The sequence below is a fragment of the Musa acuminata genome, chromosome BXJ2-9 (genome assembly GCF_036884655.1).
Source record: "Musa acuminata AAA Group cultivar baxijiao chromosome BXJ2-9, Cavendish_Baxijiao_AAA, whole genome shotgun sequence".
In the NCBI taxonomy this organism is placed as follows: Eukaryota; Viridiplantae; Streptophyta; class Magnoliopsida; order Zingiberales; family Musaceae; genus Musa; species Musa acuminata.
In genome coordinates, this window is record NC_088346.1 from 13,742,854 (window position 1) to 13,813,848 (window position 70,995).

Here is a 70,995-nt window from a genome sequence, read left to right on the forward strand (position 1 = left end):
GATATATCATTGTAAGATTCAAACAGATTAAGTGAGATTTAGGCATAGGTTAGATTGTTCAATCCCCATCTAGGGTTTAATTTTTAGCTCGTCATGAGAAACTCTTGGAATTTTTTTCCCTTATTTGGAAGTTGATGTTGATTTATGAATATTTTTTTCAGGTTCGATCATGGTTCTCTCTAGGCTTTCGCTGCTCGGTGCCAGGATATTAAGGGAGTCAAGATTAGGTAACGTTTTAAGTTTTCTTGTTTTGTTTCTGAAAGTTTTACTGTGCAGACAAGGTTGCTGCTTTTATGCCTAAATCAGTTCGCTACTTTCAAGTGTTTGAGGCTTGGTTGGAATCGAAAATTTGTACGTGTTTATAGTGATGGTGTTGTTATTTGTGTATCGCCCAGAGCAGGTGTTGGAACTGTAGATTTGTAACTTGTCAATTTTGGCAGTGATCTAGCTTTGATATGTTTGTGGAGCTTGTTTGATGACTTACTTGAGGGTATATTTAGTACTTATTTTATGTAAATTTGGGAATACACACGCTGAACATATGACTGATCTGAGTCTTGACATGAAGCTTAAACTATCATATATTTGAGCCAGACATTTATAAACGTCTTAATTTGGAATATGAAAATAATGCAAAAGTGCAAGAGTGCAAGCTGATACTGACACAAAGAGGCTTCTCATCAACTGGCTTTTAAGTAATCGTGTATAATTATTTTTTAGTTTGTTGTAGTCTAACTGTATCTAGTTAGAATATATTGCAAAATGCAAAAAGCAAATAATTTGGAATATGAAAATAATGCAAAATGCAAGAGTGCAAGCGGATACTGACATAAATAGGCTTCTCATCAACTGGCTTTTAAGTAATCATGTATAATTATTTTTTAGTTTGAAGTAGTCTAACTCTATCTAGTTAGAATATAATGATAATATTGGTAGTTTTTATGTTTGAATTGGAGTAAAGGCATGAGATTGTATGATGAAGCATGCCATTTCATATCTTGTTCTTTAGATCAAACTAGATGGTGCTTATGTTACTGATGATTATTTTCCTACCTTCTCGTCACAAAACAATGAGGCAGATGTAATCAGTTTACACCTGCTGTTTGCATTAACCTTGAAAATTCATATGAGCTTTATTGTTAGGTGAACTGCAATTACGTCCTTACACATTGTTCAATTGGCATATTTCCTTTTTTTTTGTTTTTTACTAATCTTGTTGAGTTTCCTTCTTTTTTGATTGACATTGTCATAGACTAATTCAAACATTGTAACTTTGAGTAGCTTGTCTGTTTTCTGAGGTCAGCCTCTTCTTTTGATTTATCAAATTGTATAGCATTGTTCAGTTGTTCCACTTCTCATTTCATCATTTGCCAATTGTAAGAGGATGTCGATTGAGTTATATTGAATGATCTGAGTCGTAGCAGTTGGAAGATGTGTTTCTATCTTGTGTTTACTCTAAGCTTAGCTTATGATACTATCTAGAAGTGGCCAAAATTTTTATTAGTACAACCTCGTGTTATATATAGTTATGTATATATATATGTATGTATATGTATATGTGTGTGTGTGTATATATATACATATGTATATATGTATATACACACATATATATACATGTATATATATATATTTGTATGTATGCAATAATTCCTGGAACTATTCATCTTAGAAATCAATTCAGCTTTTCTCAAAACTAAATATATTTGTTTCTAGTTTATCTCTTTTCTCATGACTAAGTTATCTTCTCTTTGCAGGTCAAATTTCTACAATTCAAAGAGACTTGAAAACAGGGCCGTTTAGCCCTTTCCTATATCCCATGGTACGCTCTATTTTCCAAGAAAGTCAACTTACTATATGGTACAAATTTATCTTGAAGTGGTCAATTTTTTTCAGGCAATGAGTAATCTAGATGTGGAACCCTCACAGTGTTCTTATTGGTGGCTGCTTAGGTGACTAGGCTGCTGCTGAGGTGATAGATGAGTCTTGAGCCACATAGGCTTTACTAGCAAGGACAACCATGTATACACACATTAGATAGTAACATATAATAGCATTATAGATATTGTGCAAACAAAGTTTAGAGAGTTGTAGTTTGCTTTAGGTAGGATAATTTTATTATTCTCATATTCATACATAGTATGATACTTATCATCTTGTAGTTCACAAACTACAAGATATCTTTTGAGTATTCCTCAGTATTAAATGGAAGTTGAGGTGCATCAAAATGCTTCTGATCTAAAGATAGCAAGATTTTTACAGCATTATATACATACATATATATATATATATATATATATATATATATATATATATATATACATTTGTGCAGATAAGTGATATCTTCATCATCCAAAAATTGGAAGCGACTTTGTATTAAATTAGCACCTAGTGGTCCAGGATACTGTTGGTGCATAGGATTAGGTCTATGGTGTGGATCCATCAAACTGTTGAACATCTGTGATTCTAATCTTGCTTTTTTTAGAGTATTTCATTTTAAAAATATACAGATTGGTGTGTAATATTTTGAAGCAAAGATTGGTATGTAGTATGTACTATTAGGATTTTTTTTTTTTTGAGATGCCAGACTTTTGCTGCATACTGGTGTTTGTTATTCGTAAATAACATTTGCAATATCTTGAATGCTTCGCGGATATGGCTATTCTTTAGAAGCTACCTTTTTGCACTGTATATTCTTGTCCATGACTCTTGTCAACCTTTGTATCATAGTAGTCTGCCTGATATTGTTGCAAGCAAATGAAATATTTTCTTATTCATTTTTTTATGTTGATTTTGTTATCTAGTCATTGTGGGTCCATGTTACTTAATATGCACAATCTTTTTTTATCTTTTCTACAACAAAGTGCAAAAGCTTGAGTCTCAATTGCACCCTCACTGATACATTAATTATCTGCATGATTCTCTTTTTTTTTTTTTTTGCTTGTAAACATCTTCTGTTTTCTTTTACGGTCTCAAAGAATTTGAGAGAAAAAACAAAACTACGTATTCTAGATCTTTGATCAATCTTACATGAAGAATACTCGAGGCACATTCCATAGACAATTTCATTAATCACAAAATACGCTTTGTTCAGACCAAAGTTTCTTATCTAATTGATCAACAATAGCTGTGTCTCAAACAATCCATACATCAGTCGCACAATATTGCATACAACTCTATTATACATCTGGTTATCCATAGTTTTTAATCCAAGGGCCCTTTCATGTGTATCAAACCATATTTGGATTGAGTTTCTATATTTAGAAAGCTGACTTGACTGTTCTTCAAGCTCCTTCTTTAAGATAATAGTTGAAAATTGATGACCTTTATGATGTTGATTTTCAGGGAAAATTTTGCTTTTCTAATGCAGCCAATGGTCAAACTACTGAGGGGGATGGAAAAGATAAAGAAACGTATGCTCTTAATGCTTTAGTTGCATTCTGAATCTTTTGATTCTTGTGAAATGCGCATGGTTTGGTCACTAGTAATGAACATGTTTTGTGCACTTCAAACTGCTCAAATGCACTTTACCGTTGAGAGTTGTTATGATTGCTTTTGGAGGATCAGTTGTTTAATTATGTTTTTATAATCATTTACATTTCCCGGTAGGTTTTTTTTAAATATTGTTGATACTGAATTTTTACGTCAAACTGTTATTGACATTACCGATGTCTTTTAGGCTCATATGTCATGCATCCTATCTTAAGACATGTCACAGATTTGATATATGTTATCTGACTGCATAACATTGAAGCGAAGAGCTGATTTTTCAAATAAGTAGTTGTTTTCTTTTTTTTTTTCCATAAAGTTTCTAAAATGGCAACATTTTGTTTTGCATTGATGGAAACTTTGAGTTAATATGATTATTATCTGTCTAATTGTACATTCACATTCTTTACTTAACCAAACACCTCTCACTTTACTATTTTTAGGTGGAAAATTTTCTTGTATCCATGAATTAGGTTACCATCATCTTATGCTTTTTTGTTTGTTAGTCATATTATGATGAATCGCTCTTTTTGAGCATTCTGCACTATTGATGGATGGTCATAAACATTCTTTAGCAATACAATCCATTTGAGCTCCCGAATATTGAGAAATAGTTGTTGATTTTTTTTATCTCATTATCTTGGATAGCTCTTGCTGTATCCTGTTTTTACCCCTTAATCTTCATTCCGAAAGTAGAAAAAAGAACTGTGATATTTTTTCCTTTATGCTTTTATAATATTTGTGTGATTGGTTACAATGCCATTGAAGTGGTGCTTTCTTCATTATGCTTTCGGTAACTGCCCAGGATATCTGTGACTTTCCTTGATAAGGATGGTGAGGAAAAGGTTATCAAGGTTCCTGTTGGAATGTCAATGCTTGAAGCCGCTCACGAGAATGACATCGAACTTGAAGGTTAGCATTCTCAGACGATAGTATTATCTCCACATAGTTTCCTCATTGAGCACCGTCTTAAAATGTGGTTCATGTGGCTGACATGCAAGGTCAATCTTGTCACCATCTTGCATGAGGCCCATCCATAAATTCTTTATATCCCTCTTTTAATGGATACTGAGAAGCTCTTCTGCTTCACCTGTTGATGTCAGATGCAAACGCTTTCATGTTTGGTTAAGCTGTCTTTCTATTTAGTGTTGTATTATACAGAGTTCATGCAGAGCTAACTTTGGCTGTTGATTTATGCTATGATGCTAGGGGCATGTGAGGGTTCTCTTGCGTGTTCCACATGTCATGTGATTGTGATGGTATGCCATGAGGTCCTCTGTCTAATACATTTCAATTAGAAGCTCTTAAGTCCTTGTGGCACTTCCTGACTATGACTTATTGGCAGGATGTCAACTACTACAACAAATTAGAAGATCCGACGGATGAAGAAAATGATATGCTGGACCTTGCTTTTGGCCTAACTGAGACGTGTGTACATGTCTTTAAATATTTAAGAGCCTTTACCGTTGGATCACGACTAATTTGCTGAGCATCATATGCAGGTCTCGCCTTGGTTGCCAAATAGTTGCAAAGCCTGAACTTGATGGAATTCGATTGGCACTACCAGCAGCCACCCGAAACTTTGCCGTTGATGGATTTGTACCAAAACCACACTAAACTGTTACACGTTCAATTGAAAGACTGGATCCTGACCTCAATTTTGTAGCTTTATGCCATGTAAAGTGTTATTCACGTTTATCACCATAATCATTCAAACTATGTGAGTAACTGGCGCAATAATTTTGATTTGATCTTGTTATCATTAACTCTTTATCTAAAAGGAGAGATTGCCAGTTTAAAGATCTACAATGATGTAACTTGTTATCTTTCTAGTACCCTGGAGGTTAAGCATTTAAATCAACTTGAACTTGTATTTTTGTTATGTTAAGGTGGTTTTTGATTGTTCCAATCGGAAGTTGATTTGGAGTCACTCTGGTTCTCTTTTTGAGTTGATCTCAAGATATGTTCAATGAGTTGAGATCTCAAGTTGATTTGAAGTTGATTGTTCCAATCTTTTTTATTGTTCGAATTTTTTTAATGGTGGGCGTTAGGAGCCGTTACATTCATTTATTATATAATTTGTGTAATAATAAGAAAGTAAGTAGGATTCATTTGTGACTATCATTAGCCTAAGTCAAAACTCAAGAATGCATATTTTTTCTTCCACGTGGCATCTATCGGGCACAACTAGCTTCACTTGGGGTACCCGTGCAATGTTAAGGTGGTAACGAGTGATCGGATGGATATATGGCTCCATCGTGTCGATCACATAGCTTCATTGTTTTAGCCACATGGAATCATTAGATCGGTCGTGTGAAGCTAACGTGCCAACCATAGAGCTCCACCGTGTCGGTCATGTGGAGCAAACGTGTTGGCCATCGAAACCGACACGTCACCCAGGTCAAATTCACACCGATTCCGATACGACACGGAACGACGGGTGGCAGTAAGTCGGAGACCGAGAAATGGATGTGAAGCTGAGGTGGAACAAGAATCCAGACTTAGCTGGCAAAAGCTGCAATGAAGTGACCCACCCACCATCACAAAGGCAGAAATGAAGTGACCAACCGAGCGAAAGCCACAATGCCAATGCCAAACTTAAAAAGAGTTTTGCTGCAAATAAGCATAGAGAATATAGTGGCAGATTGAGCAGACAGCAAGTAACACAGTGTTTCTTTTGCAACCGGACACGACTTGTAGGACAGCCCAATGATTAATTGCTCGTTATTAAGAGAATTTTCTGTTGCGGATATCCCAATGCTTGCGACACACGTTAAGGTGATTCAATTTTTGTCATATCAACATAAATGTAAATGTTTTTGACACATGACGCAGTTAACTTTAGATGGTTAAACGGGCCACCTCCTTCCCGGAAAGAGAAGGGCAAAAGCAAAAGTTTCAGGCCCCATTTGCTCCTCCTTCACGTCATTCTAAAATGCCAGAGTAAATTTATTCATTCCTTTGACTAGTTTCTTTTTATTTCCATGTCTTCTAATAAATAGCTTGGTAGATCCAGAATTTGTAATTCCATCCTATGTTGTTCGGTATGGGTCATCGATGATCCATAGATCAAAGTCGATCGAATGGTGTACATCGATTAATTAATTAGTTCATGGAGAAACTTGGATAGAGCTGAATAACTCCATATTTAAGATGTTAATATTAGTGAATTAGTATTATCGATATGCATAATTCATTTTGTAAGACCTCTCGGAGCAGTTCCCAAGTCCCTATCGATTGTTAAGTGGAAAACACGATTCGGTGACGAGAGACGGATGCAATCAGTGGCAACACAGTAGACATGGTTGCGGATACATTAATTATAATTATTCAAATAGCTGCCCTTCTTCGTTTTCAACTCTGTTAGAACGCTCGAATCGGATCGAAATCAATCCGGGAAAAAGAAGAAATACAAAGAGATTGTTTTTTTGTGGTTCGAAGCATATCTATCTATCTGCGCGGCTTGGTGGGGTCCGTTCTGGTTCCCCCGTCCTTTCTGTACCACATGTGGGAGCGGGTCCCGCAAGAGGGACGTGGGCCTGGCAAGGTGGGACCCTCGGCCCCCACACCCGGGCCCCAATGATCTGTGCCCGCCCCTCGTGACATCCCATTCCCACAGTCGCATGAAGATTACGCTACAATAATTGCCGACAAGGCGATGATGATGCCATGATGAACACCGCGGCTTAGATCTATCTTATCACGAACGTTGCGGCTTGGATCCCCGATTCCACCGGTCCTTTTCTCATCAATAATAATAATAATAATAATAATAATAATAATAATAATAATAATAATAATAATAATAATAATAATAACAACAACGGTAAGAACCATTCCCATTCGTCTTTCTTTTGATGGAATTTTATCTCTATACTTTATTCTTCTTATTTAAAATAACTGACATCTTTAAAATTAATTTTAAATCTTTAATCCTTAATGAATGAATATAATGTACTAACGAAATTAATTAAAGAGATGATGGAAGTGATGCATCTTGTAGTTGTAACGTAAGACAAAGCTGTAGAACTCACTCAATACAACCCTACACATGCATAGTTGGAGTAGGCAACAAGTGATAGCATATCGATCTATGGGGAACACTAATGAACCTCCCCCATCCCTAATCTCTGATGTTCTTAATTGATTACTCTTCGAGCATCTCCGTGCAAAGCATATGCATAAACAATCAAAGTGATCAATCTCAATCTCCCACACAACGTTGCCTGCCCACCTACGTCTTCTTCATAGGCACTATTAGGAGCAAGAGCATGGATTAAACAACCAATCGGTGCATCCAATCGATACAAGCCGTCCTCTGCGTCGCTGTTTCCCTGCCGATCACTCCATCCGCGCCCTTCGTGTTGACCTCTACCGACGTCGCATCCGTTCCCAGGTGAGGACGGACGGAGGAGGAAGAGAGATGACAAGTGCGCGCGGGTTCCGAGGGCGACGGCCGCGCGCCGCAACGCCCCACCCCTCCCCCGCGCGTGGCCGCACGGGGAACCGAGCTCTTAAACCTACGGCCGTAGGGACGAAACTACCCCCCCTCTGTCTCGCAGGGGTAGTGGGACGTGGGCCCGGGCTCCCATTAAAAGCCGGGGGTGGAGGAGTACGCCTCCGCGTCGGCGTCCGACAAAAGCTGCGCCCTCCTCCCACGCCACTCCCACGTCGGTCGGACCACCCGACGCCCGCTTCGCCCGGCCTTCGTTTCCCTCGTTTCCCCGCCCACCAATAATGTATAATAGAAACCCGATGTCCTTGTAAATTAAAATACTTACACTTAAACTAACTGAGACGAGTATTTCTTTTTTTAACAAGAGTTAGTTAGTAATGATTTTTTAAAAACGTAATATTAATATATTAAATATATATGACATATTTTTAATATAAGTGAAGGGTTATATCAAAATTTGGTCGGGCAGTGGTGGCATACTTGTAAAAGCAGTATTCTTGTACGGACATCCAAGTCATTTTGCTCCTCCGGTTTCCACGCACCGTTTTACGGGAAGCCAAATAAAATAAACGAATAATTCACATTTATATACTCACATATCTATTTTAAAATAAATATAGTAAGTCTAAAATAATTTATAAATATTTTTTTAAAAAAAATTAGTGTTTAATGTTAATTATTAATTATTATTTTTATTCCATTAAAAAGATGGAGAAGACGGCGATGCTTCCATCGTACCTTCTCTCGCTCTCTCTCTCTTTCTCTCTCCCCATCCCTTTCGTGTCGCCCCCAACCCGAACCAGCAGCGCACGGAACCCCAGCGAAACCCACCGCTTCCTCGTTTACCGGCGCCTCTCCGGTCTCCCCTTCCCTCGTCGCCGCGACCCAAGCAGCAGCAGACGCGACCCCTCTTCCCTCCCCTGTTCTCCGAAGCCTACTCGCTGCCTGAGCTAGCTGGACCGGGACCGGCAGGTGGGGTTTGGTACCAAAGGAAGAGGGGAGGGGAGGACTGTGTAGTTTCGGGGTGCTCGTGCAGGTGGAGCTTCTCGGTACGGCGAGGAGAAAAAGGTTGCTTTTTTGATGGATCTTATGCGGCGCAATCGCACTGCGGGGAGTTTTCTATGGAGCGGAGGTCGCCTTTAAGCTATAAAGGGAGGGTGGCGGAAAGGTGGAAGCTTTCTTGCCCATAAAGGGAGAGAGCGGCTGGGGACGGAGCGAGAAAGGAGCTTTCCTGCTCGAGCATCTCAGATCGGAAGAGTGGCTCTTGGAACAGACCGCCCCAGATGAAGGTTCCCACGGCCTGCGGATTCGCGGGGACTCCAGTGGAAGGTGCACTTGTCGTTTGCTAATGATTCTGCCTCTACCAGTTTTGGCTTGTAGCACCGCAGGCTTTAGATGTCTCTGTTCGGTGATTTGGAGCTGTCGTCTCAGTTTGAATTCCATTTACTATTTTCGCTGCCACTTGTTTTCGTTTCTCTCAAAATCTGGTGCGGCTAAGTTTTCTGCCTTCCTCTTCTTCGTCTTATTCTTCGTTATCTGCGTCGTCTCATGTCGATCTTTTGATGCCTCGCTGTTCATCTTCTTCACTCTCTGGCTCAAATTGGTTGTTGGATTTGATGATAGCATTGTGAAGCACTCATTGGTCACCCAGAGCGGTTGAGATCCAGGCATTTAAGAAGCTCAAGCGAGGCCGGAAGGCTGCAGAACTGCCTTTTTAAATATATTATTGCAGAATATATGCACATCTATGCTTATTAGAGTATCCACTCACCAGTGTAGAAGTTGCGACTTGTTGTGCTCACGTCTTTTACCTTTCGGTATCTGATGATTGTTTGCGCTACCGTGTGTGAAGCAGGAGAAAAGAAAAGAATTGATTCTGAGCTATGGCATGCTTGTGCTGGACCACTGGTATCTTTGCCACCAGTCGGCAGCCTAGTGGTCTACTTTCCTCAGGGCCACAGTGAACAGGTCCGTCCTCTCGTGGTCTGGATCTGAATCTATCTAATTGTGTCTGTGAATGACATCATGGTATCATGGCAATATCAGGTCGCAGCCACGATGCAGAAGGAGATTGATGGCATTCCAAATTATCCCTCGCTGCCATCCAAGCTGATTTGTGTGCTTCTTGATGTCACCATGCATGTATGTTTTGCAGAGAGATTCCCTTGCCTTCCTTATTGTGCTTTATGTTTTGTCAAAGTTTTATGCTAGTGCATCTTTTTTCAGGCAGATGCTGAAACAGATGAGGTTTATGCTCAAATGACTCTTCAACCTGTCAACAAAGTAGGTTTGGAGGCAGCACAATTTCTTGATGATAGTAGCTTGCAGTATCAGCCTTTTTTTATCTTTGCTATTATGGTTTTATCTTGTTTTGCATGTTGATATGTATAAAATGACACAACTTTGAAATAGTATGATAGAGAAGCAATGCTGGCATCTGAAATAGGCCTCAAACAGAACAAGCAACCAGCTGAGTTCTTTTGCAAAACACTTACAGCGAGTGATACAAGTACCCATGGTGGATTTTCAGTACCCCGCCGTGCTGCTGAAAAGATATTTCCAGCTCTAGTATGTTGACTTTATCTGTGGTTGTCAAGCTTCCTTCTTAGTGTTTAAAATTCAGATGTAGACTTTGCTTGTCTTACAAGGATAACATTTGGGTAGGATTTCACAATGCAACCGCCAGCTCAAGAATTGGTGGCCAAGGATTTGCATGACGTCTCATGGACATTTCGACACATATATCGTGGTATGAACCTCCACCTTCCTTGTCTCTTTGTTGGTTCATTTTTGCAATCAGTGTTCACTATGTAAGTACAGTGAAATATATATTAGATACGGAAGATGATTATCTAAGTTATGTAGTCATTATTGAACTTATCTACCCTAAAATACCCACTAGCAGATTCTGCCTACAGTTATTCTGACTCCACATATTGGTTTGTCATTGTCCATGATTTTCAATCTTTATCATTACAAGTGATTTATTGTTGCTTTGGATCACCCCAAGAGGGAGAGTCTCATCTTATCCAGAATTTCCTAGTAAAGGTAAAGGGCTTCTCTTAAGATTTTTATTCACATGATAGACCGGGTACGAGGTTATGCTATGATGTAAGTTTTGTTCACTCTCCTTCATCATTCAAAGATCTGCATTTGCTCCAGAGTCGAAGACCTGCTTTGTTGGGATTTCTTAAGTTATTGATCTATATAATGGTCGGTGATCTTCATCTTGGTGCCTGCCTCCACTGCAATTCTGTGTTACTATAGACCAAAGATCAGAGGTTGTGTGACATCATCAATTACCAACATTTATGAATGCTTCCATAAACCTTTTACCAAATTATAACACATGGTCAAACATCTCCCCTTCCCCCAGGGATACTCAGTTTTTAAGTTGAGCATGTTCTTTGTGAATGTGAAGCTTAAAATTTGACAACACATTTTAGTTGGTGAGCAATAGCATGTTTAACCTTTCAGGATTTTTTTTAAAAAAAATTCTTTTCAAATGATTCTTGTGTTCTGTATCATACCTGGAGTTTCATTTAATATTGAGCTTAATAATTCCATGCTTATGAGGCTAAATTCCAATGGTTTACAACCACCATTCTCTGCAAAGTTTCATCACTTCTTGTTTTTGTTGTCATGAGATGTCTGTTGCTTGAGCTCCTTTGTTGTGTATCACCAGTCAATTTCTTTGCAATTATGAGATGCAAATGTGAAGTTCATTAAACCAACTGCATGTTTATTTGGTCATTTTTGTTTGCTCCCCTGATCGTTTCCCTCCCTCCTTGCTGCCCCCATCTTTCTTTCTCACATACAGATCTATCTGTTATTAAACATGTACCAAGGTTTGTTATTTGTTACAAGTTTAATAACAGATGTCTATGTCATCTTAACTGCCTTTAGTTTGTTAATTGCTGAAAAATTGGACACTTGCAAGTTTTAGACATCAAAAGAAGTTTGTAGGCTGTAGCATTGTGTGTTGCTAATCTTTGCTAGATTATAATTGCAGATATATGCTTATTGTAATGTATTTGATAGAATTTGATATTTCTTGCATCACTGGTAGAACGCAGCATGATGTGTTATGTTAATCCCATCATTTTGAGTCAATAAAAAAAAGAAGAAGAAGAAGAAGTCGGTTCTTGCAAGAGTATAGGTTGGGCACTCACTGAGATTGCTTTTAAAGAGTGTCTATATTCAATAAGTTGTCTGCCCAGGCAGGTGCATCTCAGTGCATATGAAAGCTTTATGGTGATGTTTTTTACTCTGATAGTTGTTTACTCCTTTTTAGTTGTCTGCTCAGTTTGATTTCCAGCACTGACAAAATTGCAGGTCAACCGAAAAGGCATTTACTGACAACAGGATGGAGTGTGTTTGTTAGCACAAAAAGACTTTCTGCTGGTGACTCCGTTCTCTTTATACGGTAGAAAGATAAATTTGATAGGAAATGTTTATGTTCAATGTATATATTGAATCATGAACAAGATGGGAAAAATTGTCTTGCTTTTCAGAGATGAGAAGTCACAGCTTTTATTGGGTATAAGGCGTGCAAATAGACAACAGCATGCTCTATCATCTTCTGTCTTATCTAGTGACAGCATGCACATTGGAATCCTAGCTGCTGCTGCTCATGCTGCTACCAATAATAGCCCATTTACTATTTTTTACAACCCAAGGTATTTCAGGTTTCCTGGTGTCTATGAAACACATTTTATCATCTCCTTGCAGTTTGGCATATTAATGGAATTCCCATTGTAAAATAGGGCGAGCCGCTCAGAATTTGTTATCCCGTTGGCTAAGTACAACAAGGCAATATATACCCAGGTGTCTCTTGGCATGCGATTCAGGATGATGTTTGAGACTGAGGACTCTGGAGTCCGGAGATATATGGGCACTATTACAGGCATCAGTGATTTAGATCCTGTGCGGTGGAAAAACTCACAGTGGCGCAATCTCCAGGTCAATACATATCTCATGATCAATTCTTTTGATCTGCGACAGGACACACTTAAAAGAAAAGAAACTTTATCGACAATATCCATGTGTTCATACAAGTCCTTCTGGAGAATATATATATTTTTGCTCTAGCAATGTTATAAATGATATCTCAGTAAGCTTTTAATTGACAGGTTGGATGGGATGAATCAACAGCGACTGAGAGACGGACCCGAGTGTCAATATGGGAAATTGAACCTGTGGTGACTCCTTTCTATATGTGTCCACCCCCATACTTGAGGCCCAATTTTGCAACATCGCCAGGAGTCCCAGGTAGGCAAGTTACATAGAAATGTAATCATGAATTTTAGCTACCATCTTGTCCAATATCATTTATGAAGTCATGGCCATGATGTCTTTTAGGCATTTTAGGCACTTGACAGTATGCTTGGCTAATCTGACTCTTCTGTTGGTTTGTTGTATTATAATATTGTCATGATTATGACATAACCCACTAATTCACTATGATTTATGTCTCTGCTGATATCTTGAGATATTGATCAAACGATGCTGAATTGAATAGTAAAAGTACTATATTATTTTCATATATTGTTTAGCAAGAGTATATCTTAGAACAATTTTTTTGGTCAGTAATGCTAATTAGTGTTGAATCTAAGGATTGAAGAATATCTTGATGCCCATTTGTTTTTTGAAATTATTTCTAAGGGAGAATGTTGGGTAGTTGCCACAGTTAAATGTCTTAGATTGATACTTTTGAAGAAACTTAAATGTTCAATTTTGAACCTTGGTCATGCAGCTAACATTTTGTTTGGTTCTTTCGCTGGTAGGCAGGGCCCATAATTGTCATAATTCACCTCCCCCTTCCCCCTCAATTTAGCCAAACTATGCTTGAAACTTCCCCAATTTTGCTCATGTTTAGTGCAATTAAGATTGAAATATATTTCCTTACCTGGTGAAGAAAAAGTAGCTATATTTGCATCATTGAAAAAGAATTCTTCAATTGGCTATAGAAGTCCTTTAATCTCCTAGAAAGAACAATTGTCATTGTAAAATGAAGATTAGTGACCAGTATAATCCAGGTTATTAATCAAGGCCGTGTTATCATAAGCCCTATACCTCATGTATCTTATCGAGGCCAGGAGCTCTTCTCACTCTTTTATTTATTGAACCACATTTTCTGCAAAAGAAAAAGTTTTCTGAATGACACATTTTACATAGAACATTTTGTAAATTTTAACGTTTTAGAAAGATCAATAGATAACACATCAATTTATTGGAAGAGTAAAGAAGAAGAACAAAGGACTAGCATAGGATTTTTTGAGTTCCAGTTTTAGTGAGAACTTTACAATTTTGAACATGCATGTCTGCTTGACCAGGTCACTTAGGTATAGATGTTACTTCTGACAAAACATGACAACAAAACCATTCTAGTTAGATGCATTAGGGCTAAGCATTGCTGGTGTAACATGGAAAATCTTAGGATTATGTCGTGCCATTCTATAAGACACATCAAATATCATCCTTTTGTTCCTTGGCTTATATGCTAAACGTTGTTTACTTTGCAGATGAGTATGAAGTTGGAAATGGTTTGCATAGGGTGATGCCATGGCTGAATGATGACTTTAGCTTAAAAGACAGTCAGAGTGCAATCTTTCCAGGATTAAGCCTGGTTCAGTGGATGGCTGTGCAACAAAATCGTCATCTAATGGCATCGGCTACCCAACCAGCGTGCTTTTCTCCAATGGTTGCATCAGCTACACAGGATGGTGTAGTCACAGAAGATCCAACTAAAATGCTAAGTTTTCAAACACCTGCTGCATCTGGGCCAAGTTTTAATTCCAAGTCAAGTCCTCAAGCACAACAACTGAATCAAACTTTGCAACTGCCTCATCAACTGCAGCAGCAACCGCACTTGCTGACACAATCTTCCGTTTCTATGCAACATCAGCTGCAATCATCACCACTGCAACAAAAATCTATCAATCTGCAGCAGCAACAATTTCAACAACCAGGGCAGCTACAACAGTCTCAACCTCAGCAACTTAGACCTGTTGCTAATCAAGAAGCCACAGACCAGCAGCTTATGCAACAACAGACATGCAATGGACAGATTGGACTTCAAACTCATTCATCAAGTCAATATTTGCAGCCATCTCATCTACAACAGCAAGGATTGCAGGGCTCTTGTCTCTCAAGTATGGGCTCTCTCAGTCAGTCTCCGTTGTCTCAGATATTGCCAGTTCAACAACCATTAGAATGCCAACGTTCTCTCTTGCAGAAGCAGCAAGACCAATTGCAGCATATAATGCAGCCACAGATTCAGATGCAGATGTTGCAAAAGCTTCAGCAGCAACAGCTACTCTCTCAGCTCAGTCCACCATTGCAATCTCAATTATCACAGCAACTGACCCAGCAAAATCAACACTTCCAAGATTTCCAACTGCAGCTCGATGGCTCCAATCTTTTACCGCTTCAATCAGATCAACTTCATCAAGCACACAAAAGCAGTGCCCTGGATAGCCAAAAGTCTCCTCTGCTTCTCAGAACTCAGTCTTCGCTCAGTGGGACCAATGTTCCATGTTCATCAAACTTTCCTTCAACTAACAGTAACATTGATTCATTGAGCTTACACAGTAAGGTCCAGCAAGGACAAAAGGTTTTGGTTGAAGAAACAGTTGCACCAGTTTTGGATATTATGCTTCCGGAACTTCAAGGAAAGACACAACTGATGGCCAAGCATGAGCAGTTCAACATAAAAGAATCCATGCAGATGCCCAATCAGCTGGCTGTAACTGATCAGTTAGATGCTTCTTCTACAACTTCTTTTTGTTTAGAAGGTAGTGGGCATGATGGTGTATCATTGCCCTCTCATTGTCTGGATGGTAATGGTCAAGATCACAGGGACAATTTTCTTCTTGGAACAATGCCAGATACCCTGCTCTCAAGAGGCTTGGGCACAAGAAAAGATATACAGAACCTGGTTTCTGGATATGGCCAGCAGAAAGACATTGATACGGAGTTATCCACTGCAGATATAAGTTCCCAATCATTTGGTGTGCCAGACATGTCCTTCAAACCTGGGTGTTCAACTGATGTTGTGGTCACCGAGGGTGTCCTTAATAGGGGAGTGTGGGCTAACCAACCACCACCACCACCACGAATGCGAACATACACTAAGGTTTGCTGGCTCTTCTCAATACTTAATCAATCAACTACATGGGTTATATATGTATATATATATATATATATATATGTATATATATATATATATGTATATATATATATATATGTATATATATATATGTATATATATATATGTATATATATATGTATATATATATATATGTATGTATATATATATGTATGTATATGTATATGTGTATGTATATGTATATGTATGTATATATATATATATGTATATGTATATGTATGTATGTATATATATATATATATGTATATATGTAAGTATATATTAATGCATAAATCTTAGTATATGAAGAAATTACCTTTTTTTCTAGATATTCCTAGAAATCATCTGAAAACTGATTTATTTTACCACAAATGATTGCTTAAAAGACTGGATCAGTCTAGATAATTAAACTGCCTTCTAACTTGGTTTACTTGGGCTATGATATATTAATTAGGACTTCTAAGGTAGCAAAATATAGCTGGTAACATTTGATGAAGAAATAAAAGGCACATCATTTGAGTTGCAACTCCTACTATGCTGCCTATTTTCCTCGTTGCAATTTCCTTTTCTATGGTGTGAAGTGCAGCTGTATTGTCACAATTGTTTATAATGTTGAATATTCTCATGATACTAGTTATATGTTTTGACTGAAGGTTCAAAAGCGTGGTTCTGTTGGAAGGTGTATTGATGTGACCCGTTACAAGGGTTATGACGACCTTCGACGTGATCTTGCACGTATGTTTGGGATTGAAGGGCAACTAGAGGATACATACAGAACCGATTGGAAGTTGGTCTATGTGGATCATGAAAATGATATCTTACTTGTTGGTGATGATCCTTGGGAGTAAGCTCACACTATTAGCAATTCCTTTATTAGATCAATTTCTAAGTGTTTTGTCGCGCACTGAAGTAACTGCTACTTCTATCTGGCTACAGGGAATTTGTTAGCTGTGTTCAGAGCATTAAGATACTATCGGCAGCGGAAGTCCAGCAGATGAGTTTGGATGGTAACCTGACAAGTTTGTCAGTGCGAACGGAAGCTTGTAGTGGGTCCAATAGTGGCAATCCCTGGAGAGGCCAATTTGATGATGCCTCATTTGCATCCTTTCATCACTAATCCACTTCAGTAAAAATAATCATCGATACATATGATCTACGAGGTTGGTTATGAACGGGTTGGGTAATCTACAGTCACTTCAAGAGAAGTTTCGATGAAAAGACCAGGCAAATGTTTTCTCTGCAGAGACCTTGCTACAGTTTGTTCGACACCCACTGCAATACCTTGGTGCAGTTCTCTAAGCTTCAATTTTTCTCGTCAGATATGTGATCCTTGCAACCATGCATTGCCGTGTCACATGTACATAAATGCTTGTATGATGTTGTCAAAAAAATAATACATGCATTTGCCTAGCATGCAGCTTGAAGCAGAGTTTTGCAGCAAAATGACATTTAGCTATAGGAAATACTAGTGTATCATTTGACTACAGAACTTATTGGTACTATATACATGTATGTAAGCTTGAATAGGTGTATCATTTTGTGTAAGTGAGACATTTTTATCTGTGTACATGAGTTGTATGGTGGATGCATAATTCCACTATCTACATTACATGCCTGACATCTCTACCAAGGATCATTTCAAGAATAGTCGTATATGATCATGAGAGATTTGCTTTTATATTTATTAGTTTATAGATATCGGTATCAATAAGATATCGATCTAATTAGTTATTTTAGCATTCAAATCTGGTAGGTGGTAAATGACATGATTGACGCCTCATTGTCATATGGTAATATGTTGTCAACCTGTCATCATATGACAATTTATAGTCTCGTCAATCGCTCCAAATTACATCAACCACATGTGATTAGTAGGTTAACACGGTGATTGCCCAAGTTTGGATTGAGCCAGTCAATATGCAATCACCCTAATAATTATCAATGATATTTTCACCTATAAAAGGGGTTCTCTAGGTGTGGTCATTTCTTCTCATCAGAGCTATTCGATTAGACTGAATAGCCCAAACTCAAAAATTAACTTGCTCATCGGAGTTGAGGAGCATTTGTTGGGATGCCCTCGATTTAGTTTTATAGAGGAGCATTTGTTGGGATGCCTTCGATTTAGTTTTATAGAGGAGTATTTGGATCCGAATCCATTTGGACCAGAATTTGTATTAACAAAATCTAATCCCAAATTTGTACTTGATGATTCAAACATCTTGCCTTCTTTAAACCAAATTCAATCCCGATTAGATCCTCAAACTCAAACCACTAGTGATGTCACCACCTGGATCGGCGGTGCTAGCACTTGACCGAACTTTTGGGTCACTGAATGGACATTTCTTTTGGCCCAAAACAGTCTCACTTTAAGCCCAGTTGGCCCCTAATTTGGTTGGCCTAATTACATTCTAAACCAACTCAATTACAACTAAAACTACTTCGATCTAGACAAATTATTACAAGCAAGAATATTAATTTGTCCGACATGTCATCGGTTCATCCGGTGCTTTATCCGACCCTTCGGCACATTGTCCTCTCCCTCAACGTATTGCCTAATCAACATATTGTCTTCTCGTAACATTTGATCTCTTTGGCGCAATGTTCGATCTTCTTAGCCCGATGCCCGAACTCATGATACGAAGCCTTCTACCGACACGTCCATCATTCCTCCGGTCTAACATCTAATCTTCTGACATGTTTAATTCTGGCCCAACTTCTTATTCTTCCTGTTATAATCAATTTGCCTCTCCTGATCGAAGCTGGTCCTACGTCACTCAAAACGTAGATTAGATCATAATATTATCAATTGGTTTCATCATCAAAATCTAAGATTCAACAAATATGATGCTTCTATAAATAGGAGGGAACCAAAGGGTCATGGGCTAAGTTTTTTTAAGCTGTCACCTCCTATTCTTCTCTCTCCCTCTCCTTCTTATACTACAGCCCCTATTTAGGATGTGTGGACAATAAAAATGGGCAGCCCTTTCTTGATTGTGTGGTGCATGCGAGGAAGAGTTTTGAGCAGCGATTTGAATAGCATCTTGCATTTGAACTCATTCATCTAATCCCACAGATCTGTAGGAATTCAAGGATATACAATCTCCATAGGTAATTCTCATACACGTAGTTTTTAGTTTTGTGGGTTTTTGCACACCAATCTTTGCACGACGATGAAATCTTATTTTCTACAAAAATTCTGAGATTTTTATTTTCTATTTTTCCATTGCGTATGTGATGTTACCCCATATTTCTCAACATTAGGAACTATAAGTACATAGTAACTAAGAATAAATATGTCCAAAGAATTGGATTCCCTTATATCGTTTGGGGATTGCGATGTAGTGACCTAGTACGTCCGCAATGGATGAGTCGAGTGAATTATTATTGAGATAATAATTCATTAAGCTAAAATGAGTTCTGACAAGTATGAGTCACGGCCAGCTCAATATTAGGCCTAGAGGGTCACACATATGGTAGGTGTTGCAACGAGTAGAGATTCGAATATGAGATATTTGCTGGAGCCCCTATCTTATTGGATATCCAATAAGACCCTGAATTATTGAATCCTATAGATGAGATCTAATAAAAACCAATGAGATATTAGTGGATCTCTTATTGGATAGAGATCCACTAATCTAAGAGGTTTGGGTAGTTGGATGGAGATCCAATACCTAATAGGGCAGGATCTATTAAGGTTAAGTTGATAAGGGGCCTCTATAAATAGGAATGAACAAAAGGGTCATAAGTTGGGCCTTCTTAGTTGCCACCTCCTATTCTCCTCTCCCATTTTCCTTTTCAACCGATAAGTGTGAAGATTTGTGTAGCGATTCGAGGAGTATCTTCGCAACTCCTACCATGTGGATCATCGCTAAAGATGAGGATAGTTGACCTCCTTCATCCTCTCTCACAGATCCATATGATTTCAAGGATATATGATCTCCCTAGGTAGCATAACTATCTCATACGTGGTTTTTAGTTTAGTAGGTTTTTTCGCACTAATCTTCACACAATGACGAACACTTTTTGGGAAATATGATATTTTTATTTTTTTATTCTTCCACTATGTATGTGATGTCACCCCTAGATTTTTTTATATTGAAGGCTTGTCATTTCCCCATCGTGACCCTACTATTAGTTTGCTTCAATGTGAGATTTAGAGAATCAATATATTTTCTTTCTTCCCGTTTGAGAGTTGTCAGAAAAATACTACATACGAGAGAATCTGCCATCTCGAACAAAGTCACATGAGTGGTAAAAGTGACTATATACTTAGTGAGGTCAAAGCTCTTGTCATATAGCTCTAGGGTTGTCGTATTGAATCCCTATTGGGATTGATTCCTCGATAATACTCTTGGTGAAGGGTGATCTTAAGTAGAGATTGACTTCACTTTCCCTATCTTATTGATTTTTGCTTTTCCTATTTTATCTCCTTTTTTATGACCTCTAGCCATTAGTCCATCTTAAATTTTGGACTTGCACACTAGGGGGATGGTTTAATCGATTGAGTGATCGATTCATTCAGTCCTCTACCTCTTGAGGAGGATTATTGAGCAGATTACGAGAGCAGAGATTTAGAGAGTTATTTTCTTGAGGTAGATGCATGATTGTACCCCTTGTTGTGTGGATTGGACTAGTTGCAGTAAGCAGGTAAGAAGCTACAAATTAGAACACTCTTGCTAGGAATTAGACTTACTAAATCAAGTTGTGAAAGATTTTTCGAGTATGGTTATGATTTGAGCTAGTGGAGTTGTAGGTTGGGCAAGCGGTGGGTTAGTCATCAATTCTTAGAATAATTGACAGAAGAGTAGTGGATCGAGTAGTTGAGAAGTTGAGAGAGTAAGTCCGACCAAGAGCCTAAGTTGAACCAACTCTAGGAGTATAGAGATGTGAGGGTTCAATAATGGAGCATTCGATAATATCGATCTCGGATCCTCTGGTCCATTTGGCCCATTTGGCTCTTTAAGGTTTAGCTTAGATGGTCCAATGAAATTTTCTTGAAATATTTTAGTGACCCTCCTTTTAACGTCAATCTAGTAGTGCGTATTCTAATTTGTCTGAGCTAAGATGATTATTCATATCCAACCAAAGTCTATTTCAAGTGAGTCTCAGTCCAAGTTACCATTTGTGAAATGTCGAACCTACAAAACTAGATCGAGGGAGTTCCCGATAAATGTCCATCTAAAGATCAAGTTAGCTTTGGGTTTAGTGGACTAATTAGCTAATACTGAGAATGGAGTTGTCGTGTGACAACGTAATTAGAGGTCCCTCCCATTTATATGTGACTTTGGATATGGAATTACCGGCCACAAAAATGGGATGTGTAACATTTCAAAACTGAGGCATAGCATGATATCCATCGCACCCAATACCCTTATTAGCTGACTACGCCAATCAAGGGATATGGACGATCAATCGTTTGGTCATGTATCATCCTATATTGTTTGATCCAGACTATCACATGTTATCCGTATATGATCAACATGTGATAATATGATCCTTTAGCTATCATTACATTATAGTAAGCTATCATTACATTATCTATCGATCATATTATTATTTATTGTTAATAAAAAAAGTCATAATAGTATTACGAGGATCATAGTTAAAGGATCGAAAAAAGTATTATACGATTATATTTTACTAAATAATTAATTTTTAAAATATATCATCTCGGACAAGTTTAATCAGCCAACAGAGGTATTGTCAATGGCCATTAATGGCTTTACTATTTTAGATACCTAATGCTGGCAACATCTTACCCGTTCCATGGTCCTAAAGCCCCAAAATTCCTGCGGCAGGTACACTGTGTCAGTGAACACGAAGACCAAGATGAGGTAGGTCACCTCTTTCACTCTGGCATGTGCTGGGGCAGGTATACTGTGTCAGTGAACACGAAAACGAAGATGAGGTAGATCACCTCTCTCTCTCTCTCTCTCTCTCTCTCTCTCTCTCTCTCTCTCTTTCCATGGCTTTTCTTCCCTGTTCGTCCACACACACTACTACTATCCACAACCACTGCATGCCTTCTTTTCCTGTGCTCTGGACTTAATTATGTCGCTCACAAATCTCTCTCTTTCAATGAGTGTCATCTCTTGATATCCTGGTCGTTGAATGTATGTTTCTTCTAAATGAAACTAAGCTTCGTTCTTAATCTTCTCAAGTAAACTGTGTAATCTTCTATTGCTCGTTCGTTGTTCAACTTATTCTTCTTTTTCTAAACTAAACTAAGTAAACTTCTATTTTTCTGTTCATTATTCAATGTATTTTTCTCCTAATTAAACTAAGTAAATTTTTATCGTTATATATATACATACATATATATATATATATATATATATATATATATATATATATATGTGTGTGTGTGTGTGAAGATATATATATTTTTCTAAGCTGAAATAAATAACGTCGTTGGATCACTATGTAACCTATACATTTTTTATCTAAACTAAATGGAATATATTTTTATCCTTCATTGTTGAACATAAACTTCTTTATTATATCTAAGTGAGATAGTTGAAGTGATTGATAAGATTAGTCTGAAATGGACGATTAGGGTGTGAGTTGATGATGGATGGATGGATGGATGGTGAATTAGAGGGGAAATCGAGTCAGTAATTAACCTTATTTTATTAAGCCTCCTTTTCTTTTTAGCTTCTTTTGTTGGTTCTTAAACCATTTCCCATTGCTTGCAACTCCATGGAAGGCTTACTACTTTCAATGCATCTACTAAAATATTCCCCACATTACTTAATGATTTTTAGCAGCCTTGCGGGCGGATCCATAAAATTCTTAAAAGAGTCATGTCATTGACTTACCATAATTTGGTCCTTTCTTTGGTGGTTGATCTCCAACAAAGTAGGTGATGATTAAATAAAATGAAAGAACAATTAAGAAGATAAAACACAGCCATGTTTATTGCCATCTCGTGGATCATGCATTTGAATTGTTAGATAAACATTAAATTATAATTAATATAAAGGACGACCAAATATATTTCGCTTTGATGGCTTGCACATTTGATATTGACACGAGTCTCATGTGCTGGAATCGTCCTTTTTAATTAATTATCCAATAAGAATTATGATCGCCAATTTTGATCTCCATTATTCATTCACTAAATGTATGGATGAAGCTACCTAAGGATATTAAGAAACTGGTTAGGATCAAAAGTATGATATTGAATAGGTTGCTATGTGTGAAAATATTATAAGCGAATTCATTTGATCTGGGAAGAAGATAGACCCTTACTAACTGTTGTCAACTGGAAATTTTAACTGGTAAAGACTTTGAGACAACAATACTTGGCTTAACTACTTACCCTTTAGAATATATATATATATATATATATATATATATATATATATATATATATATATATGTAGTACAATACATGAACAATAATAAGCTTGCTATGCACAACCAATATTAAATTAGCATCAATGAACCTTAAAGACATGTTTAATCCCTGCAAAATAACAGATAATTTTTCTTCCTCGAACAATATCTTCCTGGCCCTCCTGTTGCTTCTCGAGCTATCTGCTGCTCTCAGAACTGTGTTCTTGCTTCGGAGCTCGTCGCCCCAAGCCGAGCCAGGAACGGCTTCCTTCTTGCTTCGCCACATCCGGCAATGCTGGGATGACTCCATGGACTTGATATGGTGCCTCGGTGTTGATCCTGAGAACGAAGAACACGTAAGCTTTCAAGTGCATGCAGTACACAGCTGATGAAGCAGAAGATTGATGAGGGACGACTGCTCACCGATCCTTCCTCTTCTCCAGGAACCGATGAAGAGAGTTCCTTCTGGCTATGGGCATATCTGCTTCCAACAAAAGAAAGATCGAGCACACAACCACTTCAAGCAGCCTGCAGTGTTGACACTGCATCAACTGCTGGAAACGATGAAGGGAACATGATCACGAGAAGCATTACCCTGGGCGAGCTTTGGCAGGCCGTGCAGCGCCGGTAGCTGACTACCGGAGGTCGACGAGAAGAGCACGAGATTTGGAGCTGCAGTGCAGGTCTCTTTGCCTGCCATCTGAACCAGATCTTTGGCCTTGTCTTCTGGGAAATGATCGAAAACTAGCACCTTTCCGCCGTAAAAGATCGTCAGCTGGGCCTTCTCCATCTCCCTAAAGCACTCGCAACAATAACGTAGTCAACTGCCTGAGATGTAAAGCTAATAACTGAAGTAAATGGCCTGAAGTTGTCGTACTTGTTGCTTGCAGATTCCTCCGTGATCGGAGGAACAGCAGGTTTTGGAGCATGTTGGTCTGCGCCATGGTCGGTATGGTCTTCAGCGAACGCACTAACTCCAGGTAGCAAACTCAAGGTGGTGGGAGCCCGGTGCTTCTCTACACAAAAGAAATATAGAGATGTCAATTTCGAGTCACAAGAAGAAGAGGGGGAGAAGGAGAAGAGATGTCACCTGTAAGTTGGTGTCCAAGAGGCCATGGGGACATGTCAAGGCCAATGGTACCCAAGCTGCCCTTCTTCTTCAAGTACTGATTCAAGAGGCTGCAGGTGATTGAGAACTGGGACTTCTCCCCGGCCTTCGCACCTCTTTTTCCCATCTTCTCTGCCATCTCTCTCTCTCTCTCTCTCCCCTACTACTCCTCTAATATTGTTTGTGTTGTTTATATATGTTCCTCTAAAATTGTGTTGTTTATATATGTATGTATGTATGAGACACCCAAGAGTACCTGTTCTTCCGCATCCGTCTCTGCTTCTATGTTGTAGTGCCTTGCACTCTGGCTCTTGTTTGGTGGGAGAGGAAGAGCGGGTGAGGATGAGTTAAGAAGGCACGTGGTTCTTTTCAACAATTTGGCAAAGAACGAAGGATAAGAAAGAACAACAGGACAAATCTCTCTCTCTCTCTCTCTCTCTCTCTCTCTCTCTCTCTCTTTAGACAAAGTCGTGTACACAGATATAAAATATGCACTGGTGGTGACACCGACGTCGAAAACCTTCCATTGCACACAAGAAGGTGAGATGAAACCCACTGTTTTTACTGATTTATTTTCCGTTTACTCTGCCTTTGTTACAACTACAAGGAGCAATCATATATGCAAGCTCTCAAAAGAAGGATTTCCCTAAGAAAAGAGAATACAGAAAACAATCTTTGGGCTGTGGGGACATCCTTTTTCCTTATGGACTTTTTTTGGCTCCAAAGAATAATGTCAAGTCATGGAGGAGGGGATTAAACTAAAGAAAAGAGTAGATGTGTTCTTCGTTGGGCTCTTGGTGGCCTTCCTCGCGGCTTCCTTGCGGCTTCCTTGGGGTGTCGGCATCCACAGGATTCACGTGTTCCATGCGATGTTTTCTGATGAATAAAGATGCAATCAATGAAAGAAGATATTTCTTTTGGGGGCTTGCACATCTCCAGTTGCAAGCTACAACACAAATTTATGGGGTCACACATTGAGATAATGAAGTTTGATGGGCACATGAACTTGGTATCAACTCGATTGTACTTCCAAATATGAAATACTGCTGAACCAGATCTGATGGAGGTGGTAGGCATATAGCCCTAAGTAATACGAAACATCAAGTGCTTCAGATCATGCAAACTATGGCTAATTTAGTTTCACCACCTCCTGAATCTAAAAGGTTGAATTCTCAAGCTTCACAGAAATATATGCTAACTCATAAAGAACAGATTGATTTGGAGAAAACCACTAAATATTTCTATCACTTGTCCTAAGGTATCAAAACGGATAATAAAACTTGGCTGAGCATAATAGGGCCAAGAACAATTATTCATGGGAGATTTTTTTATCACAGAGTAGACGAAGCTAAAATTTAGCAAGTTGAGTGTTCGACCTTTCATCAAATATTTGAAGATTTTCCAAGGGTTTGATGGCAGTTCCGAACATAGTAGGACCGAGTGCAATGATTCATGGGGAAATGCCGACATAGACTTCGTCATCTCCTCAGCCTACAAATTTCTAAGTCAAATAAAGAATTGTCAGTGACATGACAAATCATATCCATTGCTTCAAACATGCATAGTTCAACATGTTATCGCTCATCACAAATTTATCTGAACAATCAACAGACGTGCACAGTATGGTGACCAGTATGGCGAAAAGATAAACAAACGATAGGAGAGGAACATAGATGCATACCACAGGGAACCTTAATGGGACCATTGACGTTGAACATGTGATCCCACATGGCACAATATCACAATGTCTTCTCAATCATGGCATCTGATCTCTGACGATCTGTGACATGCGAGTCCAAAAGTTGATAACTTGTAGGGTTCTTCACTGTCAATGCACTGTGCTATAAGAAGGTGCCCAACATGAGCCCCACTCATTGATACAATGATATAAAGGAGTTTTGATCCAATCCTGGGCCATGTACATTCCCATTCATCCAATTGTAATAACACTTGAAAAGATTACAAAGAAGCAGACATGGCAATCACATTCACATACTTTACAGTTTCTGCCTATACTCCATAAGGCCATTCAAGCACCATTCAGCTATATGAGACAAACACATACAAATTCCAGAAATTGTAACCATATATGTCAAAAATGATCAGAGAATGGAACAAATACGAATCCACATTGAACAGTAGGCATATATGAGAAAAAAACAAGTGCTTTGAAAAATCCATATGTAATCAAAAATTATTTTAGATCTATCAGTTGTACTTTCTTTTTGGATAGGGATAATATAGAGAAGAATAAGAGACAGATGAGAATATGAGAATATCTTATAATATAAAAGGCAATTGAATAACAAATTTCTAAGTTTGTTATTGGCAACTATAAAACCTTGAGATATATTCAGATAAACTCAAGTAGAAGATTTTAAATAGCAAAATTCAAATGTGGATATAAAAATATAAGAAGCATTCGGGTTTTCATCATATCTGGCACCACTTAGATGTGGAAACTGACTCCCACAGATGCTATCTGACTAGCTTTAACCCTTGTCATGCCACATTCTTCTCATGATCCCGTTCAACTAATTGTCTGATTGATTCACATCTTAATATAATACCTTTGGAACTTTGAGAGGAGGGGGAATATATCTAAGCATGCGTTTAATACTTCCAACCACTAAAACATAAAGCACAATGATTGGACAAACATATCATAAAGAGTTTTTGTTTATGAAAAGCAGAATAATATCACAGATAACATCTACCATGATAGAACACCCAACCTCCACTTAGAAAGTGGAGAAGAATTCCCTTGGACAGAGGGCAAAGCACAAGGATCTGTTTTCTATTTGGAAGTTATGAGGTAGTTCAGGAAAGGCTCAGCTTTTGGATAGTGAGGCTTGAGCTCATCAAGTGTGGCTAATTCATTGTCGTCGAATTGAAACGCTGGGGCACAAGTCACACCAACCAGAGAATAGTGCAGCTCAGGATCCCGGCTGCTGGTTTTGACAAGAACACTGCCATCATCAGGAGAGGACTCAACATCCAAGGTAAGGAAAGCACCAAACCACACATTTGGTGGCACTGTATACTGGGGGCAATGACCCGCTTCCAGGTCTCGACCTATGATGGTCAACTTTACCTGGCCATCATGTAGTAGTTCAAACACCTGGTTCATGACCAATTCACAAAGGGATAACATAATTAGTTTCATATGAACGGTGCATTTTAGCAAACAAGTCAAAATAAGGAAGCTGATGTACCGTGAGAGGTTCTCCCATGTAGAAGTGCCAGGTCTCAGCACAAGGGATACGATGGAGATGAGCAACGTTCCCTGATGGAAGCAAGAAGTAGATAGCTGAGCTCACAGCACGATCCACGTTGTCTGATGAGATTTCAATTAGCAGCAGTAGACAAACAGGAAACTAGAACAACTAAAATCATAATCAGCAATATTTCTCCCGAAAACTAATAACTTGAAGTTTGGTCTTATAAAATTCATCACTAGTCACACTAAGTGGTCACAAGTGCCTGGTCTGTCAAATTCCAGAGTTGATACATGATTCATCTTAAATAAATATGTTTCAAAAGGAATTATGAAAGAAATTCACAACCAAATTATCCAAAAACAAGGATGTTGATATTTTCATGCTAATGTGGATCTTATATGTGGCCAAATACTCTATATATGCAATGATACTGGGAGTCCATATGGTCTTCAACAAGGTGATTATATGACTATGTCTACTTATGTGGCTTCATATAGTTTTAGAAAATTATGATGAACACATCAAGGAATTATGGAAGGACAGAAAGTCTCAGAAAAAGGGTTACGTTAGTTCCAAAATGATAATCATGGTGTCTAGCAGTAACATATGCAGCAAAATGAATCAGAGAATCTTTTTTGGGAAAACTAAATATTTTGTTTTCAGGTCTCCTTCAACAAGGCGATCATATGACCATGTCTACTTATGGGGCTGCATATACTTTTAGAAAATTATGATGAACACATCAAGAAATTATGGAAGGAAAGAAAGTCTCAGAAAAAGGGTTACTTTAGTTCCGAAATGATAATCATGGTGTCTAGCAGTAAATATGCAGCAAAATGAATCAGAGAATCTTTTTTTGGGAAAACTAAATATTTTCTTTTAAGGTCGATGATGTAAAAACTATAAATTTACAAAGACATCCATAAGAAAAGATGATATTATATTGTATGTGGCTTCACTATCATTTATCAACCAAGGAAGCAAGATGAAAATAACTGGCAAGGTCAATCCAAGGACAGAAAGATCTGTGCGAGAAGTAAGGATAAAACAAAGGGCTTTCTTGATCTTGTTTCTCATTTTTCCCCTTAATACATGAGATCAAGCCAAATATTTGAGGAGGTAAGATGGATAGGAAGATCTGTGCCAGGTGTATACGAAAAAAAGAAAAAACTCCCTTGGACATAGGAACTAATAATTTCCTTTGATCTTATTTTCCTTCGCCGTTGTTACATGTAACCAAAACAGTCCTCTTGGAATAAATCATCTGATAGGTCTACATACAAACACAGGTAATGTCATTTCTGCTACTTGAGCATCCGTCTTCAACTTGTCAAATCGCATCCTATTTCACCCTAATATGCTCCGATTCTAAACCTAAACCCATAATCAAAACCCTCAACAAGCTTCCCAAAGAATTCAGTTGCTTCTGTTGATTCCAGCACTCGTGTGACGTCTCACTAATCCATAAATATTAATGGAGCGAAGAGATTATGATCCAAGGAACCTGGTGAAGAACGGTAAGTGCTTACATTGGGGTGGGAGCTGAGATTTGGAGAGTGTGATGGAGGAGTCCCTGAAGGTCTCCAAGTAGAAGCCACCGTCGGGGTGAGGCTGTAGATTCAACAGAGCTGCGACCTCCGACGCTTTCTTCTTCGGTGAACCCATTCCTTAGTGTTCGGCAATCGGCACAAGCAATGTTTCCGACCCATGGAAGGGGAAAACTTAGTCCGTAAAGTTGGCTCGAAGACCGCGAACGGCGAATTGGTTGGGTTCGACCCAATGCCCGTCTTGAGCTCCGCTTTATATATATATATATATATATATATATATATATATATATATATAATCTTTTTCATCTTTAACCTGTCAAATGAGGAGGTGTTGGATTTGATGGGTGTTTTCCAAAATTCCTTCTCTGAAAGAGAGATGGTCACAACTTCATCTGCGTTTGAATCCTTCCAAGAGATATATTATTTCTCTTGTCCCTTCTGATGATCGAAAAATAAAAAATAATTGATATATTTAAAATAATTATGTATTTATAAATTATCATCTCAATTCATTCCAGTAAGATTTTATTCTTAAACAAAAAATTATTTTTTGATTTGTTTTATTTATTCCATAATTAAAACGATATATATATATATATAACCAATATACGATACAGAGTGTTAAAGATTTTTCTGTCATAAAAGAAAATATTAAACATTCTAGAATCTTTATCTTGGAGAACAAGAAAAAGAAAACTAAAAGAAAAAGCATCTTGCTTCTTCTCCTGATAGAATATTTATAAAGGTAATAAAAAACTGAAGCAATACATCGAAAAAATAAATAAATCTCTTTTGCAAGGAGATTCTTATTTACCTAATCATTTAAGAGTAGAGAAGATGAAAGGCAAAGCAAACTAAGTACAAGATCACAGAGCAATGATCATTCCAAGAGCTGAAAATTTCATATCCATACAAAATGAACACTAAAAAATCCTCTATATTTACAAGCCAGGGTGTGAACAGCTCAATATATGTGCTTGAAAGAGTGTTTGCCACAATGTAGTAACCAATATTACCATTAGCCTAAAAACAAAAATTAAATGTCGTAATCTATGTCTGTGTTGTTCTGTGACAACGATCGCTTTACCAGTCTTCCCTGCTCATCATATAGGTCAAGGTTCTCACATGGTGCAGGGAAAATAGACCCTATTACACGACCCTCCACAAAGGAGCACTGGAAGACATGCTTCTTCTTGTAGCTTAAACCAACAGACATATCCTGAAAGCTTACATCCTTGACAGGGATCTCTTCACTGCCGTCGATCCGAACTGGAACACGAACACCCTGGCCATGGATTCCACTATAAGTTATGTTCTTGATTATGGGCACAGCTGCAGGGTCAAAGCCTTCGTCAGGATGCTCATTGTAATCTGTCTTTATCACAATTCCAACACGAACATTATCAAGAGTCACATTTCGATAGAAGATGTTGCGAACATAACCACCTCTCCCTGGGGCTGTCTTTATTCTGATGCCTCGTCTCGACTCCCAAACAATAAGGTTTTCCACTGTGATATTTGAAACTCCACCAGACATCTCACTGCCTATGGATATGCCAGCACTGTGATCAACAAATATAGGTCCAATGAAAATATAAGAATGATAGAAAAACTTAAAACAGTAGACAATTAAGCTGAGCAGAAATAATCCCCACTAATTTCTTCCTTTACCTGCAGACTGTTAATAAAGTTAGAAGCTCAATTTAGGACAAGAAACCTATATAAAAATAAGCCAACCTTTCACATAAAATTAAGTCTAACCACAGTATTGAAACCTAAAATTAAGTCTCTGGACCTTATCCTAACAAAGGGTTCACCTTGTCTTACGCTCAAAAACTCATAGGTTCTTATCCCCTTATTTGTTCTTGTTTTTTGTCCAGTGATTTTCTGTTCAAATCAGAAAAAAAAAACACACAGGATTATCTTAGAGCTGCAGGAGACCTCCTTCCATTACTTGTCTGCTGATGACAGCAATCTTCCCTGGAGCTACTATTAATTAGTGTCAACAGATTGAAAAAAACTTTTAAGTTAGAGGGTAGCTCAGGTTAAAGGGTTAATCTGGACAAGTCCAAAATATTTGTAGTTAAATTGTCTTCCAACAATTGCATCAGGAGATACAGGATGCTCGGAATGTACAGGTGTAAGAGATCATAAATGTCACCTGGTACAGTCAGGCTGGATTGGTAAATTTAGAAATAGTTGTTTATAAATGTTGAGAGATAAACCAAAAATCTTGAACAATGGAGTCTTTATCTCAACATCACCTTTGTCACAGTTAGGAGGGTAAACGTTAGTCAAGATTCCTTATAACCAGTGTACTTCAGTCACTACTTAACCTAATGAAAATTGATAACCGATGGCAAGCATGTCTTTGAAGAAATATATTTTGCAAGAATACACAATGTATCTACAACTTTTGGGGGATAAATATGTAACTTTGTCAATTTGTAAGGATATAATAGCCAAGGAAATCTTACCTCACCACAGATTGAACAGTGAGATTACGGAGTGTGATGTTAGCAGATGGACGCCCATATGCTATGCCATACTGGTCCCAGCCACTCTTTATGGCTACTGCATCATCACCGACACATATGTAACAGTTCTCTATCAACACATCCTCGCAAGAATCTGCAGAGAGCAAGAGAAGCTGTCAGAATTAGAACAATAGTGGTTAATGAACAAGACTATTATTGAATTCACACAAACTGCAAATTAGATCTGGTTATTATGAATCGGATTGAGTTATTTAATTGATTTTTTGGTTGAGAATAAATAACAGGAGCAAATATGTGTGTCATTGTTTCTATAAGCATTACGAAGAAAGAGTGGTCGAGAGTGGTAAGTCAGCAAAAGGAACCAACTCACATATTGTTAATAACAAAAAGATTTAAGTACTCGATTTACAAATTATCAGTAAGAGATCTGAAAAAAAAACTTATTAAATAAGATGGTTCAGTAAAACAGAAGAAAGATATCTAATGATTAATTTTTCTAAAGTCCACAACGTACTCATCAATACTTATAACAAAATTATGCCCATGGAAGCATGCTTACCTGGATCAATACCATCTGTGTTTGGAGCTCCGGAAACAGGAGCCAAGATGGTAACATGCGAGATGGTTACATTCTTGCAGTCATAGGGATGCAGTGTCCAAAAAGGGGAGTCACGCAGAGTTATGTTAGAGATGACTATATCCTTGGACCACATGAGCTGCACAAGAGGTCCTCTCGTGTAGTTGAGAATTCTTTTCTTGTATTTCGTCCACCACACTTGACCTTGACCATTTATTGTACCATTATGTCCTGTTTCATACACAAGAAATTCCTTTAAGCAAGCAAGGTGCTTCCACAATGCTTATCGACAATACCTCAATCACAAAAGCATCATTTTCAAGTGGTTCATCAGCAATGAAATCATAAACAACTATCAGGCATTTAGTTAATATGAGGTTCTAAAAAATTATGACTATAAGATCATACATCTGCAACAACATAGAGACACACCAATTCTAGAAATCAATCCACTCACTGCTTACACTTGTTCAAAAGTTGTTTGACAACACCACCGAAGATATATATATATACTAATAAGAAACAGAAAAGCTTTTAATATAAACCTTTCTACATATGTTTTGGTGAATGATTGAAATAAAGCATCATGTTTTCCCATGTATTCATAAAGAACAAAAGTTCATAAATGCTGCAAGAAAGAGTAATGACCGAAGAAGTTTAACTTCTTGCAAAACGTTCCCCTTAATGCTGGTGAATCACTGATTGTTAGGTTGTGTGACCTTGTCCTTCTATTACCATGCTATTCCAGGTGATAAACAGCTAGGAGCTCATTGATGTGCATGTGAGGGAAAAGAACAAAACTGAAACTTGGCCTTGAGAGGTTTCTATGAAACCATACTAATTTTTGGAGCAATGTTTCTAACTAAGCTGAATAGAGATGATGAGGTGACAAAATTTTAGAAAATACAACTAGGATATCTGATTTTCAATGGACCATTAAGAAGAATCTTCCTTAGAGCATGTCTTGGAATAAGTTCTTGAAAATGAAGACCACTGACTTAAAGTCTCTTCGACTAAGTGTCTTCAAATCCAGACTTCATGAGTTTTGGTGGTCAACTCTGAGAAATACTTGATGCTTCTATAATTGTAAACTTATCAACTATGCATCACTAATACTTAATGGCCTTTCACCAAAAAAAAAAAACGAAAAAAGCTTGGCATTTGTGGTATATTAACTAAGTTGTTCATTCTTTGTGATAGTTTAGGTACACATCTGTAAGATGCAACAGGTATCTGCAGAGGTCCATATAGTTTATGAGAAAACAAGAAAACACCTTCTAATTTAGTCTTATGTGATTGATAAATTGATTTAGGTCACAATTTCCAGTGACTTTAGCTTCTAATTCAGTCTTCCCTCAGAAAAGGATTCACTTTATGGAAAAAACATATGAAGAGAAATATGAAGTGCCACAATAGAAGTAAATGTGCTGACCAGTTATAACAATATCCTTCAGATTTTGACCATGTATGAGGCTTCCATATCGAGGCCCTTTGTGCTCCCGCCCATATCCATATGATGGCAAAGGAGGCATCAGTTGCCAATAACTCTCATCCTGATTAAGAAAAAGCTCGAGTAATTGACAAAAGTGAATAATCATGTGACTATTATACATAATTGGATATTGTGCTTAAACTGAGCATGATGCACAAAATGGCTGCTAGCAGGTTTGGTTCATCACTAGAACATTAAAGAAGATGTATGTAAAACTGAGAAGGAGAACATGAATTTTAATTAAATGAACATCCTGTTTGTTGATGATGACCTACATACCAAATTCTGCAAAAACAACAAGTTGCAAGGTACCATGTGGATCTAGAAATTAAGGCTAGTGTTCATCAACCCTTCCTAAATATCTTCACTGTTATACCTTTTCACTCGATCAGTCCACAACTCACAAGTAATTTATGACAGATAAATAAAGAGAAAAACTAGAATATTTACCTCTATTCCCAGAATCACTGCGCCCTCCGCGAGGAAGAGAGTCATGTGACTGGTGAGATTGAAGGGTGCCGTAAGCCAGAACCCGGGCGGCACGTTGAGCTGCCCGCCCCCCCTGGCCCCAAGCGTCGAAATCGCCTCCACCGCGCGCTCAAACGCCTCGGTGTTGAGCGTCTTCCCGTCCCCAACGCCGCCGAAATCCGTCAAATTGTACGCCACAGGCCGCAGCCTGGGGACCGGCCGCGCCACCGGCCCCCTCCGGAAGAACGCGACGCCGTCCATCGAGCTCAGTTGCCACCCGAACACCAGTGCGAATCCCACGATCCAGAGCACCAAAACCAGCGTCCTGTGGGTGGTGAGCAGTCCCACCAGCCCTCGCGGGTGATGCTGCAACGGCAATCTCCACCGGGAGGAAAAGATCTCCACCATGATCTGATCCCAATCAATTCTTCAACAAAGCCCTACGAATCGATCGGATCGTCCACTCTGTTCCACGAGAAGAGATGAACGGACATCAATTGGCAGAAAGCTAGGGTTTTGGCCATGGAAGAAAGGGATCGGAAGTCATAAGACGGGCGGGAGGTGGAGGGAAGTCGAAGGGAAACCGGAGGCGAGTACTATCGAAAGCAAGGAAGACGAGTATTTAAAGTGTGTGAACCTCTTTGCAGCCTTACGATCTTGATCCAACAGTTGGAATCTGCCGGTAAACCATTAGCAAGATCACGGGAGACGGGATTAGTTAGATTGCCACCGCTTTATTGCTAACCAGCAAGATTTCCTATATTGGCTAAAGGGAGAATCATTAATCTAATTTGAGCAATTAAAGTCCCAAGTTTTGGATCCTAATTTCTATCTCAAGAAGAGTCTCTTCCCTTTATAAAAAGAACAAATTACCTTCATTTTAAGAAGAAGAAATAGTTTTGGTCAAAATCCAATTTCGGGTGAGCCACAATTTAGCTAAATTAGTCCAGTAGATTGGATCAATTATAGTTTCTTTTGGTTGCTGAATATTTTTATTATTATTATTATCATTCATTCACAATGAATTGTTACAAGTATTATAAGATTTTTTTAAAAAAAAAGAAACCTAAATTTAAGATAAAAGAAAAATTAGAATTTTTGTCATACTATTTTGAATTATGTCAAGAGCCTTACAATTCAAAATTCTCAAATAAATTATTTTATAATACCTCAAAACCTGTAGTAAGATGGATAGCTATGGTTAGTGAGAATTTTAATTAATTAAAAATCAACTATAATATTTTTAAATAGAGTTATAATGTTTTGGTTTGGTGGTAAAAAAAACATTATAAGTTCATTGAGAAGAATGGTAAGCGAGAATAACTATATATATTTTTATTCTATTTCTTAGAAAATAAAAATAAAAATTATAAGATTTCTTAAAATTTGTAGACCTAATTTAGGTAAAAGAAATGATGATAAATTATTCTTTATTTTGAAATACATCAAAATATTCCTAACTCTAATCCCAAATGACTCTCAAAAAAGATCATTTATTGAAGCCTTAAGGTATAAAATAAGAAAGATGATTAATATTCATGGGAATTTAAATTAATTAAGGTGAGATTGTGGTGTTTCATGACATGGACTCCTATGTGTATAGTTTAATAATAAAAAGACATTAAAATCAGTTCAATTGAACCAAAAATACCGTAATCTCATTGATAAATATTATAAACTAGTTCGGTTTAACACTGAACTAATTAGACCAATTTGGTCTAGTTGGGTATCAGCAAGAATTTTAAAAAATAAAATTATCAATTGTTAATAAGGATATTTTTGTTATTTTAAAATTTTGTCCCTTTATGCATCTTAAAAATGAGGGAAGCTATTATAAAAAAAAAAAAGACTTTGGTAATAGAAGAACATGAATATAATATGATTTAAGTCTCTTCCATCCATGTATCTAATACGCCATGTCAGCGTTGATCATTGTCACGTCACCACCAGGTTGTATCAAGTCAGCAGTATCCATTGATACAACAGACTGCGCTGCAGTCTACATCAAATCTACCATTATCATCACTGCCTTATCAATGTTGACCAATACAAGCCAGCGTTGACCAGTAAAACGTCAACGCTGACCAGAACCTCGACAGCGTTGTGTTGTGTTATGTCCGTTATGACGCAGTTGGTTACACTATAGCTCATATGGAATTTGTCATTTCAGTGTTGTTTGTTGCCACGTTAACATTGACTCCTGCCACATCAGCATGACTGTTGACACAACAGGCCAGTCACCTAGCCAAATCAGTGCAATTTGACTGGATTAACTTAAATCTAGTTGACTCAATCTTGACTTGAATCAAACCTCATCCTGATTGAACCCAAGTCGTGCACCCTAATTGAACCCAAATATTATATGCAGTTAAATTCGACCACATCTTGATTGAGCCCCAGCTAGTGGGGCGTGCCGAATCCATAGGTTGACGTTGGTGGGTCGATCCCAAATCAAGCCCCATGAGCAGGAACAAAATTAGAATATAGATCATTAATAAAACACTTATTTTCCATTTTAGCTTTTCAAACTGACTTATTAATAGTAAAATCTTCTTATAATAGATTTATGATATCACATGATGATGTTGTCAACAATCACTAGGACAAACATACTTTTGCAATAGAAGAACATGAATCTAAAATGATTTAAGTCTCTTCCATCCATTAAATTTATATATGTTTGCAAATAAGCACAATGATCCAATTTAAACACAAAATTGAAGAGAAATGAAATTTGGATTTCCACTTGAAATATTAAAAAAATAAAGTTCCTCAATATGAAGTGAGTTAGTACTAAGTGGTCCAGATGGAATTCAATTTTTCATTATAGATTTTATAAATAATCCAAATTTGTTACTAATTTACTGCAATTATTTCAACCAATTAAAAATAGAAGAAAAAAGAAAAAAAAAAAAGAAGATATCAACAGCTTGTAGTGAACCAACTTTCTCTACAGTAGAATTTGATTGGATTTAAGGAAAATAAGAACCCTAATTCCTTCCTATCTCTCATCATCACCTTCCAAACACATGTTGGCCTCTCATTGGTTATTGATGCATGGAAGCTAAGTCCTCCCATATCCACACCCCAGTAGATAAAGGTCAGCCCCTCATGGAAAAGTGGAGGTGGTCACTCATCCATGGCACTGGCAATTGCTTCCTCCGCACTCTGCAGTCCCCATCTCAGGTCTGTAGCAGGCTTGCATCCTTCTCTCCTCTGCTTCCTTCTCATTAAGTTCTGCAAGCTGTTTGTTGCCACATTCTAAGTATGCTTGCTATCACATGATGATGGATGGCAGAGTGCAGGCTTCCAAGCCGGTCCCAGGGAACACTAGGGCTTGTTCAAGGTCACCTACTCGCTTACATGCAACTAAAGGAGTGTCCAGTGTGTGCCAGCCACTGCCTCCAGATAGACCTCTATGGTTTCCTGGGAGCTCACCTCCTGAGTGGCTGGATGGCAGGTGAGCTGGTCCTCCATCTTTTTCCAAGTTAGCTTTATCTGGTCTCACAAAATTTAGGTTACTAATGTTTATCTGCGTGGTCATGTAGTCTTCCTGGAGACTTTGGGTTTGATCCTCTTGGGCTAGGTAAGAATTTGGCAAAATCATGATGATGATGTGTTGTTTGCTTGTCGCATTTTAGGGTGCTCCTTTTGTATGATGAAATGCCTCAAAGAACAAAAATGAGAAGAACAGGACCAACACTTGCAATTTCTGATCCTTTGATTGCTGTGGATATTACAGGATCTGACCCTGAGCTACTTCGGTGGTTCGCTCAGGCCGAACTAATGCACAGTAGATGGGCGATGCTTGCTGTCGCCGGCATTCTTATCCCCGAATGCCTAGAGAAGCTTGGATTTATCGAGAACTTCTCATGGTATGATGCTGGGGCTCAGCAGTACTTTGCGGATCCTTTGACATTATTTGTAGTTCAAATGGCTCTGATGGGATGGGTTGAGGGAAGAAGGTGGGCGGACTACCTGAATCCTGGGTGTGTCGATATCGAGCCCAAGTTCCCAAACCGCAAAAATCCCAAGCCTGATGTAGGCTATCCTGGTGGACTGTGGTTTGATTTTATGATGTGGGGTCGCGGGTCACCGGAGCCGGTGATGGTACTGAGGACTAAGGAGATTAAGAATGGCAGATTAGCAATGCTTGCTTTCATGGGATTTTGGTTCCAAGCCATTTACACTAAAGAGGGTCCGCTAGACAATTTAATGGCTCACATCGCTGATCCTGGGCATTGCAACATCTTCTCGGTACTTGATTAAGCCCCTTCTCTTTGTTATATACAAATAAATAGTTCATCCTGGTAAATGATTATACAGACACCTACTAAAATAAGTGAAAATATCCATCGAAGGCCAAAATTTTGAGTGTGCCATGGCATGTACTTAGCAGAGCCAAAGAGTCTAGCCTCCTAAATGGTGAAAACAACAAAAGAACATCCCTATACTGAATCAGTTCAGATTAATTAGTATTACTTGATACATAGGCAAATAAGATTGAACATCTAAAAAATGAGTTCTATAGAAACACAAGTTACATCCCCAATAAAATTTCAAGAGATCAGGTATATAGGCATTCATATAAGAGTCAAGAAGAAAGCATTTTGTAAGCATCTACATGGTCTTCTTTGATTGGCTAAATGCATACATGGACACACTTGTGATTGGGGATGTAGCTTGTGTTTCTACAGAACTCATTTTTTAGATGTTCAATCTTTAAACATGTCAAATATATCAATTTTCTGACTTGTAGGACATCAGTTTTACACTATGTTTGACTTATTTTACACTATGTTTTCTGACTTGTAGGACATCACTCTGTTTTTACAATGAAAAACAGAGTGAGCTGCAATAATTTTGTCAGGCAATTCTCTACATTTTCAAAGCAAAAAAAAATCATATCATAAAGAAATGGCTGGCCCCATTTGTAAATGATTTTACTAGAATCCCACTTTTCTAAGCATGTTATTTTGTGCATGCAGGCATTCGTATCTAATTGACCCTTAGACATGGCACATGATTATGGATGAAAGATTTATTGAAGGCCAAAATATAGATTGGAGATGATAGATGGAGTCAATGTGGAATGTAACAGTGAAATTTGCAACTGATAATCTCTTTGTACAGAGGGTTGTACATGCTTCAACTTTTATGCTGATCTGTCCCAAATGTTCCATCTGTGTCAAACATTGAATCTGATATCCAATAGCAAGATTGCTGAAAGAGTATATTGCAGATTTTGGGCTTGAATCTCACGTTTGTCATTTATCCTTCAAAAAGAAAAAAGGAAGATTGCTGGAACAGCTCTTCGCCACTCATCCTTTGCAAAAGAAGAAAAAAAAAAAGGATTGCTGGAACACCCTTCTCCAATGTGAGTTTCAAGTTGCATTTCTTATTCTTCACTAATCTTTCTGTAGCAGCATTTCTACCCTTGTTTACATGATGACTAGATATATTGTCCTCTCATGAACTTGGCTCCTGAGATTTATCTCTTTCACTCCCATGCATTCTCTTTGGGCAGCCTGCATAACAGCATCATCCCTCTGTTGCAAAAGCTTGCTCGGAATAGGCAAGAGAATTTTCCTTTTGCATTATGAAATGATCACCATTTAGATTGTAGACAGCTCTACTCTTGGACCTTTTATTGCACATGACATAATGCAATAAATAGCACAAAGTTCTACGTTCAGGTGATCTGAGTTATTTTGGCATCATAGTAGTGTCTAATTTAGGTCACTGCCTTAGTCCACTGCAAGTGCTTGCCATCGGTTGGTAATATGTCCAGCAACAGCATGCTTGTATTCTCAAGTAAAATAAAAATAAGTTATGTTCATCAGGCCAATTTAAATCTTGGCTTCCTATATGACCAGGGAATATGCTCCATTAGAGCCATGGAACATCACAAGAGCCATACAAATTTTGCTCTCCTATAAAGGAGAAAAAAATCATGTAGCATTACTTGCATTTCCATTTCTTCTCCCTTCCTTCCAGTTGATGGCAAACTTGATAAATTGGCGTAGTCACCCTCCACATAAGAAATTTGATGATGATGATGATACATTGATGCAATGTAGCTCATTGATGAGTTTGCACCGCATTTTTTTTTTTTTTTTTTTTCTGTTTTGGAAGTTAAAGTGAATTTAGTGCTCTTTGCAAACATTAAATCCTTTTCCCTACCCATCATGATCTTGTACTTCTCTGACAAAATAGGATTCTTATAGTTTCTTGAGCAGTAATGTTGGTTCATAAATAAAAACGCAATGTGCTGTGTATACACTATTTGATGTGTTGGTGTTATTATGACATCTAAATAAGTAGAGTTGGATGCCCCGAACAGAGGTTTAATTAGATGCGGACTTTTGTCGCATGGCATTCACGTGCATGCCACATATAACATAAAATATAAACGAAACTCCTAATATTTTTAGCACCATGATGAGTTTAAAGGATATTATTTAAATTAACGTTTTAGCTAAGGATATGTACAATAATGTCTCCCCAATTTTTTTTATTTTGTTTTTGCTCATATATATATATATATATACATAGTATTTTTTTGAGAAAAATATTCTTTTTTTTTTCCAAAAGGTCTCCCTTAAATTTGTTTTTCATACATAATATCATTATTTTATGTAATCCTCTAAATATCTTTATCCTTTCTCACTCGTTACCTTCATCCCACCGATACTATGCGGCATAGCTCGTCTTTTCTTGCTTGTTGTCTTTGTTGTTTTTGTCTTTTGTTCATATCGCAAGACCTACTTATCTCTATGCGGCATTGCCTACCCTTCACTGGTCATCACCTTTGATGCCTCCGCTCCTTACTCTCACCAAAAGGCCTTGCCATTTTTGAGGAGAAAGAGAGATGGGGGAGAGGAGGCAATGAGTAGGATGGGTGAATGGTGCTTGATCAAGAACAATCTCAATAGCCCTCAATTGATTTGTTCAAGCAAAGTTCGTATGATAGTAGTCCACTAACCTCAATTTCAATCCTAGTTAAATTAGAATTAGGGTAGCCCTCACTTAAATAGATAAAACCACAAGAAAAGAGTAGCGCTAACTTGTAATAGGAGTTGAACTTCCATGCACCAATCATAAATAAGTTTTAATAATATTAGAACTTTTCAAGTCTTAAATGAGTTAGGACTTCTAAGTTCTAATGGCATTATAACTTTTCAAGTCGTAAAGATACTTAAATCCTAATTATATTAAGACTCTCTAAGTTCTAACCTGCTTAGGACTTTACTCCTTCCACAATTATAAAAGGTGGATGAGAGCCCAATCCAAAGTATCCCCAAAGTAATAAAAAATAAAGCTTTTAGCAAATAGTTAATCGACCCTAGTTTTGCAGTCTTAGAACACTAAAGAAGAGCGAGGAGGAGAGAGAGAAGAATCTGCATTGCTACAACCAACTTCTTCTGGTTGCAACTTTTCTTTCTCGTATTTCAGTAACCTAAAGCTTCATCTAGCAGCTACGAGAAGTTCTCAACACCTATTTTCTATTATCTAAAACTCTAGATGAAGGTTCCAATAACAAAGAGATAAGGAGGAGATTAAAGATTGTCAATGATTGCAACTTATCGAGAGCACTAATGTGTTATCTAAAATAATTTATATTTTCACACGCCTATAAACTTTCTTCCATGCTTCTATTATCATTGTTTCAAGTCTTATAGTTAGGGTTTTAACTTTACAAATATAGAGGTTATTTTCTTTCTATTTTATACTTGAGTTTTTTTGTGATAATTCTCTCCTCCATCAAAACTTTTATCCTAAAGGTAGTATCATATTGACAGATCGTCAAACCTGAACCTCATATGAATCAAGTGGTATCAGAGCAACAATTTTGTGAATGGTAAACACAAGACAAGGATATAAAGAATCAAACAAAAAAACTTCAGGAGTTAAAACCTACGCCATGATCATTCGAAGAAAGAAACACTAATACGATGGCAACCAACAACCTAATAGTGTTGGCTAACTTTACTACCTAAATGATAATATTATCCTAGCAGATGGAGATGGTCATGGGCTGGATGCAATCATCAAGTAACCCTGCAAAAAAAGATAATCAAGTAACAAGTATTGTAGAGAGAGAGAGAGAGAGAGAGAGTTGTCTCTATTCGAGATGCACAATTGTGTTAAATGAAACATGGGCTGCAATGATTATTGAATATTAGATTTTGATGATAAAATCAATTAATGAATTATTAGACTAATATACTTTTGAGATAAGTGACATAAAAAATATTTTGATCATATACTCAAACAACCAAAGGGAAACATTAAGTTAGAGGATTAGTTGATATGCTGAAGAACATACTTTGTGTTAGAGGTTTGGACATCATGCCAAATGAAACATATATCACATTGGAAGACCAAACATTATGGTAAATACGATGTGCTAGATGAGTAAGCGATATGCCAGAGATAAGGTGATGTGCTGAAGGTTTAGACGAAGGGTTCTAAGTGTAATCAAATCAAATAATTAAGTTAGGAATTAATTTGTTTCCTTACTTACCAATGTAATTTAGGAAATCTTAATCTATTTTCTTGTTTGTTAATGTGAATTAGGAAATAACTATTAAGCATTCCAAATAGGATAAGATCATATTTATTAGTATATTAAATAGAAATAATCTATATTAAATAAATATGAAAATAAAAATAAATTTTTTTTAATGGAGGCTCACCTCCTATAATTTAAGGGGAGGGATTTCTCTCATTCGTTCCTCACTTAACCGAGCCCAACAATAGAAAAAACTAGGAGTTACACCCTACTAATGAGAGATAGGGTTTCCTGCCTTTCTTGAATATAAAAGTTTAAGTTTTTATTTTGATTCTTTAAATGTTGAAAGTTTTGTAGTTTGAAAAATATTTATCAATTCTTTAAATGCCAAAATTTTTATTATTATATTAAAATAATCAGTTAAAGTTTTTATAATATTCTTTGACTCATGATTAAGATTTTTATTGTAGATTTAAAAATATTAAAAATTTATATGATATTTCCTGGCATTACAATTTATCTTTAATCTTATCTGGATTAAAATCTTATTAGATTAAAATATATTATTTAAATTTTTTTTGATATTCTTTGATCTAAAATTTAAAATATGATATTATAAATGATTTAAAATTTGACTATAATATGTTGAAATTTTATATGTGTTGAAAGCATGAATTCTGTTTGAATTTAGAAGGTAATTTCCTTGTATTAAAATTTATCTCCTAGTCTATCTTTTAATGTATTATGATTTTTATTTAAATTTAGAATGTTATTTCCTTGTATTAAAGCTTATCTCTGTATCTATCTTTTAATGTGTTATTACGTTTTTATTTATATTGTTAATAGATATATGTTGTGGTATGAAATTGGATATTAATTGGAATGAAATTGCTCATAGGCCAAGCCTAACCCACAGGTCAGGCCTTAGCCCGTAGGCTAACCCAGCCTAACCATCATGGGAGATCACATGCGACGCACATGACCAATCCATAGGCCAGGGCTAGGCCAGCTTTGTGTGATGCATGCTTAGTCATGTATAATGTATATAACTCAATCTAGCCCAAATATTATTGTTGGATTTGAGCCCAAATATTGATTGAACTAAATTAGACTTGATTAGTCTAGATTAATTTAGGGTGATTTCGAATTGATTGACTTATTTAAGTTAGTTTAACCTAAATTGAACTTAATCTAGTCCAAATTATACTAGTCTATGGTGGTTCCAAACCAGTTAAATAAGGATTAGAGATCAGTTCAGTTAGGTTCTAGTAAATTGAGTTCAATTAGATCGATTGAACTAGAGTTCAATTTAATTGAGGGCTAATTTGTATTATTTGATTTTGATGATATTTGAAAGTGATGTTTTAAATGTGTTATTTCACATGACCAATGTGAGATTATGTTATTTCCCTACCGAGAGCAGGTAGGGCGATTCCCTTCGGGGATTAGAGGGACGTCAAACGTGGCGGCTGGATAGTTCCTCCATCCGCTGTTGGGGGGAACGTGTCCCCACTTTGGTGGGTGTGGGACACCACTCCATCTGCTATTGGGAGTGCAATATGAGTTTATCTCCATCTGCTATTGGGAGAATACAAACTCATCCTGTAGGATAAAGCCTCTCTATCCGTTGTTGGGAGAGTGCTCCTTCGGGTATTTGATATACGCCAATGTGATGATTGAATTTTGATCATGTATATATTTTAAGTTAACTTTTAGGGTTCCTACTCAGCATTGCTAAATTTTCTTTGTTTTTGATTTTCAGAGAAGCCTCCCTCTAGTACTAAATCGGATTTCAGTGGAGAGCGAACCTTCCTCTACTGCTAGGTAGAGCCACTTGGATAATTCTTGAAGTTAACATCACTATGTTTACTTTTCTATTTGTGATTCGATTATTAAATAAATTATAATAAATATTTATGAATGATGAATAAAGTGATGTTTATCTACTTGGTCTGAATGTGTGGAAATATATTTAAAAAAAAAATTCAGGATGTGACATCTTTTTATGGTATCAAAGCATAGTCTAGGGCCTATAGGTGTATTAGGTCCCTTGATTAACTCTAACCGATGATTGTCTTTAACCTATTATAGGAGTAATGGAGCCAATTCCAGAGATTAGTAGTCTTGTCACTCGATGTGCTCATGGTCATAATATTACTGGTTTACGCACTCGGAGAGGTGTTCGAATAAATAATAACTTAGAAGCTCCATGCATCATAGAGCAAACTTAATCCTCATATACACCTATCACTGATTATAGGCCAACCTCTTCAACTTTGCAGAATGCCCCTTATGCCTCAACACCCGTCAATGCTTAAGACGATGTACACGGAGTCCTCAATGCTATTAGAGGATACTTTGAGCATCAGGAGGAGCGAGATGGAATTCCACGGGGTAGAAATAATACCTTAGATCACTTTAAGAGATTGGGACCACTAGTTTTTGAGGGTAAACCAGATCCAATCTTTGTTGAACATTGGATTCGTCAAGTGGAAAAGACATTCGAAGCTATCGAATATAGGGAAAATCAGAAAGTGCCTTTCGCTTCTTTCATTTTAGAAGGGAAAGCAGACACTTGGTGGACCTTAAAAAGGAGGATGTTAGAGGCGGGAGGTAATGTGGTAACTTGGGAGCAGTTTAAAGATGCATTTTATAAGCAGTTCTTTCCTAATTTAGTTCACTTTGAGAAGCAACAAGAGTTACTTAGCATCCACTAAAGAAGTAGAACTGTAATGGAATATGGTCATTATTTCACTGAGTTGGCCCAATTCTCTCCACATATTGCTTTTAATGAAAGTCGAAAAGTTCGTCATTTTAAAAGGGGACTTCGATTGTCAATTAGAAAAACCGTTGCAGTACTAATTTTACCAACATATACTGAAGTGTTAAATCGAGCTCTAGTGGTGGAGAAATTGGATAATGAATTACAACAAGCAAAGGATCAAAAGCGACCTTTTAGTGTTGCACCATGGGAGATCACATTCTAGGCCCCCAAAGAAAGGCAGAGGGAAATAATTTGGGCATCAACAAGTAGGAGCTCCTACCAGTCAAGTTGTTATAAGATGTTATTTCTATGGGAAGACAGATCATGTTTCCACCTCATGTCCCATGGGACAACGCGTATGTATTTATTGTCAACAACTAGGGCACATGTCGAAGGATTGTCCACGGAAGTAATATCAACATCGAGCTCCACCCCAAACAGTTGGACAACAACAGCTACGACCCGGAGAGTGAGGACAGGCAAGAGTCTATGCACTGACTCATCAAGATACTAAAGCCTCGGGATCTATTATTAAAGGTATCATCACACTCTTTGGTATGCCAGCATCTGTGCTTATTGATTCTAGTTCTATGCATTCTTTTATATCACTATATTTTGCTATGAAACTGCATAAGAATTGTGAGACAATGAATAATATATTAATGGTAGTAACACTAGTTGGAAACTCTTTGATAGTTGATCATATATATAGAAACTATGTTATTACTATTGAAAGTCACGATTTGCTAGTAGATCTTATTCTACTATAATTTCAAGATTTTGACGCTATCTTGGGTATAGACTGACTTTCAGCATACCATGCAAGTGTTGATTATTTCTGGAAGACTGTTACTTTCTCACCCCTAGATCAACCATCTTTCAAGTTCATTGGGATTTAAGAAAAGTTTCCTTATATTATTTCAGCCTCGAGTGTTACCCAACTATTATTGAAAGGATGTCAAGGATACTTGACTTTCATTTCTGGAGAAGAATCTAAGAAGCTAATATTAAAGGACATCCCCATTGTACGGGATTTTTAAGATGTTTTTCTTGAAGATCTACTTGCATTGCCACCAAATAGGCAGATTGAATTTACAATTGATCTTCTACCTGGTATTGCACCTATTTCTAAACCTCCGTATAGAATGGCACCAATTGAGTTAGAGGAGTTAAAGAAATAGATCCAAGAGCTTTTGGACAATGATTTTATTCGACCCAGTGTATCACCTTGGGGTGCTCCTATTATATTTGTGAAGAAGAAAGATGGATCTATACGACTATGCATTGATTATAGACAATTCAACCAAGTGACCATAAAAAATAAATATCCCCTTCCTCTAATAGATAATCTATTTGATCAACTTCAAGGTACTCAAGTATACTCGAAGATTGATTTGAGATCTGGGTATCATCGACTGAAGATAAGGGAAGGAGATATACAGAAAACTACTTTAAAAACAAGATATAGTCATTATGAATTCTTAGTAATGCCTTTTGGACTCACAAATGCACCGGCTGCCTTCATGGATCTCATGAATAGGGTGTTCCACCCTTAACTTGATAAGTTTATAATTATGTTCATTGATGTTATCTTGATCTACTCCAAAAGCATAGCAGAGCATAAACACCATCTTAAGATAGTTTTGGAAGTCTTCAGGCAGGAGAAACTATATGCCAAATTAAGTAAGGGCAACTTTTGGCTCAATGAAATTATGTTTCTCGGTCATGTAATTTCGAGTGCTGGTATATTTGTTGACCCTCATAAGATTGAAGTTGTGATAAAATGGAAGTAGCCTTCTAATGTTTCAAAAATTAGAAGCTTCTTGGGTTTGGCTGGATACTATAGAAGATTCGTAAAAGGCTTTTAAAAAATAGCAACACCATTGACTAGGTTGACACAAAAGAATATAAAATTCATGTGGGATGATAAATGTCAACAAAGTTTTCAAGAATTAAAGAAGAAATTAACCAGTGCTCCTATCTTGGTGATTCCTTCAGGGGTAGAAGGTTTTGTAGTGTATAGTGACGCCTTACTACAAGGGCTTGGTTGTGTGCTGATGTAAAACGAAAGGATAGTTGCTTATACATCTAGGCAATTAAATCCTCATGAGAAGAACTATCTTACTCATGACTTAGAACTAGCAACTATCATTTTTGCACTGAAAATTTGGAAGCATTATCTTTATGGACAGACTTTTAAAATCTTTATAGATCATAAGAGTCTCAAATATATTTTCATACAAAAAGATTTAAATATGAGACAAAGAAGATGGTTGGACTTTCTAAAGGATTATGATTTTAATATCAACTACTATCTTGGGAAGGCTAATGTAGTTGCTGATGCCTTAAGCAGAAATACCTATAGTCTTATAGCCTACATGAATATTCAAAGGAATTCTATGATGACTAAGTTGACAAACTTAAAACTTAAACTTTTATTGGAGACAAATAAAGGTTTTCTTGCGTGTTTGATGGCACAATCATATTTGGTATGAAAGGTTAAAGAATGTCAGAAGGAAGATACATATCTTTAGATGATAGTTAATGAGATAGCTCAAGGATCTATACCTCAATTCCTCCAAGCCGAAGATGGTTCTATTACATTCCACAACCGACTTTGTGTTCCCGAAAGCCATCCAATAAAGATGTAATTATTGGAGGAGGCACATAGATCAAAATTTAATATCCATCCTGGGACTACTAAGATGTATCGAGATTTACGCCAAAACTACTGGTGGCATGGTATGAAGAGAGATATAGTAGAGTTTGTTTCTAAATGTTTGATATGCCAACAGGTGAAGATAGAACATTGAGTACCTGTAGAAAAATTACGAAGGATTTCGATTCCTGCATAGAAGTGGGAGCAAGTCACTATGGATTTTGTAACATGATTACCCAAGATGACAAAAAGATATGATGGAATTTGGGTAGTAGTAGACAAACTTACTAAATATGCTTACTTCCTTCTTGTTAATAAGAAGTATTCATTAGATAAACTAGCAAACTTATATATTAAGAAAATTATTCGATATCATGGGGTGCCAATTAGCATTATCTTAGATAGAGATCCAAGGTTCACCTCTAAGTTTTGGGGGAGTCTACAAAAATCTTTGGGCACGTAGTTAAAGTTTAGTACAGCTTTTCACCCCCAAATTGATGGCCAATCTGAAAGGACAATACAAATTCTTGAATATCTCTTAAGAGCATGTGCTTTGGACTTTGGTGGGAGTTGGGATATGCACTTGCACCTAATTGAGTTTTCCTATAATAATAGTTACCACTCTAGCATACAAATGGCTCCATTTGAAGCTCTTTATGGAAGAAAGTGCAGATCACCTGTATATTGGGATGAGGTAGGAGAACGGAAGCTTTTGAGACCTTAATTAATTTAGAAAGATACTGATAATGTTCGAATTATATGCCAAAGATTATTAACAGCTCAAAGTCATTAGAAAAGTTATGCAGATCGAAGTCGAAGAGATCTAGAATTCGAAGTTGGTGAGCATGTCTTCTTAAAAGTGTCACCAACCAAGGGAGTTATGAGGTTTGGTCAAAGGGGGAAGTTAGCCCCAAGATTCATTGGCCCATTTGAGATCTTATAAAGGTTAGGCTAGTGGCATACAGATTGGCATTGCCTCCGGCTTTAGCTAGCATCCATGATGTATTCCATGTGTCTATGCTTCGAAGATATATCAGAGATCCATTACATGTCATATCTTACTAACCTCTACAACTAAGAGATGATGTTACTTTTGGAGAACAACCAACCCAGATCTTGAAAAGGAAAGAACATGTTCTAAGGAATAAAATTATATATTTGGTAAAGATTTGTTAGCAACACCATTCAGACCAAGAGGCAACGTGGGAAAGAGAAGAAGATATACGAGAGCAGTATCCTCATCTATTCTATTAAGGTGAGCTAAATTTAGGGACCAAATTTCCTATAGGAGGAGAGAAATATAATCAAATCAAATAATTAAGTTAGGAATTAATTTATTTTCTTACTTACCATTGTAATTTAGAAAATCTTAATCTATTTCCTTGTTTGTTAATGCTAATTAGGAAATAACTATTAAACATTCTAAATAGGATGAGATCATATTTATTAGTATATTAAATAGAAATAATATATATTAAATAAATATGAAAATAAAAATAAATTTCCTTTAATGGTGGCTCACCTCCTCCTTTGAGAATTAGCGGGCCGTTAGACGTGGCGGCTAGATGGTTCCTCCATCCGCTGTTGGAAGGAACGTGTCCCCACTTTGGCGGGTGTGAGACACCACTCCATCCGTTGTTGAGAGTGCGATATGAGTTTGCCTCCATCCACTATTGGGAGAATACAAACTCATCCCGTAGGATAAAGCCTCTCCATCCGCTATTGGGGGAGTGCTCATTCGGGTATTTAATATACGCCAATGGGATGATTGAATTTTGATCATATATACATTTTAAGTTGACTTATAGGATTCCAACTCAGCGTTACTGAATTTTCTTTGTTTTTGATTTTCAAAGTAGCCCCCCTCTAGTACTAAATTGGATTCCAATGGAGAGTGGACCTTCCTCTACCGCTAGATAGAGTCACTTGGATAATTCTTAAAATTAACATCACAATGTTTACTTTTTTATTTGTGGTTCAATGAATAAATAAATTGTAATAAATATTTATGAATGATGAATAAAGTGATGTTTATCTATGAATGTGTAGAAAGATATTAAAAAAAAAATCTAGGATGTGACACTAAGATCGGAAGATATGCCAAAAGCTTTAATGTTGTATTAGATGAATTTGTTAAGTCAAGATTAATGTGATCTATGGGCCAATTTGAGTTATTATCAGGCTAAATTAGAGACCAAGCTTGCAACCACCTTTCAGTTTAGGTTTGGGTTAGAATTGAGTCCTTTAAAAGGCCAAACATAGCCTAAAGGTGGCCTAGGTGGTGGTATCATTAGGCCTAAGTGATGGTACTACATGAATAAACCAACAATATAAAAAAATATTGTCAACACTATCGATGGTAGCACCACCTAGGGTGGTGGTGGTATTCCCCAAAATTTAAAATTACAATGGTAAGATAATCAAAGTCTAGTTTTAAGGGTTTGATTCAAAAGTTACGATGATAGTACTATCTAATATCAACGATAGTATTACTTGTACCCCAAAATTTTAAAGATTTAAATTTTTTATTCTATTTTTGGATCCTTTTGAGGTTTATAACCCCACTTAGGCTTTATTAATGGGATATATATTCTTAAGGTTTCAAAGTATTATAAGTTCTCATTTTGAGCATAGCTTGAGTCTCCTCCTCTCAAGTTTAGTTATAATACTAAAGCGTAGGTGGTGATAGAACTTTTCTTAAAATAAGTGAGTGTTAAGATTTTCTCCTAAAGCTTGAAAAAGAAAAGATTATAAGGGGTCATTAATCTTCACTCGTTGGAAACAAAATTATTAGTGAAAATTGGTGGCTTAGAGAGAAGAGGAATAAGGAGTGGATGTAGGTTGAAAAGATCAAACCACTGTAAAATTGGTTTATCTTTACTCATCTTTTACTTATAACTTAGTATTATTCTCTTTACTTGTAGCTTTTGTTGAATCTCGAATTTTGATGATGAAACCAATTAATAGTATTTATGATTTGATCTGCGTTTTGAGTGATGCAGGAAGCTTTGATCAGGGAGAGACAATTAAGGTAGGAAGAATCATGTTGGGACGGAATGGAACATGTCAGAAGATTGGACGTTGAGCCGGAGAATTGGTTGATGTATTGGCAGAAGGCTTCGGACCATGAGTTCGGGCATCAGGCCAAGAAGAGTGAAAATTGCGCCAAGGAAATCGGAGTTACAAAGGTTAACTGGCCGATTGGGTTATAGGCTGTAAGAGAGGACGATACGCCGAAGAATCGGATGAAGCATCGATGAACCAATGACATGTTGGGAAACATGATTCAAGCTTTCTAATAATTGTCTAGATCGAAGTAGGTTTTAATTGTATATGATTAACTACAATAGTGATTAAAGCATAAAGCAAAATAAAGTCTTAGGGTCAAAAATGAGATTTCGTTGAGAGTTCGAGAGTTCATCGGAAGTTCGGACGTTCATCGGAAACTCTGTCGGAATTGACCGAGAAGTCTAGGAGCTTGCCGAAGAAACTCATCGGAACTTGCCAACAAGATTGTTATGAAGTCTAGGAGCTTGCCGGGAGTCCGCTGGAACATTGCCAAGAGATCGCCTGAAGAAACCAAGACTAACCTGATCATATTTGCTTAGTGTATGCCTTAAAATTCGTAGTTTGTATATAATTGAGTTTAGAATTGAGTCAATCCAATTAGGGGCCAGTTGAACCCATGTATGGACTGTGTTGGGCCAAGTGAAAGGTCCAAATAGTGACCCAATAAGTTGCACTATCGGTGACACAATCTCTGAGACTATGTCAGGTTGTGGTATCACCCAATGGCAGTGTCAGGCAGTGGTATCGCCCAGACAAAGTCTTCTAGGTAGTGGTACCACTAAACTAGGTAGTGGTACCGCCTAGTATTAGTATTAGTGCTGCAGGCGGTGGTATCGCTAATACCCTGAAAATCAGGGATGAGACATTTTTAGGCTCTAAGTTTAAATTCACTTGAGGCCTATAAATACCCTTCTCATCCCTAATTAAAACACACACAACTGAGAGTAAAAAGAAAAGAAAACGCTGGTGTAATCTTGTGTGAACTCCTCTCAAACTCTAAGTGTTAGTGAAGTTTAAGAGAGGAGGTTGTGGGGGTGTAAAGATTGTCTCCTAAACTCATGAAAAGGAGAAGATGGGTGTAAAAGGATAGTTGATCTTCGCCCATTGAAAGAAAATCGGTAGTGAAAGCTGATGGCCTCAAGTGAAGAGGAATCAAAAGTGGATGTAGGTCACAACAACCAAACCACTAGAAAATCAGTTTGCTGCCTTTTACTTTATCGTTTACCTTTGCTGCAAATCATTTTACTTGCTCACTACTCTACTTCCTCATTACACACTTACATAAGTATTTTTAAGTTAAACATCTTTCCGATCGGTTTTAATCGTACGAAGGTTTTTCGAACTGACGTTTTTACTGCTATACTAATTCACCCCCCTCTTAGTGCTGACTCGCTCCTAACAGTTGGTATCAGAGCCATGTTCTTTCTCATTTGGTTTAGCACCCAATAGAAATGACTCTTTTCAGATTTCAAGATGGATTTTCTATCATTCTTCCTCCTATGTTCAATAGGACAGACTACACATATTGAAAAACTCGAATGAGAGTTTTCTTGCTTTCTATTGATTTAAATTTATGGAATATAGTTGAATTTGATTTTCAAAAGTCTTCTACTCCAATGAACGAATGGAATGATTTGGAGAAGAAAACTTTTTCTTTAAATGCTAGAGCTATGAATGCTTTATTTTGTGCTTTGAGCAAAAATGAGTTTAATCGAGTTTCTACTTGTGAAACAGCTTTTAATATTTGACACACTCTTAAAACTACACACAAAGGCACTAATAGAGTAAAAAACTCTAAAATTAATCTTTTGATGCATGATTTTGAGTTGTTTCATATGAAACCAAACGAAACTGTTTGAGACATATACAATTGTTTTATGGATGTCGTCAATGGTTTAAAAAGTCTTGGTAAAAGTTTTTCGAATCTTGAACTTGTGAATAAAGTTTTACAATTGCTTTTTAAAAATTGGGATTCAAAAGTAACGACAATACAAGAATCAAAAGACTTAAATTATTTTTTCATTAAAGAACTAATTGGGTAATTGACGACCTACAAAATGAGCTACATGGCTCTTGAAGAACATGAGAATAACCTTCTAAAGAATATGAAGGATTTGACATTTCGAACACTAGAATACCACTTGAGTGACAACTAAGTGATGTTGATGATGACCTTGAACTCTTCATAATAAAGCTTAAAAAATTCTTAAAACAAGAATCAAAGAACAAAGATGAACCTAAAAAGAAGAAGTTACAAAAGAGGAAAACACTCAAGGTGGCTTGGGACGAATCAAGCTCATCCAAAGACGAGGAGCAAACCAACAAAGGCGAGGTGGTTAACTATGCCTTAACGGCTTTCGACAATAAGGTAATCAAAATCCCCTTAGTTTATTTTGAAATTACTTGATGCTTTTCATGTATTATTTTTTAATTAGTTAATAAAAATAAAAAAAATTATTGGGATCATGCTAGTAATTTTGAAAATGATAATGATAATTATATGTTTTCTGAAAATACAATAAAATGTTAGATATAAATGTAATGCTAATCTTATGTATATGCTAATCTTATCGTGGAAGAAATGAAAGAAATGATAAGACTCTGATACCAAACGATAAGACCCTAATGATCGCTTCGTGGAAGAAATGGGAGAAAAGGGAATAATAATGATCGCTTCGAGGGAATCAGCCTCAGACTTGGACTTATAATAATAAATAAATATTAAATAAACTTCTACCCGACTCTAATTGAACTAAACAGACTCAATAAACATTATTCAAAGCTCATAAAATAAAAGGGTCATAACAACATTTTCATTAAAACATCAAGCATGGTTTCATTGAACATAAGGCATCTTTAATTAACATCGAAAAATAATATGAAAATCAACATAATAAGACCTTATGGTCTTATCAATTGGTATCAGAGCACTTTAGGGTCTTATCATTTGGTATCAGAGTAGTGATCACGCCCTTGCTTCCCAAGCCGCAACGACGCCTGCTTCCCCTGCTTCCGGCCAGCCCACCCACTACCGCTGCTCTCCGGCCAGCAGCCGCCGCTACCCCCCTGCCACCAACCTCTTCTTCTCTATAGTCGGCGCTGCTTCCCGGCCGATCGACCACCATCGCCGCTGCCCCCCTGGCCAGCGACCTATCCTCCTTGCTTCCCCATCTTGCTCGAGCAAGAAGGACTGCCGGCGTCGTTTCCCAGCCAGCGGACCACCCATCGCCACTTCTACCATTGACGATGCTGCCCTAGGTGCACCGCCATCACTGCCTTCCCTCGGTTGCAGCTTCGGCCGCACGATCCGTCGGCGTCGCTCTTTCTGTGGTGCGATATAAACAGAGCAGCTGCCGGTCCCTCTGTTACCGCAAGCACCGATTGCCTCCACCGCCGACTCCTCCTTCTCGACCGCCGCCACTACTGCTTCCCAGCCGCTCGACCCCCATCGCTGTCCTTGCTTCCCGACAGCCCGTACCCCTGCTTCCCTTCTTCCCCACTATCGCTGCAAGGCAATTCCTCCACCGCCGCTACTGCTTCCTGATCTCTCGATCACCGTTGCCCACCTCCCAACCGTAACCCTAGCCGTACCCCCCCTTGGGTCATAGCTGCAACCGTCGATTGCCATAACCCCTCGTTGCAACGGTTGCAGAAACAGAGCTTCCTATGTTGCTGCAGCCCCGTCGATCCCTGCCACAACCATCGCTACCTCCTTCTCCACCATCGTCGTTATGCTCCTGCCAACAACCACCGCTGCTGCCAGCCACCACACCCTTCACCTCAACCCCCTCACTCTGCACCATTGCTGCTACCCCCTTGCTCTGCATCGTTGCCACAGCCACTGGTTGCCATCACTGCAGCCTCAACCCCGGTCGCTTTAACGCCACCTCCCTCTTGTTTTGCCTTCATTGCTGTTGTATTATGTTGATTTCCTTTTTTGATGTTGATTAAACATGCCTTATATTCAATGAAATCATGCTTGATGTTTTAATGAAAATGTTGTTAGGACCCTTTTATTTTATGACCTTTGAATAATGTTCATTGAGTCTATTTAGTTCAGTTAGATTCGTGTAGAAGTTTATTTAATATTTATTTATTATTAAGAGTCTAAGTCCTAGTGGACTCTATAAATAGTGATATATCCCTTTCTTTAAATCAATTAGTTAATCAATGAAATATTATTCCACTCTGTGGATAAACCCTAGGAGGACGATCCCCTCAAAGTGATCAAGGAGGGTCGATCCCCTCGAAGTGATTAAGGAAGCCGATCCCCTCGAAACAATCATTATCATTCCTTTTTCTTCTACGATAAGACCTTAGTGTCTTATCATTTCTTTCATTTCTTCCACGATAAGACCTTAGGGTCTTATCAATTGGTATCAGAGCAATGATAAGACTTTAGGGTCTTATCAAATGTTAAAAGGTTTGATATCATGTTTATAATTTGAAATTGTGCATGTTATATCTTGAAAACTTAAAACTATGTTTTGGTATTATGCCCAAAGTAATGATGTATAATAATCATGCTTAAAGAAATAATGTAATGATAATTTAAAATCATGTTAAATGAGTTTATATTTTTAAATTATGCATGATGATCTTTGTGATGATGAACTTTGCTTTTGAATGATGATACATGTTTTGATTTGATATAAGAACTTGGGCATGCTGGTAAGAAATCAAATCACTTAAATTGAAACAACTAAAAAGAGAAAAGTATTCTTCTTGAAAATTTCTTTTTCTCTATCTTATCGATTTTTCACTAAGAGATTGATAAATTTATTTATGCCATTTTAAATCTCTTGAAAGTGATTTTGATGATTTGTTGATTTGAATTTAGATGAGTTTCATCTAGCCGTGTTTTTTATCTGGATTTCTCGATATTTATAACTTAAGATTTACCCTATATGAATCAAGATCTTTTATCCTCGATGTTTCTTTTTACTATCTACTATCCAAATGAATCATGATTTTTCAGAATTATAATTTTTATGATTCATAATGAATTGAGAGATATTATACATGAATCGAGATCCTTTATGTGTTTTCTCATATGACAACTTTTACTATAGGAATGTTTTTATCTATATCATGATCTTGAATTCTCGATATTGATACTTAAAATTTTTCTATGAATCAAGATCTTATTTTCGAACTCCCATATTTCTTTTTGTTATTTACTGAAAGAGAGATTTGTTAAGATAAATCATGTCATTTAGTATTCATGACTTAATCCTTCATGATCATTGATATTTTATCTTTAATGATATGATTTTTATGTACAATTTCTTATATTCATGAAATATTTATCTCATCGCCCAATTAATTTTTCTTGATATTCTTCATGTGATGATATGAAATTATGCATGATAGGATGTAATGTAATTTGACATTTTGATACTATCATGATTTGAAATACTTATGATTTGGAATGATGCATGTAATACTATGATTTTTTTTTTAATGAAATGATGTGAAAGTCAACAATTATCATTTTCTGAAATAATACCATATTGCAATAAAAAATGACACATTATCTTTGTCATAATTTAAAAATTGATATAAAAGAAAATGAATTGCATCATTGTTTTATTATTCCCCTCTCTTTGCCAATGACAAAGGAGGAGAAAGAATTGCTAGTGTGCACATCTCAAAAGAGAAAGATTCACTAGCTTGCACAATTCAAAAAGATGCAAAAATATGCTAGCTTGCACATCTCAAAAGAGAAGCAAAGATTGCTAACTTGCTTATTTTAAGAAGCAAAAGTTACTTTTTTGAATATCTCAAATATTGCTAGCTTACACTTTCTAAAATGATGAAAAAATTTGCTAGCTTGTATGTTGTAAAACTTGCTAACTTACTACCTTACATATCTAAAACTTACTAGTTTGCTCATCTCAAAAGCAAGAAATGCTATCTTGCAATCTCAAGAGAAGCAAAAGTGCTTTCCAGCCTTTCTCAAAAAGCAAAACTTGCAACTTGCACATTGCAAAAGAAAGCAAGAATTACTAGCATGCATACTTCAACAAGAATGCTATCTTGCATTCTTTTTTTGAAAACTTGCTAGCTTAAACATTACAAAGAAAAGCAAACTTGCTAAACTTTATCCTGTATGCTCTGAAATGATATAAAATCCGCTGGCTTGTGTGTTCTAATATGATGTAGCACTTGCTAAATTTGATAACTTATAAATTGCAATAATAATAAAACTTGAGATTATATTTATTATGTAATGATTTGAAATAATATCTCAAACACTCGATAGCTGCACTTCTCCTTTTCGTTGATAACAAAGAGGGAGAAGTATGATGATGTTATCATAACATATTTCTTAGATTTTTTGAATTCAAGAGTTCTATCAATATGACATATTGATAGGGGAGTTAAGGTTAACTCCGTCATCAATTGGTTGTCATCATTAAAAAGAGGGAGATTGTTGAATCTCAGATTTTGATGATGAAACCAATTGATAGTATTTATGATTTGATCTACATTTTGAGGGATGTAGGAAGCTTTGATCAGGGAGAGATAATTAAGGTAGGAAGAATCATGTTGGGCCGGAATGGAACATGTCAGAAGATTGAATGTCGAGCCGGAGGATCGGTCGACATATTGGCAAATAGCTTCGGGCCATGAGTTCGAGCATTGGGCTAAGAAGAGCGAAAATTACACTAAGGAAATCAGAGTTATAGATGTCAACTGGTCGATTGGGTAATAGGTCGCAAGAGAGGACGATGCATCGAAGAATCAGATGAAGCGTCTATGAACCAATGACATAACGGACAACATGATTCAAGTTTTGTAATAATTGTCTAGATCGAAATAGGTTTTAATTGTGCTGGGTTAACTACGATAGTGATTAAGGCATAAAGCAAAATGAAGTCTCGGAGTCAAGAACGAGATTTCATTGGGAGTTCGAGAGTTCGTCGGAAGTTCTGCCAGAATTGATCGAGAAGTCCAAGAGCTTACCGAAGAAGCTCATCGGAACTCGCCAAGAAGACCATCGTAAAGTCTAGGAGCTTGCCGGGAGTCTGTTGGAACATTGCCGAGAGATTATCAGAAGTTCGTCGGAAGATTGCCGGAAGCTTGCTGGAAGAAACCAAGACTAACCGGATCAGATTTTCTTAGTGTATGCCTTAGAATTCATAGTTAGCACATAATTGGATTTGAAATTAGGCCAACCAATATAGGCCAATTGGGCCCATGTATGTGTTGAATCTCGGATTTTGATGATAAACTAATTGATTGTGTTTAGATGTTTAACTGCATTTTGAGTGATGCAGGTCTACTCGATCAGGATTAGACAGTTGACGTACGAGGAATTGACGTTGCACCGGAGGAGATCACGTCAGGATATTGGACGGTAGATGGTTTCGGATGTCGGGCATCGGGCCAAGGAGAGTGGAATTGCACCAAGGATATCGGGGTTGCGGAGGTCAACCGCCAATTGGGCAACAAGCCGCAAGAGAGGACGATGCGCTGAAGAATCAGACGAAGCGCCAACCAATGACGTGCCGGGCAACAATATGTCGATTCGTGTTGTAATAATTGTCTAGATCAGATTAGAGTTTTGGCTTATGTGTGCAGGATTAACTACGATAACGATGAAGACATAAAGCGAAACAAAGTGCCAAAGTCAAGCGTGAAGGATTCGTTGCGAGTTAGAGAGTTCGATAGAAGTCCGAAGATTCTTTGGGAATGCTGCCGGAACTAGCCGAGAATGAGTAGGGTGCTTGCTGAAGGGTTTTTCGGAAGCTCATCGGAAGATTCATTGGAAGTTCGTGGAGCTCATCGAGAAAGATTGGAGCTTACCGAAGAAGCTCGTTGGAACTCGCCAAGATCAAATCGTGAAGTCTAGGAGCTTGCTGGGAGTCCGCATAATGGTTTCCGAGAGTTTATCGGAAGACCGTCGAAAGTTCGCCGGAAGAAGTCTTGACTTGCGGACTTTGTAATAGCTTAGGAAATGTCTTTAAATTCATAGTTAGCACATTAATTAGGGTTAGGATTAGTTGTTAATCCTATAACCCAAGTAGGGGCCAATTAGGCCCAAGTTCGGACTGGTTTGGGCCAAGTTTGGAGCCCAACCAGTGAGCTGAAATAGTGTAGGCGGTGGCACCGCCAGACTAGGTGGTGGCACCACCCAAAACCCAAGAATTGAGCGGTGGCACCGCTGGAGTGAGCGGTGGCATTGCCTAGCACCCGAGAGGTCCAGCGGTGGCACTACTAGCCTCGGAAACCCAAGAGAATTCAAAATTTGGAGCCCAAATTTGAATCCTCTTGGGGCCTATAAATACCCCTCAATTCTCAACTGAGATCACAACCTTTGAGAAGTAAGAGATTGAGATAAAAGTCTTAGCAAAGCCTTTAGCAAGTTTTTGTTTTCAATAGCTTGAGTGTTCACCTCCCTCTTTCTCGTTGAAAATCTGTAAGAGGGTGAACCACTTGTAAAAGTTTGTAAGAGGGGTATTTGTCCTTCCCCTTCAAAGTGATTTGCTAGTGGAAGTTGGGAGCCTCATCAAAGAAGGCTTCGCAAGTGGATGTAGGTCACATGACCGAACCACTATAAATCAGTTTGCGTTTATCTTATTGTCATTTATATTACTACAAACCATCTTTACTTTGATGCTCTACTTCTTTGTCTCCTTCTTACGTATGCCTTCAAGTTAAAACGTAATCAAAACAGTTTCAAACGAAATGTTGCTTTTATCGTATGAAGTTTTCAAAAGTGTTTAAATCGTCGAAAGTTTATCGTACTCTACCGCTGCACTAATTCACACCCCCCTCTTAGTGCTGCTCCGATCCTAACAATTGGTATCAGAGCTTGGTATTTCTCATTTCGTATTTACACCCGAGAGAAATGGCTCTTCATGGCTTTTAAGAGGGCTTTTCGGTTGTTCGTCCACCATTGTTTAACGGATTGGACTACACATATTGGAAAACTCGAATGAAATTTTTCTTAATTTCTATGAATTTAGATTTATGGAATATTATTGAAAACGGTTTTCAACTTCCCTTTAAATTGATGAACGAATGGTCGGATTTGGAGAAGAAGTATTTTTCGTTAAACGCAAAGGCTATGATTGTCTTATTTTGCGCTTTAGACAAAAATGAGTTCAATCGGATTTCTACGTGCGAAACGGCTTTTGATATTTGGCGAATACTTGAAATCACGCAAAAGAGAACTAATAGAGTCAAAGACTCGAAAGTTAACATTTTATTGCATGATTTTGAGCTTTTTCAAATGCAACCAAGTGAGACTATAGGCGACATGTACACCCGTTTCACGGATGTCGTTAATAATCTAAGAGTTCTTGGTAAATCTTTTTCGAATTTTGATCTTGTAAGCAAGATCTTAAGATCCCTTCCAAAAAGGTGGGATCTTAAAATAACCACAATACAAGAGATAAAAAATTTAAATGATTTTCCAATAGAAGAATTAATCGGGTCATTAATGACCTATGAAATGAAACTTTTGGAACATTTTGAACCCGATGAGCACTTGAACCACCTTCCAAAGAATAGGAAGGATTTGGAACTCTAGACAAATGAATACCACTTGAGTGATGACTCAAGTGATGAGGACAATGATGAACTCGAACTTTGAACACTAAATCTTAATAAGTTCATTAAACAAAAATCTAAAATAAACAATGAACTTGAACGGAGGAAGAGGCCAAAGAAGAGGAAGGCAACTAAGGATGAATCAAGAACTTCCAAAGGTGAAACGACGAATTGGGCTTTGACTACAAGGTAAGTAACTCAACTCTCTTGAATTATTTTGAAATTACTTGAAGTTTTTCATAAGTGCTTAATTTAGATAGTAGGAATAGGAAATAAAAAATTATTTTTTAAATATTATATCATGTTTTTCTTTTTAGCATCTTTTGAAAAATTAAAAAATTTGATCATGAAAAGTATATTGCTAAGGTTTCATGCATGTTATGTTTTGAAATGTTGAATGATGTATGTAACATTAGGGATGATAATTATATGATATGTGATAATGCTTAGGATTAATCTATGCATGTGTATCTTGATGATTTTATGTCATGCATAATGATCATGCTTAATAGATTTCGAAATTATGCATGATGTATCTTGTGATTTATGGATTATTGATTTTTACTATAATGAAAGTGCCTTATTAATCTTGGTTGTAACAAATCTTACACTTTCGGTTTTAAACATGATATATGTTTTTATTTGGCATAAATAAAACAAAATCATATGTTTTGAAACAACTGAAAAGAGGAAAATATTCTTGAAAATTATTTTGCTCAATCTTATTGGTTTTGATGAATCCATTTGTATCATCTTTGTGAATCTCTTGGATTTTGATGATTTAAATTTAAATAAATTTTTATCGAAATCATGATCTTGATCTCTTGAAATTTATAACATGAAATCTTTTATGAATCAAGATTTCTTACTCTTTATTCTCTTACATTTTGAAAAAAATTTCAATATGAATCATAAGTGTTCTTATGCATGAATTGAAATCTTTTTCTCCTACATTTCCTTTTATAATTTACTAAATAAAATATCCTTTTTAAAAATTCTTGACTTAAAATTTTATTTAAAAATCTCTTATTATTTGATCTCCTAAGATTTTTCTTTGATTATTTATGAGGAGGCTTTTCAAAAAGAAATCATGTCTTTTGGCATTCACATATTCTAATATTTTATGGTATGATTTTTATGTAATTCCTTGTATTCGTGAAATGTTTATCTCATCACCCAATTATTTTCTCTTTGATATTCCTTATGTGATGATATGAATACATGAAATATTCATTAATTTGTTTTGATGAAAAGTTATGATCATGAATGGTAGGATGAAATTTGACAAGTTAATACCATCATGATTTGAAACATTTATGATTTGAAATTATGCATGCAATTACTTTTTATTGTGATGATATATGCATATAATGTGTATCATGAATACTTTATTATCATACATGAAAATAGTGATAAATATTTTGAAAATAAATGTTTGTATCATGTTAGATAATTTTATATTTTGTGCATGATGAGTTATAGTAATGATTGAAACAATGATTGAAATAATATGAATGATGAGTTTATATGTTTTAAAAATATATATGATGATTTGGTATTATGTATGCAATACTTTAACGTATGATAATGATGCACGCAATGATGAAATATTCATGATAAAATTATTATTTTGATATTCATGACTTGAATCTTCCTTTCCTTTTGCCGATGACAAAGGGGGAGAAAGAGTTGCTAATGTGCTATCTTGAATTGATGTAAAGGGTCATCTCAAAAACAAATTAGCTAGCTTGCACAAGTGAAGAAAATGTATAAACTTGCTTACTTTCTTGCACATCTAAAGAGAAGATGCAAATGTAACACTTGCCAAATTATTTGCTTGCCTCATGTAAAACATTGTCCCTTGCTAGGTTGGCATTTTGCTAATGAAGCAAAAAATGACATTTCTCAAAAGAGAAGAAAGTGCTTGCTTTCTTGAACATCTTTAATTTGCTAGCTAGCATAATGTATAATTTGCTATCTTAAACATTACAAAGAAATGCTATCATGCACATCGCAAAGAAAAGCAAATATGCTAACTTCCAAATCTTTAAATTTGCTAGCTTGTATGTAGTAAAACTTACATATCGTAAAAATTACTAGCTTATAGAGAAGCAAACAGTTGCTATCTCAAGAAAAGCAAAAATGCTAAACTTGCACATCTTTAATTGCTACATTGCATGATGATAAAACTTGATATTATATTTTTTTCATACAATGTATTGAACTTTTTATCTCTAAACACTTGATACTTGGAATATTTTAAAATGTGATCTTGATAAGAATGTTTCAAGTTGCTCTTTGTGCTATATCTTTTCAAATAAATCATGAGCTTTGATATTATATATTTCATAATATAGAAATAACAAGATTTCTTTGCCTTGTATGTCTTATGTGATGATTGTACATCAATTTGCTTTGTTATGAATTATATGAATCTTGATCGTGAACTTGTTAAGAAGAATTTTAATGAACCATGAATCATATCTTTGGTATTCATGAATTGATCCTTATTGATATATTTCATGAATTCTTTACATATTTAGCTTGTCGATGTTGAATCTCATATTTTGATGATGAAACCACTTGATATGTGTTTATGTTTTAATTTGTGTTTTAAGTAACGCAGGATGCTTCGATCATGATGAGATAATTAAAGCAGGAAAAATCATGTTGTGCTAGAGAAACATGTCAGAAGATTGGACGTCGGGTCGGTGGATCAGTCGACGTATCGACAGAAGGCTTCGGGCTGTGGACTTGAGCATTGGGCCAAGAAGAGCGGGTATTGTGCCAAGGATATCGGAGTTGCGGAGTCAACTGGCCGATTGGGCAATAGGCCGCAGGAGAGGACGATGCGCCGAAGAATCGGATGAAGCATCAAGGGACCAATGACATGCCGGACAACTTGGTTAATTGCTTAGGATTAATTGTCTCGATCGAAGTTTTGTTTTAAGTGTGCAGGATTAACTACGATGAAAGTAAGACATGCAACAGGAGTTGCGCCGGAGTCAAGACTATGATCACGTTAGGAGTTCGAGAGCTTGACAGAAGTCCGGACGGTCATCGAAGGTTCTGCGGGAACAAATCCGAGAAGTCCAGGAGCTTGCCAAAAGAAGCTCGTTAGAACTCGCCAAGTGGATCGTCGCAAGTCCAGGAGTTTGCCAGAAGTCCGCTGGAGCATCGTCAGATGTTCGCCGGAAGTTCGCTGGAAGCTCGCCAGAAGAAGCGATTGATGCACCGGAGTAAGCTGTAGTAAAAGTATAAAGAATTATGGTAGTTAGCATGATAATTAAGTTAGGAATGGGAGGTGATCCCATTAACTTAATCTAGGGGCAATTGGGCCCATGAAAGAACCAAATTGGGCCGAATGGATCAACCCATTCGGACCCAGATCTCTCGCCCAGAGGTGGCACTGCCCAGGGCTCAGTCTCCGAGTTCTGGCTGGGCGGTGCAACCACCTCTGATAGCGGTGCAACTGCCTAAGCTCGGTCTCCAAGCTCTGGCTGGGCGGTGAAACCGCCCAAGTCAGGCGGTGGCACCGCTTGAGCTCGGTCTCCGAGCTCTGCCAGGTGGTGCAATTGCCCCTGACAAGCGGTGGCACCGCCCAGAGGCTCAGCCTTCAAGCTCTGCTAGGCGGTGCAACCGCCCCTGACAAGCGGTGGCACCGCCTAGAGGCTCAGTCTTCGAGCTCTGTTAGGCGATGCAACCGCCAGACCCCGGAATTCCGAGAGATGACAGATTTAAGCTCCAAATTCAAACTGGTTTGGAGCCTATAAATACCCCTCCAATCCCTGGGTAAAAGATACAAGCATAGAGAGATTAAAAGAGAGAAAACACTGCTGCAATCTCTAGAATTTTCCTCCTCTATCTTAAGTGTTAAAATTCTGTTTAAGAGAGGAAAGTGAGTGCTTGTAAGGGTTGTCTCCTAAACCCAGTAAAAGGAGAAGAGGGCTGTAAGAAGGAGGTTGATCTTCGCCTAGTAAAGGAAGATCGTTAGTGGATGCCGGTGGCCTCGACGGAAGAGGAATCGGAGGAGTGGATGTAGGTCATGATTGACCGAACCACTGTAAACTCCCGTCTTCTCTGGTTTGCATTTACTTTGAGTTGATTATCCTTACTGCAAACCTCCTTCATAGCTTACTACCTTCTGCGCTTTTACGATTGCGTTTCCAAGCTCAGTATTTTCTGAATCGTGTTTAGATGTAAATCGCTTTTCTCGTACGAACATCGTATTTCAGTTTGCGCTTACATTCTGATTTCCATCACAACTGCAAATTGCCTTAACATATTCGTTTTAACTGCTTCTTGCCTAATCACAAGTTAAAGTGATTTACGAATTGGCTTTTCTACTGAAATCACTTTTACCGTACGAACATCGTATTTTAGTTTGCGCTTACATTCTGATTTCCATCATAACTACAAACTGCCTTTATAGATTTGTTTTAATTGCTTCTTACCTGATCTCAAGTTAAATTAATTTACGAATCGGCTTTTCTACTGAAATCGCCTTTGTCGTACGAACGCAGTTTTAAACGTTGAAAGTTTTCCGCTACACTAATTCACCCCCCCCCCCCCCCCCTCTTAGTGCTCTTGATCCTAACAGTTGAATGGTTGAAATTTTTAGTCATTGAGTCCTCCCTTTCTTTTTGACTTTGATAAAGGGGGAGAAGGTTTTGCTAGCTTGTGCATTGAAAATGAAAGTAAACTTCCTAGCATGCTAAGGAAGTAAAACTTGCAAGCTTGCACTTCTCGAAAAGAGAAGAAAGATATTGCCTATCGAAAAAAGCAAAAAGTGCAAAACTTAGAAAACTTGCAACAAAATTGCTCTTGCCATGCTTTGTATCAAAAATATATTGATATCCTTAAAAATATCGCAATAAATTTTTTAGTGTATCGCAATGTATCACATGTATCGCAAATTAAATTTTTTGAGACTATTATCATATCATGTTTAACAATTGATATCTTTCATTGATATGATAAATTATCATCTCATGATGTATCGCATAATGATATCAGGATTTGCGATTGTTTCATGTGATCCTTGGTGAATTTTCACATTGGTATCTTTCATGAAATGATTTCTTTGCATTATTGTCTTATATGCATCATGTGATAATTGAAATATTGATTGATACAAAGTTGATGTAAAAGTCTAAATCATTGGTTCCTCTCCTTCTTTTTGACATTGACAAAGGGGGAGAAAGTTATTGCTAGCTTGCACACTTGAATGAAGAATTTGCTAGCTCGATCATTGTAATGAAGAAATTTGCTATATCAAACATCATAAATATTATTACTTGCAAAGAAAAGCAAAGTGCAATCTTGCACAAAAATTCAAGTGTTGAATTGCCATGATTGAACTTAAGAATTTTGCTATGCTTTTGTGCTTATATATTGTGATGAAAATCTAGTTTCATGTTGCAAAAACTTGTATATCTTTTAAAATAGCTAAAGCTACTTCTCCTTTTTGTTGATAACATAGGGGGAGAAGTATATTGATGACTTCATGCATTGAATTGAATATTTTATATATATTTGCATGATGGTTTCAATGTTTTTCATAACATGTGATGAATGTTACTTGGATTTGGGATAATCCAAGTATTCTATCAATGGTATATTGATAGGGGGAGTTTGGTTAAACTCCGGGGAGTAAAGGTTAACTCCGATAGTCATCAATTAGTTGTCATCATCAAAATGGGGGAGATTATTGAATCTCGGATTTTGATGATGAAACTAATTGATTGTGTTTAGATGTTTAACTACATTTTGAGTGATGTAGGTCTACTCGATTAGGATTATACAGTTGACATAGGAGGAATTGACGTTGCGCCAAAGGAGATCACGTCAGGATATTTGATGATAGAAGGCTTTGGATGTCAGGCATCGGGCCAAGGAAAGCGGAATTGCACCAAGGATATCGTGGTTGCGGAGGTCAATCGCTGATTGGGCAACAAGCTGCAAGAGAGGATGATGCGCTGAAGAATCGAACGAAGCGCCAACTAATGACGTGTCGGGCAACAGAATGTTGATTCGCGTTGTAATAATTGTCTAGATCGGAGTAGAGTTTTGGCTTATGTGTGTAGGATTAACTATGATAACGATGAAGACATAAAGTGAAACAAAGTGCTGGAGTCAAGCACAAAGGATTCATTGCGAGTTAGAGAGTTCGACGGAAGTCCAAAGATTCATTGGGAATGATGTCGGAACTAGCCGAGAATGAGTAACGAGCTTGCCGAACGGTTTTTCGGAAGCTCATCGGAAGATTCATTGGAAGTTCGTGGAGCTCGCCGAGAAAGATCGGAGCTTATCGAAGAAGCTCGTTGGAACTCGCTAAGATCAAATCGTGAAGTCTAGGAGCTTGCCGGGAGTCCACAAAATGGTTTCTGAGAGTTTATCGGAAGACCGTCGAAAGTTCGCCGGAAGCTCGCCGGAAGAAGTCTTGACTTGTGGACTTTGTAATAGCTTAGGAACTGTCTTTAAATTCGTAGTTAGCATGTTAATTAGGGTTAGGATTAGTTGTTAATCCTATAACCCAAGTAGGGGCCAATTGGGCCCGAGTTCATACTGGTTTGGGCCAAGTTTGGAGCCCAACCAGTGAGCTGAAATAGTGTAGGCGGTGGCACCGCCCAGAACCCAAGAATTGAGCGGTGTTACCGCTGGACTGAGCGGTGGCACCGCCCAGCACCCGAGAGGTCCGACGGTGGCACCGCCACCGACAGGCGGTGGCACCGCCAGCCTCGGAAACCCAAGAGAATTCAAAATTTGGAGCCCAAATTTGAATCCTCTTGGGGCCTATAAATATCCCTCAATTCTTAGCTGAGATCACAACCTTTGAGAAGCAAGAGAACGAGATAAAAGTCTTAGCAAAGCTTTTAGCAAGTTTTTTTTTTCAATAGCTTGAGTGTTCACCTCCCTCTTTCTCTTTGAAAATCTGTAAGATGGTGAACCACTTGTAAAAGGTTGTAAGAGGGGTATTTGTCCTTCCCCTTCAAAGTGATTTGCTAGTGGAAGTTGGGAGCCTCATCAAAGAAGACTTCACAAGTGGATGTAGGTCGCATGTCCGAACCACTATAAATCGGTTTGCGTTTATCTTATTGTCATTTATATTACTGCAAACCATCTTCACTTTGATGCTCTACTTCTTTGTCTCCTTTTTACATATGCCTTCAAGTTAAAACGCAATCAAAACGGTTTTAAACGAAACGTTGCTTTTATCGTACGAAGTTTCCGAAAGTGTTTAAATCATCGAAAGTTTATCGTACTTTACCGCTGCACTAATTAACCCCCCCCCTCTTAGTGCCGCTCCGATCCTAATAGTATGGACTATGTTGGGCCAAGTGAAAGGCCCTAACAGTGACCTAAAAGGTGGCACCGTCGGTGACACAGTCTCCGAGACTGTGTTAGGCGGTGGTACCGTTAGTACCCCGAAAATCAAAATGAGACATTTTTAAGCTCTATGTTTGAATCCACTTAAGGCCTATAAATACCCCTCTTATCCCTGGTTAAACTACACACAACTGAGAGTAACTACACACAACTGAGAGTAAAAAGAAAAGAAAACGCTGGTGTAATCTTATGTGAACTCTTCTCAAACTCTATATGTTAGTGAAGTTTAAGAGAGGAGGTTGTGGAGGTGTAAAAGTTGTCTTCTAAACCTATAAAATAGAGAAGAGGGGTATAAAAGGGTAGTTGATCTTTGCCCATTGATAGAAGATCGGTAGTAGAAGCCGGTGGCCTCGAGTGAAGAGGAATCGGGAGTGGATGTAGGTCACGATGACCGAACCACTATAAAATCGGTTTGTTGCCTTTTAATTTGCTATTTAACTTTGCTACAAATCATTTTACTTGCTCACTGCTCTACTTCCTCATTACACTCTTATGTACGTATTTTTAAGTTAAATATCTTTCTAATCAGTTTTAATCGTATGAAGGTTTTTCAAACCGATGTTTTTACTACTGCACTAATTCATCCTCCCTCTTAGTGTTGACTCGTCCCTAACTTTTACATACACTTAATACTTAATAAATCAAGTTTTTGAAATATATTGATTTCACAATCAAGTTTTTAAATAGTTAAATTGCTATAGCATTAATTTCGTGAGTGGATCAATCAGTGAATTTTTTCTCCAATGTGCACCTGCGCGGTATCCCTAGTTTCCCCACACAAGCAGCTATAAGACTAACTACCTTCATCATATGGACGGATATACATCACACTAGTCTATATGGTCATCTCGATATCCCTCTCGAGTGACCTATGGTCTATGTTTAAAAGCGAATCAGTCTCATTATCATGATCTCATTACGATTCAATTCCCATTGCATAGATCCACAAATATCACAATACATGCAATAGGCAATATAAAATGAGAAAAATATCAAATAAATAATAAGAAAAAAGAGTGCATGTCATATGTGTCATCATTCACGTGATTGGCTTGCAGGGCACCTATGACTAGTAATCTCACACTTGACCTAAAGCCAATCACCTACGTGTATGATCCTTATCAGAACCCTATGATGCTCAAAGATAATGATATAATGACTTTGTTAGTGGATCTGTGATGTTATCTTCGAATGGAACTTTTTCCACTGCTACATCTCCTTGGGCCACGATATCTCTGATCAGGTGAAACTTTCTTAGAACATGCTTAGACTTCTAATGAGACTTAGGTTCATTCACTTGAGCAATCGCCCCGTTGTTGTCGCAATATAAGAGAATCAACTCCTTGCTACCTAGCATGACTCCTAGATCTATGATGAACTTTTTAATATACACTCCCTCATTTGTTGCCTTTGTCGTAGTAATGTACTCCGCCTCTGTAGTCGAGTCAGCAATAGTATCTTGCTTGGAACCCTTCTAGCATACTGCTCATCTATTTAGGATAAACATATACCTTGAATTAGACTTGCTATTATTGACATCGGAGTAGAAACTCAAATCCGTGTAGTCCTCAATCTTGAAGCCACTTCCTCCATGTACCAATAAAAGATTCTTAGTTCTTCTCAAGTATTTAAGGATGTACTTTACTGCTTTTTAGTGCTCCAAGCCTAGATTTGCTTGATACCTACTCATGACACTAAAAGCATGTGATATATATAGGGAAATATAGGGGCAACATCACATGTGCAACAGAAGAACAAAAAGAAAAATCTTAGATTTTCACAAAAAAAGTTTCATCGTCGTATGAAGATTGGTGTGTAAAAATTATTAAATTGAAAATCATGTGTATAAGAGAGATGTGTTTTACCTAGAGAGATCGTATATCCCTAAAATCCTATAAATCCGTGGGAGAAAATGAAGGAGGTTAATTGTCGTCCTCTCTAATAGTGATCCACACGATAGGGGCCGCGATGACGCTCCTCAAATCGTTGTCCAAATCTACATATACCCCAAATAGGGGCTGCTTGCTAAGGAGAAGAAGAGAAGAGGAGAATAGGAGGTGGCAGTGAAAAAGGCATAGCTTATAGCCCTTTGGTTCACTCCTAATGGATCATACCCTATTGGGTACCAGATCTCCATTCAACTACTAGTCATAGGTGCGCTACAAGTCAATCGCGTGAGTGAAATCACATGTAACATGACACACACTCTTTATACTTATTAAATTATTTAGCATTTTATCACTTTATATTGCTTATTTCATGAATGTATATTGTGATGCCCATGGATTTGTGTAATAGGAATCAGATCATGATGAGATCATGATAATGAGACTGATTTACCTTTAAGCACATATCTTAAATAATCCTAGTCATAGGTTACTCAAGAGGGATATCGAGATAATCAAATAAACTAGTGTACTATATACCCATTCATATGATAGAGGCAACTAGTCTCATAATTGCTCGTGTTGGGACACTAGGGATACAGTGCAAGTGCTCATTGGAGAATAAGTTCATTGATTGATCTGCTTACGGAATGTTAGATAGTTGATAATGCCTTTTTGTCAGACAATGATTCCATAGTCCCAATGATGTATCTTGTCCTTATACTTGAGACACCAAGAATGTCCTATATGAGTACTCCACTCTTTAATATCAGACTTATAAGCCTAGAAGTTTCAGATCTAGCACAACC

The 70,995-nt window shown here is 37.3% G+C and overlaps 6 protein-coding genes across 10 annotated transcripts in view; 3 read left to right on the forward strand and 3 right to left on the reverse strand.

Annotated features, from left to right (window-relative positions):
* LOC103998291 (uncharacterized) overlaps positions 1-5,368 on the forward strand; it is a 5,595-nt gene extending 227 nt beyond the window's left edge. The window contains exons 2-8 of one of the 2 annotated variants that reach the window (XM_018818288.2): positions 162-227; positions 1,755-1,819; positions 3,343-3,410; positions 4,292-4,398; positions 4,696-4,757; positions 4,832-4,914; positions 4,989-5,368. In XM_018818288.2, the coding sequence (XP_018673833.1) occupies positions 170-227; positions 1,755-1,819; positions 3,343-3,410; positions 4,292-4,398; positions 4,696-4,757; positions 4,832-4,914; positions 4,989-5,103 (558 nt within the window). In that variant the 5' untranslated portion in view covers positions 162-169 and the 3' untranslated portion in view covers positions 5,104-5,368. The remainder of the gene's footprint in view (positions 1-161; positions 228-1,754; positions 1,820-3,342; positions 3,411-4,291; positions 4,399-4,695; positions 4,758-4,831; positions 4,915-4,988) is intronic. The other variant, XM_009419727.3, reaches the window with a different exon arrangement.
* A 3,311-nt stretch (positions 5,369-8,679) lies between these two features.
* On the forward strand, positions 8,680-17,658 carry LOC135584082 (auxin response factor 16-like). Of its 3 annotated transcripts, none has more exons than XM_065125955.1 (13): positions 8,680-9,271; positions 9,795-9,910; positions 9,989-10,084; positions 10,169-10,225; positions 10,355-10,510; positions 10,607-10,691; positions 12,278-12,368; positions 12,457-12,621; positions 12,709-12,904; positions 13,075-13,213; positions 14,467-16,079; positions 16,745-16,935; positions 17,028-17,658. In XM_065125955.1, exons 1-13 carry the CDS (start codon positions 9,226-9,228, stop codon positions 17,206-17,208), a joined length of 3,132 nt encoding a protein of 1,043 aa, XP_064982027.1. In that variant the 5' UTR covers positions 8,680-9,225; the 3' UTR covers positions 17,209-17,658. The 3 variants fall into 3 exon arrangements, with proteins under 3 accessions (XP_064982027.1, XP_064982028.1, XP_064982029.1); XM_065125956.1 differs by having other exon boundaries at positions 8,681-9,271; positions 9,798-9,910; XM_065125957.1 differs by lacking the exons at positions 8,680-9,271; positions 9,795-9,910; positions 9,989-10,084; positions 10,169-10,225 and having other exon boundaries at positions 10,372-10,510; positions 10,591-10,691.
* Positions 17,659-23,506: 5,848 nt separating this feature from the next.
* Positions 23,507-24,856, reverse strand: LOC135623228 (protein TIFY 10c-like). The gene is made up of 5 exons (XM_065125959.1): positions 24,520-24,856; positions 24,307-24,445; positions 24,024-24,223; positions 23,853-23,910; positions 23,507-23,768 (listed from the first exon to the last, which is right to left on the reverse strand). The coding sequence occupies exons 1-5, from the start codon at positions 24,674-24,676 to the stop codon at positions 23,627-23,629; spliced, it is 696 nt and encodes a 231-aa protein (XP_064982031.1). The 5' UTR covers positions 24,677-24,856; the 3' UTR covers positions 23,507-23,626.
* A 2,318-nt stretch (positions 24,857-27,174) lies between these two features.
* On the reverse strand, positions 27,175-29,521 carry LOC103998293 (uncharacterized). 2 transcript variants are annotated; one of them, XM_065125960.1, is made up of 3 exons: positions 29,288-29,521; positions 27,753-27,823; positions 27,175-27,658 (listed from the first exon to the last, which is right to left on the reverse strand). In XM_065125960.1, exons 1-3 carry the CDS (start codon positions 29,421-29,423, stop codon positions 27,335-27,337), a joined length of 531 nt encoding a protein of 176 aa, XP_064982032.1. In that variant the 5' UTR covers positions 29,424-29,521; the 3' UTR covers positions 27,175-27,334. The 2 variants fall into 2 exon arrangements, with proteins under 2 accessions (XP_064982032.1, XP_009418006.3); XM_009419731.3 differs by having other exon boundaries at positions 27,753-27,874; positions 29,288-29,506.
* Positions 29,522-30,163: 642 nt separating this feature from the next.
* LOC103998294 (probable polygalacturonase) lies at positions 30,164-34,937 on the reverse strand. The gene is made up of 5 exons (XM_009419732.3): positions 34,326-34,937; positions 33,816-33,936; positions 32,366-32,614; positions 31,786-31,939; positions 30,164-30,870 (listed from the first exon to the last, which is right to left on the reverse strand). The coding sequence occupies exons 1-5, from the start codon at positions 34,749-34,751 to the stop codon at positions 30,345-30,347; spliced, it is 1,476 nt and encodes a 491-aa protein (XP_009418007.2). The 5' UTR covers positions 34,752-34,937; the 3' UTR covers positions 30,164-30,344.
* Positions 34,938-37,370: 2,433 nt separating this feature from the next.
* Positions 37,371-39,584, forward strand: LOC135623229 (photosystem I chlorophyll a/b-binding protein 6, chloroplastic-like). Its single transcript, XM_065125961.1, has 5 exons — positions 37,371-37,529; positions 37,642-37,803; positions 37,892-37,929; positions 38,086-38,600; positions 39,332-39,584. Exons 1-5 carry the CDS (start codon positions 37,483-37,485, stop codon positions 39,347-39,349), a joined length of 780 nt encoding a protein of 259 aa, XP_064982033.1. The 5' UTR covers positions 37,371-37,482; the 3' UTR covers positions 39,350-39,584.
* The last annotated feature ends 31,411 nt before the right edge of the window (positions 39,585-70,995 follow it).

What these genes read in the sequence shown, in the direction of transcription:
- LOC135584082 (XM_065125955.1), top strand. Translation starts at nt 9,226, where the DNA reads ATGAAGGTTCCCACGGCCTGCGGATTCGCGGGGACTCCAGTGGAAG. An exon ending in CGCGGGGACTCCAGTGGAAG is followed by an intron (nt 9,272 to 9,794) that starts GTGCACTTGTCG and finishes CCGTGTGTGAAG; the next exon opens with CAGGAGAAAAGAAAAGAATT. An exon ending in AAAAGATATTTCCAGCTCTA is followed by an intron (nt 10,511 to 10,606) that starts GTATGTTGACTT and finishes ACATTTGGGTAG; the next exon opens with GATTTCACAATGCAACCGCC.
- LOC135623228 (XM_065125959.1), bottom strand. Translation starts at nt 24,676, where the DNA reads ATGGCAGAGAAGATGGGAAAAAGAGGTGCGAAGGCCGGGGAGAAGTCC. An exon ending in TCTTGGACACCAACTTACAG is followed by an intron (nt 24,446 to 24,519) that starts GTGACATCTCTT and finishes TCTTTTGTGTAG; the next exon opens with AGAAGCACCGGGCTCCCACC. An exon ending in CCTGCCAAAGCTCGCCCAGG is followed by an intron (nt 23,911 to 24,023) that starts GTAATGCTTCTC and finishes TGTTGGAAGCAG; the next exon opens with ATATGCCCATAGCCAGAAGG.
- LOC103998293 (XM_009419731.3), bottom strand. Translation starts at nt 29,423, where the DNA reads ATGGGTTCACCGAAGAAGAAAGCGTCGGAGGTCGCAGCTCTGTTGAAT. An exon ending in ATCTCAGCTCCCACCCCAAT is followed by an intron (nt 27,875 to 29,287) that starts GTAAGCACTTAC and finishes AAATCTCATCAG; the next exon opens with ACAACGTGGATCGTGCTGTG. An exon ending in ACATGGGAGAACCTCTCACG is followed by an intron (nt 27,659 to 27,752) that starts GTACATCAGCTT and finishes GTCATGAACCAG; the next exon opens with GTGTTTGAACTACTACATGA.
- LOC103998294 (XM_009419732.3), bottom strand. Translation starts at nt 34,751, where the DNA reads ATGGTGGAGATCTTTTCCTCCCGGTGGAGATTGCCGTTGCAGCATCAC. An exon ending in CAGTGATTCTGGGAATAGAG is followed by an intron (nt 33,937 to 34,325) that starts GTAAATATTCTA and finishes TTTCTTAATCAG; the next exon opens with GATGAGAGTTATTGGCAACT. An exon ending in GAAGGATATTGTTATAACTG is followed by an intron (nt 32,615 to 33,815) that starts GTCAGCACATTT and finishes TGTATGAAACAG; the next exon opens with GACATAATGGTACAATAAAT.
- LOC135623229 (XM_065125961.1), top strand. Translation starts at nt 37,483, where the DNA reads ATGGCACTGGCAATTGCTTCCTCCGCACTCTGCAGTCCCCATCTCAG. An exon ending in CTCTGCAGTCCCCATCTCAG is followed by an intron (nt 37,530 to 37,641) that starts GTCTGTAGCAGG and finishes GATGGATGGCAG; the next exon opens with AGTGCAGGCTTCCAAGCCGG. An exon ending in GTTTGATCCTCTTGGGCTAG is followed by an intron (nt 37,930 to 38,085) that starts GTAAGAATTTGG and finishes TGGATATTACAG; the next exon opens with GATCTGACCCTGAGCTACTT.